This window comes from Bidens hawaiensis, unplaced genomic scaffold (assembly GCF_021521415.1).
Source record: "Bidens hawaiensis isolate Kalapana, Puna unplaced genomic scaffold, B.hawaiensis_p1.1 tig00004101_1, whole genome shotgun sequence".
Classification (NCBI taxonomy): Eukaryota; Viridiplantae; Streptophyta; class Magnoliopsida; order Asterales; family Asteraceae; genus Bidens; species Bidens hawaiensis.
Genome location: NW_027491241.1, coordinates 864,463 through 936,551, shown reverse-complemented (window position 1 = coordinate 936,551; position 72,089 = coordinate 864,463). Strand labels below are relative to the sequence as shown.

At 34.3% G+C, this 72,089-nt stretch overlaps 1 protein-coding gene and 3 pseudogenes across 1 annotated transcript; all 4 read left to right on the top strand.

The window, feature by feature from the left end:
* Positions 1 to 11,972: 11,972 nt before the first annotated feature.
* On the top strand, positions 11,973 to 12,728 carry LOC143625299 (uncharacterized). Its single transcript, XM_077095670.1, has one exon. It carries the CDS (start codon positions 11,973 to 11,975, stop codon positions 12,726 to 12,728), a length of 756 nt encoding a protein of 251 aa, XP_076951785.1.
* A 32,645-nt stretch (positions 12,729 to 45,373) lies between these two features.
* LOC143625298 (epi-neemfruitin B 7-O-acetyltransferse L7AT-like) lies at positions 45,374 to 46,710 on the top strand (annotated as a pseudogene).
* A 5,232-nt stretch (positions 46,711 to 51,942) lies between these two features.
* Positions 51,943 to 53,298, top strand: LOC143625297 (epi-neemfruitin B 7-O-acetyltransferse L7AT pseudogene; annotated as a pseudogene).
* A 14,203-nt stretch (positions 53,299 to 67,501) lies between these two features.
* On the top strand, positions 67,502 to 68,845 carry LOC143625296 (epi-neemfruitin B 7-O-acetyltransferse L7AT pseudogene; annotated as a pseudogene).
* The last annotated feature ends 3,244 nt before the right edge of the window (positions 68,846 to 72,089 follow it).

The window sequence follows — 72,089 nt, the reverse complement described above, 5'->3', positions numbered from 1 at the left end:
TTTATATTCTCATTTAAGATTTATCATTATCTCAATATGAGCGTCACAAACTTACACCCTCCTCGTAACGGTTAAACTTCTTCGGGAATATCACAACTAACAACTTTGCGTCATTATTTCTCTAATTTTGTTAGTTTCTTGTTGTTATTATATGTTTACACAATTTTTGTTAGCATTTCATGACCCCCAATGTTTCGTATATTCGACTTAACTATTGTGATGATTATTTTCGTTTACTATAAAGAGTTTTTATTTATTTATTTTTTTTGTTTTAATTCCCGACAACTTGTTACGTCTTTCAAACGTTCTACATTAACTCTAAGAATTTTGATATTTAAGCTTGTTCAATCGTTTTGGTGTTGCACTAGTTATCTTGAAATTTGACTTCAAGGGTTTTCCTTATTTTTCAATGGTAGTTAAATTATGTTTCGCCTTTATTCTGGATTTTAACTTGATTTCCAATAAAAAAAATACTTTTCTTAAACGTGTATGTATGATTTTTAACCCACCCAACGGAACGAAACATGCAGACCATACGACGAAATAAGTAATTATGAGTGCACGCATAATTACCAAAACCCTCGCATGGAAGTCATGGTGGCTACGTTGGTGTGCGAACAACCTAGAACCAAGGGACTATAGGACAACGATACAAATGATATGTAATATGACAATATCATGGTGGATACGCCGCTGTACATCCTATATATATGCGGACTTGTCATATTATCCATTTGTAGCGTTTTCCGGGACACTCGAGCATGTGTGTTGTTTCGTTTTATTATGAAAATGATTTAGTAATTTGGGTTTAATCTTATTTTATTTGTTTATTTTTTTCATGTATTCTAATTTCGGGACTAAATTTTCAAAAAGTTGTGAATACTGTAATATTCGTTAAATTTCAGATCGTTACCCGACCCGTTTAGCGATCGGGTAATTTCGTTAATAAAAAAAAGGATTTTCCGCACGACTTAGTATTTTATTATTAGTTATTTATTTTAATTATTTAAATTGATTTTAACAATCAAAGATATACAAAATGCACCCCTAAAACTAACTTTTAACCAAATGGGTATCCAACTCTATTGACCAGGAACTAATCCGCAAATATTATTCAAAAACTTTCCTTCTCTTCCTCCCTTTCAAAGCTCGGCCGACACTCCCTTCTCCTACCATGGTAACTCTGACTTTTCTCCCTAAATCACGGAATTGATTCAACGAAATGATTTCACCACTTAATTACGAACCCACCGACGTTTTAATCATGGAAAACGAACTAATATCGACAGCTATATTGACTAATTAAACCCGCGGCTATATGAACTTCAAAACACTATAAATACGTAACCATTTTGCAATTAAATCCTACTACACCTTCCTCTCGACATCACGAACCAAAACCCTAACCTAATTGCAGCAAAAAAAGCCGTCTGAAACCTGTTTCGCATTCAAGTTAGCCGAAAACCTTAATCAGTCGTGCATCCTCAATTCGTCTACTATTCCGGTAATTGCTATATGTTTTTATGGAGTTCCCAAGAAATAAACAAAAACCCCAATTCAATTTTAACAAACTTAGAACCATTAATCTGATTTAAGATTCTAGGGTTTTGGGTAGGGATGTTTAACTAAATGGATTCATATAAAGACTGATTTGGGTATCTTAAATGAGTTGGACACCTGCCTGGATGGCAGGTGCAAACCCTCTTAAAACTCAGAACCGGCCTGGAGGCGCGGGTTCGAGTCCCTCCAGGCCCAGTTTTTCTTTTTATTTTTCTTTAACCTTCAAAAATCATATTTTTGCTAATATTATGCTTGTACACCACTAAATAAACATTATTTTAGCAAAACCGAACCCTGAACTCACATTTTCTTGACTAGAACCTTCATTTATTGATTTATCTATAATATATACACATATATATTTTGTATATAAATTCACATATATTAAATTCATTACTATTATTTTGTATATAAATCCATTATATATCTTTAATAATAATAGATATGGTATCTATTTTCACACACCTACTAAACCAAACTAATTTAGAGGATCAATTACTCTTTCCCGTTAATATATATTCATGTGTTAATAATTATGGTTTTCATTAAATTAGTATATAAATAGGTGTTTTATATAATCAATAATCAATATTTAATAAATATGTATATATATTGATAGATATTATATAGCAGTTATAAATAATTAATATTTATTATTTATTAACAATGATTACTTATAAATGCATATATAGATAGATAAATATTGCACAATGTTTCTTCATCAAAATATTCATATGGATACATTTTATAGAATGTTTACTTATTCCATTTATTCAATAAAATATAATAATCATAATAATAATAAATAATAAATAATAAATAACAATTATAATAATGAATTTAAACACGAAAAGACTACAGATTATTTAAACCGATTAATAACTTTAACAATTGAACTAATAATTTCGTTAATCTTAATTTCGCTTAAAATCCCCCTAAACCTTAATACGTTATAAGACTTGTTAATATTTCGTTATGAATTGATTTATATTATATTTTAACAACTAGGAATCTTTGTTGGCAAATCCCACTCGAGGAGCTCGACCGTTTCCTCTTTAATTGTTATTGTTGTTTCATCTTCACTAATCTACTCGCTAAAGGTAAGTAATTCACATCCCCCTTTTAACCGTTTTATTTTTTGGGGGCGTTATGCGTTAACCATTTTCGTTACAATTCCACTATTTGCATATTATGATATTGCTCAATTAGTTATACATGCAAATGTGACTATGTGTTTAATTTATGTGTTGGTGGTTGGTATCTCATCCTCATCCTCATCCCCATTAGTATGATCATACGCTGTCGGAGTAGCTCGCTATCCATGGGATTCGAGTGAAAAGACAACTTTTATATTATTGTTATGTTATTGTTATGCTAGTTGTAGTATTTCATATTATCGCAAGGAATTGTCATTTTTATATTATATTTATTCAAAAACCATGATTACTTGCTCAACTTTATGTTGACAAACTATGTATTTTCCCGCATGGCGAAGTTAGCTTTTTGGGATGAAGAAACAAGCTAAGGAATAGTTGACCTTAGGTTGCATGATGAATTAAAGACTTATTTATTTATTTTTATTTAATTGTAATGTTTATTTCCATGAGACAATGTTTGTGCTTTTTCGTACTTGAGTAATATGAAATGAATAATTTAGATATTGACACGTGTATTTACTTTAGTGTCTTTTGAGCTATGATACAATTATGTCGCGCCCCGGCATATTCCGTCGTAGGTTGGGGTGTGACATAAACTTTGGTACTTCACATGCGTTTGTTATATTTCAGGTCATGGGTGATTAAAGTAGCCATTTTTGACTTGTACAAGCATGGAATGAAGACCCGAGATGACCAGCGCGCGTTACGAGGCACAAAACTTGATTTACTGGAGAAGGGACCCGTCGCGATACGCGATGGGTGTGGAAGACTGTTCATCGCGTATCGCGATGACTTTATTATTTTGTAGTTTGACTTTTTGGTCCATCGTGATACACGATGGACCCCTGAAGACCCCTCGCGTACCGCAATGAGTGGCGAAATCGTGAAAATTAGGGTTTTGATTTATATTACGTTTTGACAACCCTGTTATGCTTTATCACGTTCGAGAGCAGTTTTGAGGAGACAAGAGACCATTTACATTGTCCCAATACACCTAGAGATCATCTACATGGCATACACTAGCTTAATAGAAGATCTTTTGATGTCGATGCTTGGTTAACAGTCTCGAATCATACCCAAGGATGTAGAGTCTGTAACTTTTTAGATTTCTCATGTATTTAAGAACAACTCATTATAATTATCTTTGATTAATCTATAAGTACTGATGTCTAATATTTCCGTTCATTCAGTCGGTTTAGGTTTATTTCGATCAGAACGATTAGTTTGCCGGCTCTTATGATAATTGCTTATAGGTGTCACACCCAACCTAAGGCGTAAATGTCGTGGCGTGATCCGATTGCTCACAGCTCGAAGATACTATCATAAATATAAATGACAATATCTAATTAATTATTTTATTCAAATAATACACACAATAATCAAATACAACAAAACAATTCAAATAAATAACTACAATCATTTACATTCAAGTTTGTCTTCAATATAACCCTAAGGTCTTTCTAAGTGTCCATCATTCAACTCAGGCAACCTACATATGCGTAGAAAATGGAGTTTTGTCAACAAACATGTTGAGTGAGTTTACCACCAAGTTTTGACACCAAAATAATGATAAGCTGATAAATAAGCAAAACGTAATAAATGCGGTAATGAAATCAAACCATAAGCAAGTAAGTTGTCGATTAAACCATTGCCAATCGAATCCGGCGCCGGTAATCAAACATGAGCAAATAAGAATAAGACCGTTGCCAAGCGAATTGAGCGGTGGTCAATAGATTGAGAACCCAATACATGGGGATATGCGTGACCTCTCCGAGCACGAATGAGCACATAAACAAGTATATTTGATTAATCATACACAATTACACGTTTGCTATTTTTGATATGTATGTATATATAGATATGTATGTATAGTATGATATACGCATATGTCCCCAAAACATTTGTGAAAATCGAGTAAAATAGGGGAATGATAAAACTCACCTGATCGATTAAGCCAAACGGGAATGAATACGACAAGAACGATAATCACGCTCTTCAAGAATTACCTACAAGGATCCTAATTAAATGATATTATGAGTGAATTATAATGATATAATACGTATAACGAATTTAAGATTTCGATGTGATTTGAGTTACAATTATGGTTTGTATGTTACGGATTGAACGATTGATCTCTACAGATTATTTTTATCGTTTAATTATGAAATCATTATTTATCGTATATTCGAACTTACAAATAATTAGATTAATAAATATAAGTTGAGATCTATTATAATAATAATCGTTTAAATATGTAATTATAGTAAAATTTATATCTTGGACTTCTTAACGAAAGCCAGTGGTAAAAATATATTTAATACATTTTATCATGTTAAATACGTTTATTAGGATTTTGTTTAAAATAATAATACATACATACATATATATATATATATGTACATATATATATATACACACATATATATATAAAATATATATCCAATAATTATGAGCGAATTTATAAATACGTTTTTACAACGAGAACATCAATTTTAGTGTCGGTTTTTAATAAAATAATAATGATTTATTATTATTAATAAGATATATATATATATATATATATATATATATATATATATATATATATATATATATATACGAAAACTTGTAACGAGATTATTTGACACGAAACGTTTAACTTTAGGATATCGGTTTAAAGAAAATATTGTTTAATTTTTAATATTAATTATAATATAATATATATCATTAAAACAAGCTTTTAAAACCCTTAAATAAAAAAAAATATCAAAAACTTGGCTGCTGGGACTTGAACCCGCGTTGGACGGCCGGCTCAATGTTTAACACACACACACCAGCCAAGTGAGCTGGTGCGTCAGTTGGTAAATGAATGAAAACAAACCTATTTATACAATATTTACCAAAACCCATTTGAACTAAGAACCCTAATCCCGTAATTGATCAATCCGTTCACTATTCGTTTAATTAAGGTTAGGGTTATTGTTCAGCATATCACAACGATCACAAACATATAATTCATTACCTGATTTGTTGATTATTCACGAGTTAATTTGAATGAACAGGTCCGGCGAAGTATGATGACAAACAAGTACAACCGGACTTCGATAATCCAATTGATAATAAGGGTTTGATTGGCGCTGAGACTATGGATGTGCAAATGTGAACAATTGAATTATAATCAAGCCTAGGTTATATAGTCAATTTTAGGTTAAGGCGGTTCATAGAATAATTCAATTATGCATGACATTTGATCTTGTTTCCTAATTAATTATGTTAGTTAGGCCAAAAATAATAAGGGTAATCAAAAACTAGATTCAATTCCTATTTTATATCGAAGATTGTGGCTCAAGTAAGCTAACGGGTCACGGTTACGGGTCTCGGGTTATGGATCATGGATTATGGATACAGGTCTGGTAATGGGTTATGCAGTATTTGTATTTTAGTCCTTGGATAATTGTTGTGGATACAATAGAGGTTAAAACATAAGGTTAGGGTTAAATATGTATATATTTCATAGTTAAATATATCTTAAGTAAATATAATAAACAAATATAAATCGTATAAATATTTCTCGATAAACGTGATACTTTCATTGTTAAAATTTCCCAATCCTAAGACGGGTCGGGTTATAGATATAAGTTGTATGTGAATAAACCCGAGTTGTTACAGTCTCCCCTATTTTAGTGAATTTCATCCCTAAATTAAGGAAAACCAAAACATTATCGTTTTGAAAATAATTTACACTTTTAAGGAAAATATCATAATATAGAACTTCTAATAACCAAAGCAACACTTCAAATGACAATCCGATAAGGGCATTTATATATAGGATGTACCAGTGGCGTATCCACCATGTCCTTATCATCTCATCATTCGTACCGTTACCCAAGCTACCGTAGGTTCTAAGTCATGACACATAATTGTACGTATTATGATTTTCATGCAAGGACTTGGATAATTATGTATGCATCCACAATTACTCTTATCGTAGGATGGTCCGCATAATTCGTTCCATCATGTGGGTTATAAAACATTTAAAATCATCATTTTGTAAGAAACAAACGTTTTGAAATAAAATTTTTAAGAGAAAACAAATGTTTTGATAATTCTAAATATAATTTCAAATGATAATTAATAAATGTTCTAGTTGAATTAATAAAACCGTGAGATTTCGAAAACCCCCATTTTCTTTTAAAAGTAAAATTTCGAAAATTGAAAAAAATATATTTGATAAAATAAATGTTATTGTGATAATCGAAATTAAGGGGAAGTGAGATGGAGATACAAGATCCTAATATATTAACTTTGATAAAGGAATTTTTATTCAGGGGATGAATTACGTGAAGGTTTAATTTATAACAAATAGTTAATGGCATGCAGAATCCTTAAAGATCGTATTCTTTAGAAATGAAGTTCTTAAGATCGAGAATATAAGTTTAAACATAGTTAACGACAATTTTGTTGAGTTGAGTTTAGTTAGTTGAGAACTTATGTGATTTAAAGAGAAGTTAATTATAAAGTTACACCTTTTCAAGTTTGTGGATTTGAGATTTGATTAATTCGATTAAAATATTCTAAAATACTATAATAGTTAGTAATTAATAATTTTAATATTAATGATAATGCAAAAATATACGTATTTGATTTAAATTATTAATAGATGAAATTGAGAAACGGATATTCTAGAACCATCGAGATAGTCATATTCCAATTAAATCTTTAAAATTAGGTAAAATATAAAGTACGTAATTAAATTAGATTAAATTGAGAATTCGTGGATTTTTTTTTTCATAAAATTGTTATAAATATTAGGAAGTAAGTAATTTAAATTATCAATAATGGAAATTTGAGTAATTAATAAATTCTAAATTAAAGTGAAGCATATAATAAATTGAGATAAATGCGAGGCTAGAAATGCATGAACCACCATGACTATTCTAACAACTACGAATTTATCATTTAAAACGTTCAAAATTTTCAAAAAATCAAAGTAGGAAGTTGAAATATTTACGATAATGGTTCAATCAAAAAGTCAATTTAATAATAAAAGTTAAATTAATTAATGGAAAATTTTTAATTTAAAAATGGAAATTAAATTTAGAGAGTACACAATTTATTTTAATAATAATAAAATTTATAATAGTTAAATTTTAATAATAAAGATTTATAAAGTGGAAAATAAGTTGTGAAAACCATCATGATATTGAGGAAAACAAAAATATTTATAGTTTAAAGTTAAGGATGAGGATTTAAATGTACCTAGAAATTTATAGTTTGAGGATATGTATATAATTAAGAAAATATAATTTAAATAATATTTTAACGGATATAAGTTAGTATATGATTTCTTGTTCGGTGTATTTTAGTTTTGTCGAGATTGGCGGTCGTTTGGTTAATGGAATACAACAGCAAACTCTTTGTTTATTCTAGTAGTCAAACAGCAATCACGAGAAGCAGGTGAACGGCATTGATTACGATGATTTCCTAGGGAAGACGTTCTACGAGGACCAAGGTTGAAATTTAATGAAATGATGGGTAAGTTATAGGAATGAGTTGATATGAAATAATAAGGATGCGTATGTATATGTATATGTATATGTATGTATATGAATTAGTACTAGTGAAGACTCGAGGAATGCGTATGTATATCATTAAAACAAGCTTTTTTTAACCCTTAAATAAAAAAAAAATGTATCAAAAACTTGGCTGCTGGGACTCGAACCCACGTTGGATGGCCGGCTAAATGTTTAACACACACACACCAGCCAAGTGAGCTGGTGCGTCAGTTGGTAAAGGAATGAAAACAAACCTATTTATACAATATTAACCAAAACCCATTTGAACTAAGAACCCTAATCCAGTAATTGATCAATCCGTTCACCATTCGTTTAATTAAGATTAGAGTTATTGTTCAGCATATCACAACGATCACAAACATATAATTCATTACCTGATTTGTTGATTATTCACGGGTTAATTTGAACGAACAGGGCCGACGAAGTATAATGACGAACAGGTACAACCAGACTTCAATAATCCAATTGATAATAGGGGTTTGATTGGCGCTGAGACTATGGATGTGCAGACGTGAACAATTGAATTATAATCAAGCCTAGGTTATATAGTCAATTCTAGGTTAAGGCAGTTCATAAAATAATTCAATTACGCGTGACATTTGATCTTGTTTCCTAATTAATTATGTTAGTTAGGCCAAAAATAATAAGGGTAATCAAAAATTGGATTCAATTCCTATTTTAGATTTAAGATTGTGGCTCAAGTAAGCTAACGGGTCACGGTTACGGGTCTCGGGTTATGGATCATGGATTATGGATACGTGTCTGGTTATGGGTTATGCAGTATTTGTATTTTAGTCCTTGGAGAATTGTTGTGGATATAATAGAGGTTAAAACATAAGGTCAGGGCTAAAAATGTATATATTTCATAGTTAAATATATCTTAAGTAAATATAATAAACAAATATAAATCGTATAAATATTACTTGATAAACGCGATACTTTCATTGTTAAAATTCCCTAATCCTAAGACGGGTCGGGTTATAGATATAAGTTGTATGTGGAAAAACCCGATTTGTTACAATAGGGTTGTTTGTTCTAGTTTGAATACAATGAAGCATACAATTGCCTTTAGTTGAGTCACACTGGCAGGGACTGTTTGATAACTAGTGCCATGTGTTAGTGATTGTTGATGCCTAAGGTTTTCCTAGTTAATCAACCTGTAAGTAATATTTGATAATTAGTCTGTTATGTTATTATGAGATACTTTTAATTTGCTTACTTGAATTCTCGAGTGTGGTTTGTCTTTTTTAATTGTTGAACTTGCTTAAGTTATTTGTTTAGTTTTTCTAGTATTAAATCAATTCCTTTGCTAGTATGATCAGCACTTTGGACATTCACTTCATAATTCTAGAAATTAGTTAAACGTGCACTGACCGTATACTCCTCGTGATTCGACACCCTACCTACCCTAGCTTGATTAGGTGATTAGGAACACCGATTTAATTGTTTTTTCTAGATAGCGACTTCAGGTCCCAATTTAATTGCATGTTCAGGACCACTAGTCAAAGACAGAATCTTGGATTCTCATTACAGTGTTGACTACATGTTTGCTTCTCAAGATTCTGTGCAAGATGCAGAAGCTGAAGTTAACCAAGTTAATGATGTAAGCTCATCGATCCCTGCAACTGTTGTTGCTTCTATTGCTGATGATCCAGTCTCAACCATTTATGCTGCTGCAGTTGCTGAACCTATTATAAGAAGCCACTAATGATGCTCGAAGCCCAAAGCATATTAAGAGAAAGTGGCAATGCATCGAGAAATGCAACAGCATTCAATGCAGAAATGACAAGTTTCATGACGAATCACTCATCATTCCTGCAAGTGTCACGCTGACAGCGAGACTTGGGCCATTCAATGTCAAAATGGTGATCTAGCTATCTGATCATAGGCAGACGCACACATTGTCACACCTTGGCATGAAATACTTTTCAAGAGCAGCTGAAGATGGTATTGGTGAACTAGGGATTGGCGGTTGGTTCAAGTGGCATATAAAAAGACATGCTGATAATGACTTTCCCAAATACAAGCTCAACATGGGAAAAACATTCAAACACCCAATCGAGATTGATGCAGCAACAAAGAAAAGGCAGACGATATAGAGGTATGAGATGCCAGAAGATGGGCTTTATGTTTATCAGGGAGAACCATTCAAGCCCGTTACACTTTCAGACATTACTTCATGGCATTTTGATAGTTAGACATGTGAAGCAGTGATCTACGACAAAGGGTATCGATCTCTCCACTTCTTTGACGAGTATGAACTGATGCGATTTGGAGTAGGAGACATCATGAGGTTGTATAAGTCAACTCTGCATGCACTTGAAAATCCGGCTCGAGGGAACACCGAATCAAATAGTTGAGAGGTTCAACAAGTTTGTTCGCTATCTTGTTGACAATCAACTAATCGACACCTCTGAGGCTTTTGAGATTGAAACAGACTAGAGACAGAAGCAGCTAATAATACTAAAAACTAAAGGAGATTGTAGAGCCCATTTATGTTGATTAAGTCTTTTGTATTAATTAGCTTAGTTCAGGGTTGTAATTTATATGCTTTCGTTTAGTTCATGTATGTTTGGGCCCGAGGCCTTTTGTAAACAAGCCCATTGGGCCAATACTAATGGAAGAAGCATGCCATAGCTTGCACTATAAATAATGCAAGCATGGTCATGCATACAAATTTTTTGAAAAACATTTCACCGACTCTCACTTTCTCTCTCTCCATCTTATCTTTCTTTCTTTCTTTCTATATATAGTAAATAATCAAATATTCAAGATCTGAGACCCTTGTTTGTTGTAAGTGATTTCTGCTAGCTTACAACAAGGATTGATCCAAGAAAAAGTTGTGAGATCTGTTCATAAGGGTGGGCAAGACAACCGTACTTGCAAGCCGAGATGGACAAATTGGGGCAGTTTCTAATGTTATGCCAACACGCTAGACTAGTTCCAGGAGAAGATTGGTGCATATGGGGTTTGGATGAGGCACATGATTACTCGGTTAGGAAAATTTGGGAGTTATGTGATTGAATGGAGTAGATTTGTAGATTGGTATTTTTGCATGCAGGGCAGAAATAGAAAAAATTTCTTCCTTGATATAAATGGTAAGACGACAAGTAAATGTAGTGTAGGTTATGTATGTGTTTGTTTTGTGGAGAGCATGAGGATTCGATGCAACTTCTTAAGATGTCGTGGAGGTTCACACAATCGGTTTGGGGGGGGGGGGGGAGGATAGAAAGGTGGTGCAGAATACTGAATTTCTAAGCCTTTGTCGGTACGCGATATCTTGGAATTATATAAGTTTGTTCGAATACATGCAAAGGTTACAAAGGCATTCCGTGCAATTTTCCTTGTTACGTTGTGATGCACATGAAAGGAAAGAAACTTTATGGTATTTGAGAGGAAGCATGCAAGCTTGAGTAAAGTAGTGGGCGAAGTCAAAGTTTTCTTTGGGTCCGTAACTTGAAATGGGACTATGGTGGGATTTTCATTTTTTATTGTTATAAGGAAAGTTTCTTTGAATTTTAGGTGGTTACATATTGTATTTTATTTTATTTTGTTGTTTTTCTCTTCTATCAATACTGGTGGATTGCTAAAATCTTGGTGAGATCTTTCCATATTTTTTTTTCCTTCTTTAGTGTCCATAACTGTTTATTGCTTTCTTGTGTGTTGCTTTCTCTAAGTGTCTAATTGTTTTTTTTTTTAAATGACTGATTCTGGTAGTTCTAGTGTTGTTACTGATGTTAGTAAATTGGATGCTAGTAATCCCTTGTATCTTCACGCAAGTGATTCTAGCACTTTCTTTATTATTAATATAAAATTGAAAGGAATAGAGAACTACAATGTCTGGGCTAACTCTATGCTTTTAGCTTTACAAGTAAAAAATAAAATTGGTTTTATTGATGGAACTTTCTTAAAATCAACCAACAATGATGTTCTTAGTAGACAGTGGGACAAGTGTAATTTTGTGGTCCTTTCATGGATTCTTAATTCCATATATGAAGAGTTACATCTAGGGCAAGTATTTTCTAAATTGGCTATTGATGTTTGGAAAGATTTGAAAGAAACCTATGATAAAGTTGATGGTTCGGTAGTGTTTAGTTTATACCAAAAGATTAATTCTCTGAGTCAAAATGGTAGTTCTGTGTCTGAATACTATCATAAACTCAATACTATGTGGAAACAATTTGATGCAATGGTTCAGCTACCATCCTGTAGTTGCCAAGCATCAGAAAAGTTTAATGATTTTAACCATCTAATTAAGTTGATGCAGTTCTTAATGGGTCTTGATGATGCGTACCAATCTGTTAGAACTTCTTTGTTGACTATAGATCTTCTCCCTACTGTTAAACATGCCTTCTCTGTTGTTTCTAGGGAGGAATCTCATAGGAACTCTAGTAGTGGTGGTAGTTGTTCCAAGACACAACCTCAAAATATGAGTTTTGTGTCTAAGACTAATTAGTTTTTTGACTCAAAGAAAAAATTCAACAGAGGGCCCAACCCCAACCTCAAATGCACTCATTATAATAAGGTTGGACACACTGTTGAAAAATGCTTTGAGATTGATGGATATCCCCCAAGGTCCTAGACCAAGGGGAGACTCTAACTATAATCAAGGAACTAAACCTTCTGTTTCTAATAACGTGATAACTCAAATCTGATCAGTCTACTTTTAGTTCGGTTACTTCTTGGACCTCTGATCAGGTTGCAAAATTGCTTAGTTTGCTTAATGAGAAGTCTGGAGATGGTGCTCCTACTTCTAATATTGGAGGTAATAGTTTTAATGTTTTCTCTGGTAATTGTTTCAGTTCCAAGTTTTTTTTGTTTTACGAGTAGTTTCCATCACTTATTAGTGATGAATGGATTGTTGACTCCGGGGCTAACCAACATATGGTTAAAACTGATAAGAGTGTTTATGATCAAGTTGATGTGTCTGAATATAATGTTACTGTCAAACACCCAAATGGGTCTGATGCAAAAGTGACAAAAATAGGATGTGTAAGGTTAAGTGAAACTATAGTTTTAAGAGACGTATTAGTTGTTCCAGAGTATCATGTGAATTTGCTATCTGTTCATAAGCTAGCTAAAGATAATAATGTTAAAGTTATATTTGACGAAAATAATTGTTATCTTCAGGATTTGCTCACAAAGAAAATCCTGGTGACTGGTAGTCAATCCGATGGTCTTTATTTTTGTGGTGATGCATCTAATTTTGTTAAGGTGTGTCTAAATAGTTTTGATGTTTTGAATTTGTGGCATTCTAGGTTAGGGCATCCTGCTGATAATGTGCTAATTGTTTTACAAGATGATTTAAAGTTTCAATTTAAAAGTAACTTTCACCCTTGTGAAACTTGCCATAAGGCCAAGCAACATAGAGAACCATTTCCCTTGAGTGATCATCAATCTAGTAATATAGGGGACCTTATACATTTAGATGTATGGGGACCTTATAGGGTGAGAAGTAAAAAAGGATTTAGGTCTTTTCTTACTGTGGTCGATGATTACACAAGGGCTGTTTGGATTTTTCTATTAAAAGGTAAAAATGAAGTTTTCTTGAACATTGAAAGTTTTTTTTATTTGCTTAAAACTCAATTTGGTAAATCTGTAAAAGTTATTAGAAGTGATAACGGTTCTGAATTCTTGAATAGTCAAGTTCAGAATTTCTTTAGGAATCATGGAGTTCAACATCAAACTTCATGTACTAATACTCCATAACAAAATGGTATTGTGGAGAGAAAGCATAGACATCTTTAAAATGTTGCTAGATCTCTTTTATTTCAGGGGGGGGGGGGGTTCCCCTTTCCTTCTGGTTTGAGTGTGTCCTAACTGCTGCATACCTTATTAACAGGACTCCTTCCTCTGTTTTAAAAGGTAAAACCCCATATGAATGTCTGTTTGGTTTCAAACCCTCATTAAATCATCTAAAAAAACTTTGGATGCTTGTGTTTCAGTACTGTTTTAAATACTTCTCATAAGTTTGAATCTAGATCTGAAAAATGTGTTTTTGTAGGCTATTCTATTAATAAAAAAGGATATAAATTGTGGAGTTTGGATAATAAGAAAATTATTTTTTTAAGGGACGTAAAGTTTTATGAGAATATTTTTCCTTTTAAAGAAAGCTTTTTACTAAAAAATTTTGTTTCTTGTGATAATGGTTTAGTAAATCACTTGAATTTTTTTGATATGTTTGAATAAGAAGCATCAAATAGTTTTTTTAAATGTCTCTACTCCCAATGATGATATGGGGGTGAACATTAAGCAAACTAGGGTTGATCAGCCACCTAGTAGCAACTTTAGGACTGATGATGGTTCTGGTGGTTCTGAGTCAACTAATTCTAATGAGGGTTCTAGCGAGGTAGATCATTCTAGGGTTGAAAATGATAATGTCAACTCATTTTAGGGAACCAGTAGTCAACTGCCTCTTAGGAGGTCTGGTAGAAATACTTTGTTTCAATTAGATGTTAATAATGCTTTTTTATATGGAGAATTACATGAAGATGTGTAAATGACTTTGCCTGATGGGTATTATACAAAAGAGGATACTAGAGTTTGTAAATTGTTAAAATCCTTATAAGGCTTAAAGCAAGCCCCTCTTATGTGGAACCAAAAACTTGTTGATGCATTATTAAAGATGGGTTTTGTACAGTCTATGTGTGATTACTCTTTGTTTATTAAATCTAAAAATTCTGTTTTCATAGCCTTACTTGTTTATGTTGATGATATTGTTATAACTGGTAGTGATGTTAACGCTATTGAGGCTACTAAGAATTCCCTAAAGTCAATTTCCTAATTAAAGATTTGGGAATTCTTAAATATTTTTTGGGAATTGAAGTTGTTAAAAATGATAATGGTGTTTGTCTGTCTCAAAGAAAATACTGTTTGAAACTATTAGCCGAGTATGGCATGACTGGATGCAAACCTGTTAAGTCCTATTGAACAGAATCATATTATTATGAGTCAATGTCTTACTGACAGTTCAGCTTTAAGTAATATAACCGGCTATCAAAAATTAATTGGGAAGTTAATTTATCTTTCTCATACACGTTCGGATATTAGTTATGCAGTTCAGTTTCTAAGCCAGTATATGCATGCGCCTACTAATGTTCATTTGAAAGTTACCTTGAGACTTCTTAAATATTTGAAAAAGGCTCCTGGGCTAGGAGTGTTATTTAAGAAGGGTGATTCTTTTGAGCTAACTGCATATGCAGACTCAGACTGGGCTAAATGTTTGGATACTAGGCGCTCTGTTACTGGGTTCTATGTTTTTATAGGTAACTCACTTGTTACTTGAAAAAGTAAAAAAACAACTTACAGTGTCCAACTCCTCGGCTAAAGCTGAGTATAGGGCTATGTGCTCTTGTTCTGGTGAAATTATTTGGTTGATTAATCTGTTGAAGGAGTTAAAAGTGGTTGTTAAGCTACCTGTTTCGTTATTTTGTGACAATTCTACCGCATTGTCAATAGCAGCTAATCCTGTATTTCATGAAAGAACAAAACATTTTGAGGTCGATTTGTTTTACTTGCGTGAAAGAATTACAGCTGGTGTAATCAAAGCCCTTCCGATAAAATCTCAAAATCAACCCGCGGACATCTTTACAAAAGGACTATTGGTAAGTCAGCATAATGAAATGGTTAAAAAGCTTGGGTTATATAATGTGTTTGGATATTAAAATTGAGAGGGGGTGTTAAAAGATGTGGTTAATTATCAATTTTTAATATCCAATTTATATTCTTAAATTATATGGTGTTGGTCTAATATTTGGTTGTTTATTTTTGCATGTAATGGTGTTTAAATGAGTTGGGCTATTTGGACTTCATTTGGACTTCTGTTGACTATTGGACTAAGAAGAACAAGTGGGCTGATGGACTGGAGTCTAAAAGATTAGCTGGATATAATATAAGTTTTTTAGAGTTTGGAAAAAGGGAGTCAGTAGTCAATATTATTTCTCTCTAAAAAACTTGATTGGCGATTCTCTCTGTTAGGGTTTCATATCTTGAATAAATCTGATATTGTTCTGTTACATTGAGTTCTTGTGTTTCTTCTCAATCATATAAGTAATCTTTGTTCATCTCTGTTCTTCAAATCTTTATAATAAGGACAGTTAGGGTTTGTATTCTGATTATATTTGAAGAAATTGAAGATATAGTCTGTTTTCTTGACAATATCAGTACTCCAAATTCCTCAAAAGAAAGGTGAAGTCGTTTCATACGGCTTGTCTCGTCACGCTTTGGTGCTTATGGAAGGCTAGGAACAGATTATAATGGCTCGGCGGTGAATGTGGGGAGCGTGGTGGAGGACATAAAAACTCTTAGTTTCCTTTGGGTCAAAAATAGGTCGGACGGGTCTTCAATTTTGTGGGCGGATTGGAGATATGGTTGTAAAAGTCGTTAGGCGGTCGACTAGGGAGTCGCGAGTACTCGGGTGTAGTCGGGGATTTCTCGAAAAATACCTACGGAGTACTCGGCCGAGTCGGGGAGTACTCGATCTAGGCGGGGAGTAATCGGGGAGTACTCGACCGCCTACTCGAGAGTTTTACAACATTGATTGGAGACGATTTGTCTTGTAGTTTCTTTTTGGGGTTTTGACCTCTTATTTGTATTGGTGTCTATTGGTATTGGGCTGAGTCTAGCCTAGCTTGCTAGGCTGGCCTGCTTGGTTGTATCTTTGTGTTGGTTTGGTGTTTAATTTATATTGCTTTGTGTTAAAAAAAAATAAAATAAACCCTAGTTTTAAGGGGGGACAGGGTGTGTTTGGTAAATCGAGAAGAAATTCATGAAGTCTGGTCTAATATCTTGTTATGACAAATTGACAATTTTCACGTGCAATATATAAATGAAATTTTAAGTGGCCTTTTCCACGTGCAAATTCATGAAATATGGTACAATTTCTTGTTGACGTGCATTGGTGAAATTGATTCTTGAACTAAAGTATGGCGTTCTTTAATTTTAAATCATTGCAATTGATGTTTCTAACATGGTGTGAAAGTCAAGTATAGATTTGAAAGGGGGTCCAACTCAAGGGCAGAACTATCTTTATGGTATGACGGCGGGGCGTTTACTGTGAATTTTTTTAAATATTTTTATAATGTAAATATCCTGACTAACTCATGTGAGTCTATAGCGATAGTCATTAAAATTTATGACATTATTACTATCAATAAAATAAATATTTGCAAAAAAGAGAGCATTAAATTATTTTATAATAAAAAATTCATTTATTTATATTAACTTTGATTTTGATCCATGTGGTTTCTTAAAATCATTAATTTTGCTTCAATAGTTTATTTAAGATTTTTATGGTAAAATAGTTTCAATTATCTATTAGTTTTAGTCTAACTCATTAACGTAATACACCAACCGTTAGTTAATACAACTTTGAGGGGTTTTTTTTGTAATTCTCACGAACTTTTAATCATAAAAATTTGTGGGTTTTCTACTAAATATAAGTTTTATACTTTTGTTATTTTTTAGCATTATGGTTTCTTATATTTATTTATATATAAATATCTACACACTTTTTATTTTTTTTTAAATATATGTTATTTCAAAAATGACATTTTTATGCAAGTGTATATTTATTTATTTATATTTAAATACTTTTATTTTTTTAACCTTTTATAGTTGTAATAGTATGTCAATTTTAAAAACATTGTATTTAGTTTTATTTTGAAGTATGACTTTAAGTTAAATTATGTACCATTATTAAATACAAACCAAGAAGTCATTCCTATTTTGATGGGCTGATAAGGTGATTAAGGTATGAAATATACAGTACAAAATTTAGCTGTTCGAAAAGAAAAATATACAAATCAAGAATTAAATTTAATAAACAGATTTTTAACAATCGTCCGTCAATTGAAAAGTTAAAAAAACAATATATACTCTTTTTACCATCGAGTAATAAAAGCAAAAGAGTTAATTTTTCTAAATCATTTATAGTTAATAGAAGTGTGGAATTAAAATGAAACTTAATTTAAATATTATGTTTTTAAAGCCTAGATACTATTACGGCTATAAAAAGTAAAAATAAAATATTCAAATATAAATAAATGCAGTATCACAAAAGCTCCGGTTCCAAAAAAAATATATATCAAAAGTAAAAAAGTATATATTTATATATAAACAAATATAATAAACCATAATATTTAGAAAATAACAAAAAGTATAAAACTTATATTAAGTAGAAAAAATAAATATTCATATGAATTAAAAGTTTGTGAAAAATATAAAAAAAAGAGTCCCTCAAAGTTGTATTAACTAACGGTTGGTGAATGATATTAGTGGCTTAGACTAATACTGATAATTAATTGAAACTATTGTACCATAAAAGTCAAAAATAAAATATTTGACCCAAATTGATAATTTTAAGAAACCACTGGGACTAAAACCGAAGTTCTCTTTTTCTATTATTTTGAAAGAATAAGAAGAAAACAAACAAAACAGAGGATATGTTGAATTTAAAGTAGTAAGTTTCACCAATAAGATACGAAGACTTATTTCACATTTGGAATTAAACAAAAATGACTTTTTAAGATCTATGAAAAATTTTGGAAAAAAGTACGGTTGCTGGCTTATTTGCCAAAACAAAATAAAGTGCGTTATAAAGAATTAATAGGGCGGTTGGATATTCGAGAGAGAAAAACTCGTTAATTTGAAGAGTTAGTTTGAAATTTTCGCTTAAAGTTAGATTAACTTCTTTTTGCTTTTAGCAATTCATGGAATAATGAATTAGAAAAAACCTATGGTTGCACCATCTACAAGTAAAGACATCATAATAGTAAATATGGGACCTCACAGTGAATATTTCCAACCTAATTAACAAAATTGTGTGAATTCACTACAAGCATATTAGAGATTTTGGTGATGAAGCTAATATTGGGAGTTTGGGACTGTTTTATGTATGACAAACCCTCATATATAAAATGATAAAAGAACATGATGATTCGGAAAACCGATCTTATTACATTATTGAGCGACCAAACACATTGCATACACTTATTTGTTTTATTACAAGACTGGATCATATTACGACCATCATATCCAAGTTAATTTGTATCAATAATTCCCTTGTTGGAAATCAGACCCTACATAACATGAATCCAAAATTTCATTTTTATCAAGTTCGACTATTTTTGTTTATTATATTTCTTAATACATAAATTATAGAGACCCTGGTTATTTATCTACCTATATAATAAAAGAGTGAGTTTTTAAGAAACCTTCATTTTTATAATTAACAACGAGTCTTCAAATTTCCACTTGACAATTCCTATTATTTTTTAATTATTTTAAATTCAAAACTCAATATATTTCATTTTATTTTAACTTAACAAGGAGTTTTTAAAGTGACACGTGACAAGTGGGGTTTTCATCAAATTCTCCTTTTATTTTCACCAAATTTCTTCAAAGTGTCACATGGAATTTCTTAATTATTTTTAATTACTTTAATTCAATTTCAAAATCAAACTGCGATACATATCATATTCAGAATTTTTTTCATCCCAATTCATATGTTCTAACCATAGTAATCACTATCTACCTATTATTTTGAAATTCATCAGTATTCAAGGTAACTATCAAACCTTTATAATTTGATTCACATATTCAATTGTTTCACCTTCACAGATTCAAATGGGTTATCGGAGTCAATCGATTCACCTACACATATTCAATCGGATTCAATCGATTAACAGGTTCAATCGATCAATCTTCTTAATGTGATTGATTCACGTAGTTGATTTATATGTAATCCGTTATCTTTCAAATGAAACCCTAATTCTATGATCATTATATAACACCAATTTTTTATTTAGAGACATATTACAAACAAAATAAAGTATGTCATAAGTTATCAATAAGTATTATTTAAATAAGGACGTATTATCTTTAAAAACACACATTAAAATATCCAAAAAGCATGTTGATATAGTACAATATTCAATGTTTAATATATTAACGAGTAAATGCATTCGAATATGCAATGTTTGAATTACTTTTTTTTTAGTTGATTGTTTTCGAAAAACTACGGACTTTTTACTGTTTTTAAGGAGATCATGTGTTCTACATTTAGCAATACAACATTGTGAATATCTCTATTAATTAATATTACTGATGGTATATTTTTCTAAACTCTTATTCTTATTATTGATAACATAATAGTTATATATTTATTCAGTAAACTTATCATCTTTAATTTTTTCTTTATTTATATAAGTATCACTAATGAGAATTTAGTCTTTACATAACAAAGATTGACCACAAATTGTAAGTTTTATTTTTTTTAACTGGTCATGTTTCTATCACTATTATATTATATTATATTATATTTTTAAAGTTTAGCTATCTTAAAGGAAAACCGAATGATAACAAAAATGATTTTTGATAACAAAAAGGAGAACACCTCTCAAATATCTTATTAGTCTGAATATCATAATGCAACTTTATATCACCCTTATCATACAGTTAATTGTAAGTAATTTTAAATGATCGGCTTGTGTTCATATTTAGTTTAAAATAATTGTAAGTAGTTTTATTGAAATTTAATTGATATACATTAAAATTTTCCGATACATATGTTGCGATAACTGTAAACCAAAGTCAAGGAAATATTTAGGGAATTGTAATTTATATGTTTACTTAAAGTAGTATAATTGTTTATATAATATGAACCAATTATCTATCTTATTATGTATATATATGTTTTTTTATTTTGTTTTATTATATTTTTGATTAACCCGTGTCTCACACGAATTCTAACCTAGTTTATGCTAAAACCATGACTTGAAACACAAAACAACCTATTCAAGAATTTAAGAAAACTAATTAACCCAAAATATCCCATGTTTAAAAACTCTACTCGTGTTAATCGTCCATGCTCAATTCGGTTTTTGGTTTTCCTTGAGTTGCAACTGAAAACTAGAGATATGTGGTGTTAGAATACTATTTCTTGTGAGAATAATAGAATGCTCTTTGTATTAACAAAAACTAAATGGTTTGTTTAATTTAGTGGGAACTTAGTGGTAATAATATCTTTAATGATGCACAAAATCAAATGAGATCGAATTATATTATCGGTTGCAGCTTTCAATTATTATTATTATTATTAAACATTGAGCTGGTAGCGGATATCTTAGCGAAGCTTTCGTTTATTTTGTTCATATTACAAAATCAGTGCATACGATAATTAACCGCTAATCATGCATGATTATGATTAATTAATTAAAAGTCAATTGTCAAAGAACAATATTGAACTTAATTTTCTAATTGCACGTTTTATAATGAAGAACCTAATTTACTAACCTTTTTGGTTGTATTTTGCAATTACCTTTTGGTTAATTATACGTTTTTGTTGGTCTTGGCGGAGACCGATTAAGGGAGTTTTGAGAAAGGAGCAATTTGGTCTTTATTGGCGGAGATTTATTAGATCGAGTTCATAAATCATCTGGATTCTTTGTTTGTGATTTTGATGTAGATAATAAGTTTTCAATCAAAACAATTAGGAAGCATATTGATACTATGGCATTACCTGATTGGGGCTCTGTAACGTGGCGGAATAGATTGGATGTGTAAGGCCCCGTTACCGGTAGCCCTACTTTCGTGTTGGATTTACTCATAAACACAGTTCTAAATATCAGAGTTAATTAAAACATTTACGCGGAATATAAAACTTTCATAAAACATTACATAATTCATAACTTGTCTCAAAACATCCATTGTCTTTCAACATTAAAGCATTAAAATTAAAACATCATAAGTCTTCAAATGCCAGGCTCTCATTCTTCTGCCATGTGTCCCCGCTCAAGCCAGCTGTCTCATCCTACTCACCTGCGTGCATACTAAAAGTCAGCTACGCTGAGTGAGTTCTAGTTAATCACATAATCATACAATACATTCTTTACATTTCATACTTAACCTCCTAACTTTCTTTCATACACACTTAAGTGCTTTTACTTTCATTTTTACCTTCATACTTTCTTTACATACGTAATCATACGTTTTAAAGAGCCTTTCGCCCTATAACCTCACAGATATTATAAGGGTCTGGTCCATAGTTTTCGAATATTAGAAGGGTTCGATTCCCTAACATCACAGATATTATAAGGGTCTGGTCCCTACCATCACAGATATTATAAGGGTCTGGTCCCTAGTTTCGAATATTAGAAGGGTTCGATTCCCTAACATCACAGATATTATAAGGGTCTGGTCCCTAACATCACATATATTATAAGGGTCTGGTCCCTAGTTTTCGAATATTAGCAGGGTTCGATTCCCTCTTCGTTACCATACATTATACCCCGAGTATTTTTAGGGCTCGGTACCCTTTTCGTAACCATACAACCATACATCATACCTCGAGTATTATTAGGGCTCGGTACCCTTTTCGTAACCATACAACCATACATCATTATTTCCTTCTTTTATTATCTCTCTCACGTTCATACGCATAAGCATTCATATTATACTTACCTTATTTATAACGTTACAACCTGACAGTACGTGCAATATCCGAAGATCGTTCACGTACCATCAAACAATCATTCATACATATCACATATATCACATAGGGCATACACTTATCACTTAGGATAAATGTATTAACAACACATCAAGTATGCACACAGCCCCGAAAACATAACAAGGAATGGGGCTAGAAACTCACCTGAACACGGTTACGTTCACCGTTAATCGTAATTCCTTTCTTCAGTTGTGCACGGCTGACTGTATAACAAGTATACGTATCAATTAACTATCACTTCTCATAATGTATTTCTATCTTTATATGACCCACAACGAACGGGGGTCCGGGGGCAGAGCCCCTGGCAGCGGGGTCTAGGGGCGGCAGCCCCTAGCAGGGTCCAAAGGGCAGAGCCCCTGGCTGGGGTCGAGCTGCCAGGTCAGCTTGGAAAAAATTTTATTTCCATTAACTGTCTTAACACATTTTTCATTAGGTTTTTAGTTTACTTCCTAATCGAACTTGGCTTTAGGCGAAGTTAAACCTTAGGCGAACTTAGCTTTAGGCGAAGTTAAACCTTAGGCGAACTTAGCTTTATGCGAAGTTAAACCTTAGGCGAACTTAGCTTTAGGCGAAGTTGTCATCAGGCGAACTTGGCTTTAGGCGAAGTTGTCATCAGGCGAACTTAGCTTGCAGGCGAAGTTCATCAGGCGAACTTAGCCTGCAGGCGAAGTTCATCGCTTTGAAGGCGAAGTTGCCCAGATGCAGGCGAAGTTGCCCAGACAGCCGCTGTTCGGTTTCTTTCCAGCATTTTGAGCGATTTTAACACCCTTGCTATGGTTCAATATCACCCACTACGCTTCCCGACCATTTTCGGTCGCTTATACACTAAAAAGCTTGGATCTTTAAACTTCAAGGATCAAGAATCATACCTTTTTGGGCTTGTTTGGATCTCGTTTACTTGCTAGTACACTAATCGCTCTCTCTCGGACCTGCCCGACTCTTCCCTTGGCTCGGCCGGCCGGCGGCGGTATGCGTGTGGTGTGTGTGTGTGTGTGTGTTTTGGGGTGTTAGGGAGTTTGGTGAAAATGAAGATATTTTGGGATTTTGTGGGTATTTATATCCCTGAAATCCCATTCTCATTTAACCCATCTCAATTAATCCACGTCCAAGACCCGCTCCCTACCCGATATTAATTAATTACGCGAAATCACTAAACATAACTTCCTTTATTCATCATTAAAATTTTTAGGATGTTACAGGATGACATAAAAGTAAACATTTTGGGTTGACGCATTTATCATAATAGGATGCCTTTACAAACCAATTTAGTGAATAAGGGTATAGATGTTCCGTCGGTTCTTTGTCCTTTTTGCCTTAACTCAGAGGAGACTTCATATCATGTGTTTGGTGCATGTGGGGTAGCGATTAGAGTATGGAAAACTATATGTAAGTGGCTTGATTTGCCTTTGATACAAGACTTTTCTGTTTTGGGGATCTTGATATAGCTTGATACGCAGGGGCGGTTCTTTTCTTGGGCCAAGCTGGGACGCGGCCCCATCATCTTTTTCCTTTAATAGTATATTTTTACCGGAAAAATTCTAAAAAAATTATATTTATTAAGTCTGGCCCAATCATGTTATTTGAGTTCGACCCATCCATGTTATTTGAGTCTGGCCCATCCATATTATTTGAGTCCGGGCCAGCCACGAAATGTTAAAAAATAAAGCCCGGTACAAAAAATAAGCCCAGATTTTGTCGGATGTAACCATCTTAATAGGCATGTCACGTGTAGATGACCAGGTCAGACCTATTGGGCCCGTGAGATTCATTAATATGTAATGGGTTTATGAGGTTACAATTAAAGTTTTATTATATTTGGTAATGCCTTGGCTAGCAAGTTAGGTTAATATATATAAGCTGAGTTATGGTTAGACATTAGAAACACACACGAGATGCAACCGAGTTAGGATTTATCTAAAGAAACACGAGTTACGTGAAATAGGGGTTTTAGAATTTATTTCCTCTATATAATATTGAGAGTTATTCAATATTAGTTATTGTGTGTTTACGTTTTGGTGAGTTATATCAATTCGTCATTTAGATTTGAGTCCAACTATTCATATTATTTGTGTAAGAACGGTGGTAATTTGAATGATTGAATTTAAATTTAAATTATTGAATTGGTATTTGCGTTGATTGATTGAATATAGTACGTTTTTATTGTTTGACCCGACCCGAACCGGATTGTGACACCCGGTAAATTCCCAATCCCTTAAACCAAGTAATCAACCTAAATATTAGGTAATTATGTTATATGCGCCCTGCGCGAGCGCGCCATATTAGAGTCAGCGCGTGCATTTGTTATGTGCGCCCTGCGCGAGCGCGCCATATTAGAGTCAGCGCGTGCATTTGTTATGTGCGCCCTGCGCGAGCGCACCATGTTAAGAACCTGCGTGGGCATATGTTATATGCGCCATGCGCGAGTGTTTTGGCTTTATGTTTTCATGTACCTTAACGATATGTTGTCTAATGGGTTGACCGTCACGCATGATGCTAAGGCGGGTGCACCCTAAATCGTTTATGCGCGTGCGGAAGGGGACTAACCTCCCCGCATGGCGGGAACATTGAGAGCTAGTTTGTCTGAAGCTCCAAGATGGAATTGACTTCAACATAACTGATCACTATGTTGAAATACCAAGACCACCTGGAGAATCTACAAATGAAACTCAATGTCCCTAACTACGAGAAGGTTACGCACCTACCCGCAGCAAAGAAATGTCCTTCACGCAGAAAGCTATGCGCACAAAGTGATACGCACAGAACACTTAGTCTATTCTCCAGACGTAAGGAGATTACTCCCGCCCAAAAGGAAACAGTAGCGTGTTTCAGAGATTTTCCACTTTTTACTGTACACTAACAAAAGTACCTGAAAAAGCACACTGTAACATGAAAAGTCAACTGTCAGCCACCCTATTCTCACCAACCCCAGACCTGCATGTCCTGACCAAATCAAATCAAAATCTTTTATCCACTACTTCACTTTTAAATAAATAATAATAATTTCCATACTTTATCATCATTACACCTAGATATGAAAAGATTACAATCCCCTAAAGCAAGGGATTGTGTTCCCTTGAGTTTGCCTATAAATATGTAACCTAAGTTATCACCCAAACACACTTCAAGAACTGCAAACTTGCACTAATCATCTCCCAAGCATCCGTTGTTTTCATTTCCGATCCTGTTACTAGGTAAGCCGAGAATATAACCTTGAGATCTACTTTCCAACCCTTATATTCTCCTATTTCTTGATCTTAATATATATACTTCTTGTTATTTAATCGAATTCTAGACCTTCGATTCCGAGGCCAACACCAAGAAAACCCGAATCTCGATTAATCCCTTAACAAGAACCACAGGTGAGTCTCACAGCCCCTATTTTCACTGTTTTCACTATTTTTAAACTGTTTTCGGGGCGAGGGACACGTACTTAAATAATGTTTTATCATGGTATACTTACAAGCTATGCAAGCGATTATGTGTTTAAGTTATGTTTCATGATGAGCAATGCAAACGGTTATCTAAGGTTTTCGATGTATGTGCGCTAGAACTCGAGTAAGTGATCACTTTACCATTGGAACTCTAAGGGTAGGGACTGCTGGTTTGATCCACCCGCTCGTAGGGGTCGCACCTCTTTGCATGGACGAGTGCCTAGTATGGTCATGGGGCAGTACTATGGGTTTGAGCCCGCTCGTAGGGGTCGCGCCTCTTTGCATGGACGAGCGCCTTGTTTTCCGGCACAACGTCTGCGCGTAACCCGCGGGACGGAATTATTGATTAGCTCGTAGGGGCAGCGCCTCTTTGCATAGACGAGTACGGTTTTTCAGAAATGTCCACGCGTAACCCGCGGGACGGCATTACATTATTTAGCTCGTAGTGGCAGCGCCACTTTGCATGGACGAGCACGTTTTCCAGAAACGTTCGCGCGTAACTCGCGGGACGGTATTACTTGTTTCGCTTGTAGTGGCAGCGCCACTTACGCAGACGAGCACAGTTCCCAGAAATGTTCGCGCGTAAACCGCGGAACGATTTTTTTTATCAGATTATGTTTTTAGAACTGTTTTACTAAGCATGTGTTTCAATGATGCTATTATGTTTATGACGCGATATGATTTATCAAGTTACTAAAACTTGTGAACTCACTCAGTTTATACTGATTCAAATGTTTTTACGTGTCTTTCAGGAGATAATTAGGTAGCGCATGGAGTCACACTTAGAGCACCTCACGCTGAACATCTAAAACTAGCTTTTTGGAAGATTTTAGTTCTATCCATTCGATGCGCGTGGTTGTTCCCGCCTTACAAAGGGATATGGCGTGGAAATCTTCAACAGTTTTTATACTTGGATGTTTTTATGTGATTTTTAAACAATGTAATGTATTTGTATTAAACTTTTCATGCGTAATGAAAATCTTACTTTGAATGTTTGCAATGGCCCGTGCTTAATTATCAATCCCCACTCGCGCGCGCCCGGCTGTTTCCGCCGCTCAGGGCCGGGTGTGACAGATTGGTATCAGAGCACTGGTTATAGCGAACTAGGAAAAGAAGTTTTAACCTAGACTATAACCGTTGGGGAATCGCATGAAATATTTTTCAAAGAAAATATTTTCAAAAGAAACTATACACACACTTAGGAACACGGGTCACACAGTGTAGTAAATAAAGAAAAACATTATGTGCTCAGAGTAAATGCGCTAAGATTAATATATTTTCATTCTCTTTTAAAGCGAGAATGCCTCCAACTAAAGCCAAAGGAATTACCATGACACCCGAGGAACTCGCGGAAATAATCGCGCAAGCAATCGCAACACATGAGGCCAGCAAGGCCGAATCAAGTCAGGGTCGTCAGAATGAGACCCCAGAACCCGAATCAGGAGCCTTGGACAAAGGATGCTCCTACAAGACATTCATGGCCTGTAAGCCTTGGCTATTCAAGGGTACCGAAGGGGCCATTGGGCTCTACAACTGGATTGACAAGATGGAGACAGTTCTCTCCATTAGTGGATGTAGTGAGAACCAGAAGGTCCTTTACGCGACCTGCATGTTCCAAGAAGCAGCTTCGTCTTGGTGGAAGCTTCAAGTGAAAACCTTGGGGCGAGAAGTTGCTCTTCACAAGACCTGGGAGGAACTAAAGGAAATGATGATGAGAAAGTTCTGCTCTCGCGCAGAAATCCAGAGTCTGCAGCAGGAATTCTGGAACCACACCATGGTGGGAACGGATATCGACGCCTACAACAACCGGTTCAACGAGCTTTGCCAGTTGGTGCCAGACATGGCAAACACGGAGGAAAAGAAGATCGAGAGGTATATTTTTGGGTTACCTCCTGTTGTTAGGGTTCCGCTCAACGCCGCAGCGCCTCCAACCTTTGATGAGGCGGGTAGCGCGGGCCATCACCCTTACAAGGGATACGGTCCGTGCGGGTATGTTAACTACGCGCGGAATCGAGCAGCGAACCTCTGATCCCAAGAGGAAATGAAACTCTCACCACCGAGGGTCTGACTCCAAGCAACCACCGTTCAAGAAGCAGGAGAGCGCAAGGACTTACGCGATTCAGGCCGCGGAGCCACCACGAAAAGGATACAGCGGGCCTCGCCCATGGTGCAGCAAATGCAAGTATCACCACGAGGGTGAATGCGCAAGAATCGAATGTGCCAAATGTGGCAGACCAGGGCACAAGACGATGAATTGCCGTGTCAGAGAAGCTGGAGCGAGCGACAACTGCTACGCATGCGGAAAGCCAGGGCATTTTAGTCGGGATTGCCCGCAAAAGGGAAACCAAGCTCGCGGGAGAGCTTTTGTGATCGGCGCAGGCGAAGCTAAAGAAGAGCCGAATGTGGTAACCGGTACGTTTTTGCTTAACGGACATTTTGCATCTGTCTTATTTGATACTGGCGCTGACCTAAGTTTTATATCCGCTGAGTTTAAAGACTCCCTAGGCCTAGCAACCAGTAGGCTAGACACGCCTTATACTATAGAACTAGCCAATGGTAGGCAGTTATGCGCGAACGAAAGAACTGAACAATGTGTAATAGTCATGGGAGGTCACGGGTTCAATATTAACTTGTTACCAATAGACTTGGGAAGTTTTGACATTGTGGTAGGTATGGATTGGTTAGTCGAGAACCGCGCGGAAGTTATTTGCCACGAGAAGCAGGTTCGGATCCCACTGTTGAACGGAGAAGCCTTGGTAATTCAAGGGGAAAGAAGGGGAGTTGCGACGAAACTGATTTCGTGCCTAAAGGCGCGTAAGTGCCTAAGGAAAGGGTGCTACGCCTTCCTGGCGCATGTAGTAGAGAAGAAAGGAGATGAGCGAAGAATTGAAGACTTACCAGTAGTGCGCGAATTTCCAGAAGTTTTTCCTGAAGATTTGCCCGGATTACCGCCGCCGCGACAAGTCGAGTTTCGTATTGATTTGGTCCCAGGAGCTGCGCCAGTAGCTCGAGCGCCTTATCGACTAGCTCCATCTGAGATGCAAGAGCTATCCAATCAGTTACAGGAACTATTGGATAAGGGTTTCATACGCCCAAGCTTTTCACCTTGGGGAGCTCCAGTACTGTTTGTTAAGAAGAAGGATGGTTCGTTCAGAATGTGTATTGACTACAGGGAACTGAACAAGCTGACAGTCAAAAATCGGTACCCCTTACCGAGGATTGACGACTTATTTGACCAGTTGCAGGGATCCAGTTATTATTCGAAGATAGATCTACGGTCAGGATATCACCAACTTAGGGTCCATGAGGAAGATGTGCCGAAAACAGCCTTCCGAACTAGATACGGCCATTATGAGTTCTTAGTGATGCCTTTCGGGCTAACTAATGCGCCGGCTGTATTCATGGATCTGATGAACCGCGTGTGCAAACCATACTTGGACAAGTTTGTGATTGTGTTTATAGATGATATTCTGATTTACTCTCGGACCAAGGCCGAGCATGAGCAACACCTGAGATTGATTTTGGAATTGTTGAGGAAAGAAAAGTTGTATGCAAAGTTTTCCAAGTGCGAGTTCTGGCTTAGAGAAGTTCATTTTCTCGGTCACGTTGTAAACGAGAAAGGAATACACGTTGATCCTTCCAAAGTCGAGGCCATCAAAAACTGGGAAGCGCCAAAAACCCCAACTGAGGTGAGGCAATTCCTAGGACTAGCTGGCTACTATCGACGCTTCATTGAGAACTTCTCCAAGATAGCTCTACCTCTGACCGCGCTAACTCAGAAAGACAAGAAGTTTGTTTGGGGCGAAAGTCAGGAAACAGCATTTCAAACGTTAAAACAGAAGTTATGTAGTGCGCCAATTTTGTCTTTGCCCGAGGGGACGGATGACATCGTTGTTTACTGCGACGCTTCACATCAGGGACTTGGATGTGTCCTTATGCAGCGAGACAAAGTCATAGCGTATGCCTCACGCCAACTCAAGACCAATGAAAAGAACTACACAACTCATGATCTGGAACTTGGAGCGGTTGTCTTCGCGCTAAAGATTTGGCGCCATTACCTCTATGGTACAAAGTGTATAATCTTTACGGATCACAAGAGCCTTCAACATATATTTGATCAAAAGGATTTAAACATGAGGCAACGAAGATGGGTGGAGTTGTTGAATGATTATGATTGTGAAATCAAGTACCACCCTGGAAAGGCGAATGTGGTAGCAGACGCGCTAAGTAGGAAGGAGCGAATAAAAACGCTACGAGTCAAGGCTCTAAGATTGACCATTCACGCAGATCTCTCTACCCGCATCCGAGACGCTCAGCAAGAAGCCTTGAAACCAGAGTTTGTTAAAAACGAATCCCTTGGGGGTATGATTAAGAGTTTGGAACTTAAAGAGAACGGCAATCTATATTTCGCTAACCGCATATGGGTCCCTCTCAAGGGAGGATTGCGCGAGCAAGTACTAAACGAAGCTCATAAGACGCGGTATTCCGTACATCCTGGCGCAGACAAGATGTACCAAGATGTTAAAACGCTGTATTGGTGGCCCAATCTTAAAGGCGCCATCGCGACGTATGTCAGTAAATGCCTGACGTGTTCGAAGGTGAAGGCTGAATACCAGAAACCATCAGGGTTGCTTCAACAGCCAGAAATTCCCATGTGGAAGTGGGAACAAATCTCTATGGACTTCATCACCAAACTGCCAAGGACACCTGGGGGTTACGACACGATCTGGGTTATTGTGGATCGGCTAACTAAGTCAGCGCACTTCCTGCCGATCAAGGAAACCGATAAGATGGAAAAGTTAGCCCGATTGTATATTCGAGAAGTAGTTTCAAAACATGGAGTTCCAGTGTCCATCATTTCTGATAGAGATAGTCGGTTCACATCAAGGTTTTGGAAATCGTTACAAGGAGCTCTAGGTACTCGTCTTGACATGAGTACGGCATATCATCCTCAAACGGATGGGCAAAGCGAGCGAACAATCCAGACGTTGGAAGATATGCTGCGCGCGTGCGCAATCGATTTCGGAGGTAGCTGGGATACTCATCTCCCATTGGTTGAATTTTCTTACAACAACAGTTATCACACAAGCCTCAAGGCTGCGCCGTTTGAAGCTTTGTATGGGCGCAAGTGTAGATCCCCACTGTGCTGGGCTGAAGTGGGTGACAAGCAAATGACTGGTCCAGAATTGATCCAAGAAACAACAGACAAGATTTTTCAGATACGGGATCGCCTTAAGACAGCGCGCGACAGACAGAAGAGCTACGCAGATGTGCGAAGGAAACCATTGGAATTTCAAGTAGGGGATAAAGTACTTTTGAAAGTCTCTCCATGGAAAGGAGTCCCCCGTTTCGGCAAGCGAGGAAAGTTGAATCCGCGCTTCTTCGGACCATTTGAGATCCTGGAAAGGATCGGTCCGGTTGCTTATAAACTCCGTTTACCCGCCGAACTCAGTGGAGTTCATGATACGTTTCATGTGTCCAACCTCAGAAAGTGCTTATCTGACGAAACGTTGATTTTGCCGTTGGAAGAGATTCACATCGACAAACAGCTGCACTTCGTAGAAGAACCTATAGCCGTAACCGATAGGAAAGAACAAAAGTTACGCAGAAGCAGAATCAAGTTAGTAAAGGTTCAATGGAACTCGAGGCGTGGGCCTGAATTCACTTGGGAAAGAGAAGACCAGATGCGCATGAAATACCCACACCTCTTTCAGAGCATGGCTTCTGCCAGCAACGTCTCCTAAATTTCGGGACGAAATTCGCTTAACAGGGGGAGAATGTGACACCCGGTAAATTCCCAATCCCTTAAACCAAGTAATCAACCTAAATATTAGGTAATTATGTTATATGCGCCCTGCGCGAGCGCGCCATATTAGAGTCAGCGCGTGCATTTGTTATGTGCGCCCTGCGCGAGCGCGCCATATTAGAGTCAGCGCGTGCATTTGTTATGTGCGCCCTGCGCGAGCGCGCCATATTAGAGTCAGCGCGTGCATTTGTTATGTGCGCCCTGCGCGAGCGCGCCATATTAGAGTCAGCGCGTGCATTTGTTATGTGCGCCCTGCGCGAGCGCACCATGTTAAGAACCTGCGTGGGCATATGTTATATGCGCCATGCGCGAGTGTTTTGGCTTTATGTTTTCATGTACCTTAACGATATGTTGTCTAATGGGTTGACCGTCACGCATGATGCTAAGGCGGGTGCACCCTAAATCGTTTATGCGCGTGCGGAAGGGGACTAACCTCCCCGCATGGCGGGAACATTGAGAGCTAGTTTGTCTGAAGCTCCAAGATGGAATTGACTTCAACATAACTGATCACTATGTTGAAATACCAAGACCACCTGGAGAATCTACAAATGAAACTCAATGTCCCTAACTACGAGAAGGTTACGCACCTACCCGCAGCAAAGAAATGTCCTTCACGCAGAAAGCTATGCGCACAAAGTGATACACACAGAACACTTAGTCTATTCTCCAGACGTAAGGAGATTACTCCCGCCCAAAAGGAAACAGTAGCGTGTTTCAGAGATTTTCCACTTTTTACTGTACACTAACAAAAGTACCTGAAAAAGCACACTGTAACATGAAAAGTCAACTGTCAGCCACCCTATTCTCACCAACCCCAGACCTGCATGTCCTGACCAAATCAAATCAAAATCTTTTATCCACTACTCCACTTTTAAATAAATAATAATAATTTCCATACTTTATCATCATTACACCTAGATATGAAAAGATTACAATCCCCTAAAGCAAGGGATTGTGTTCCCTTGAGTTTGCCTATAAATATGTAACCTAAGTTATCACCCAAACACACTTCAAGAACTGCAAACTTGCACTAATCATCTCCCAAGCATCCGTTGTTTTCATTTCCGATCCTGTTACTAGGTAAGCCGAGAATATAACCTTGAGATCTACTTTCCAACCCTTATATTCTCCTATTTCTTGATCTTAATATATATACTTCTTGTTATTTAATCGTATTCTAGACCTTCGATTCCGAGGCCAACACCAAGAAAACCCGAATCTCGATTAATCCCTTAACAAGAACCACAGGTGAGTCTCACAGCCCCTATTTTCACTGTTTTCACTATTTTTAAACTGTTTTCGGGGCGAGGGACACGTACTTAAATAATGTTTTATCATGGTATACTTACAAGCTATGCAAGCGATTATCTAAGGTTTTCGATGTATGTGCGCTAGAACTCGAGTAAGTGATCACTTTACCATTGGAACTCTAAGGGTAGGGACTGCTGGTTTGATCCACCCGCTCGTAGGGGTCGCACCTCTTTGCATGGACGAGTGCCTAGTATGGTCATGGGGCAGTACTATGGGTTTGAGCCCGCTCGTAGGGGTCGCGCCTCTTTGCATGGACGAGCGCCTTGTTTTCCGGCACAACGTCTGCGCGTAACCCGCGGGACGGAATTATTGATTAGCTCGTAGGGGCAGCGCCTCTTTGCATAGACGAGTACGGTTTTTCAGAAATGTCCACGCGTAAACCGCGGGACGGCACTACATTATTTAGCTCGTAGTGGCAGCGCCACTTTGCATGGACGAGCACGTTTTCCAGAAACGTTCGCGCGTAACTCGCGGGACGGTATTACTTGTTTCGCTCGTAGTGGCAGCGCCACTTACGCAGACGAGCACAGTTCCCAGAAATGTTCGCGCGTAAACCGCGGAACGATTTTTTTTATCAGATTATGTTTTTAGAACTGTTTTACTAAGCATGTGTTTCAATGATGCTATTATGTTTATGACGCGATATGATTTATCAAGTTACTAAAACTTGTGAACTCACTCAGTTTATACTGATTCAAATGTTTTTACGTGTCTTTCAGGAGATAATTAGGTAGCGCATGGAGTCACACTTAGAGCACCTCACGCTGAACATCTAAAACTAGCTTTTTGGAAGATTTTAGTTCTATCCCTTCGATGCGCGTGGTTGTTCCCGCCTTACAAAGGGATATGGCGTGGAAATCTTCAACAGTTTTTATACTTGGATGTTTTTATGTGATTTTTAAACAATGTAATGTATTTGTATTAAACTTTTCATGCGTAATGAAAATCTTACTTTGAATGTTTGCAATGGCCCGTGCTTAATTATCAATCCCCACTCGCGCGCGCCCGGCTGTTTCCGCCGCTCAGGGCCGGGTGTGACACGGATTGCCGACCTAAAACATAGGAGTAGGGGAAAACAAAATTTTTTTGGCTCTCGTGAATTTCGGCCTATCCATACTAGACGTTCAAGATCCGCCACTGTTGATACGCTTTTAGTTACTAGTAAGAAGCAGAAACTAATTCATGGTATTATTCTCTCCTCGTGGTGAATCATCTAGCGGGCTCGAAATGAAGTTGTTTTTCAAACGAAAATTAGCAGAAAAGACCTCATTTACGACTCTCTTCTTATTTATTGGTTTTCATGGATTACAAATAGAGATAGTAAAAGTACTTTTAGTTGGACTGAGTGGCTTAAAAATCCTCTTCTTATAATGTAACTTTTTTATTTTTGTTGCTAGCTTTCGCTAGTTTTGGTTTAATAAAAGTTGTTCTTACAAAAAGTTATACGCTTTTGTTGTAGTTGGCATTATGGTCCAATGACATGGTGGTGTTGGTTAAGGTTTGAAATTTTAAGGTCTCAAGTTCGAAACCTGACTCAAAGTGGTTTTCCCACAGTAATTGGTTTCCTCCTTGATGGCGTTCTTGGTTGAGCGAGGTCTGGAGGTTCAAAATTAGTATGGACGGTTTATATCCTGTCTCAAGAGGTATTGGGGTTGTTTCATACGTTGTCCAAGAAAAAAAAATATGTTTTGTGTTTTCTTTTCGCGTAATTGTGAATTTTGTACGCTACAAACACCAATTTAACTCGTTTTAAAACTAATAATCGTCAAAATATATAAATAATAATTATCAACTTAAATTAAAAGATAAAAACGTATTATTTATATTACTATTATTGTAATTATTATTAATTTAGTATAGCATTCAAATTAGCAAATTCGTCATTTGAGGTTGGTATGTTTAAAGGTGTTGCTAAACGTATCCCTCTCTATATCATTTTTACTAAATATACACCCCTGAACTTATTAAATCAATTACTATTAGCTCTTAACATTATTAACATACATGTTAGCCCCTACAACAATTTTCTATTAAATTGTTAATTTATAAGCTCTCTGCGAAAACTTGTTCATTGCTTAATCGCATGATCAAATTTAATAAAGTTCTCATTCATCATATGTATTATTATTATTATTATTTTTATTATTATTATTACGGAGTCATAAATTATTTATTTCAAGTTATTAACATTATTTTCATGTGTGCAAATACTTGAATCTATATTCATTTCATTGATTACATGTGTAATCGTTTATTTGCTATGTTGAACCGGGTATGTCTAGATAAATATTTTAGCGTGTAACATAAATAATTATGGTCATCTTAAATTAATTTTTATCCTAAGTATTTTACTTGACATATTTTATTAATTTAAAAGTATTTTTCTAGCATATTCCAAACACAACTTTCTCTCAAAGACTTACATACGTAACCCCATTCTAATCACAACTATAAATAACCTTCATTTTCATCTTATTTCCTTTGTTCATTCATCTCTTCTTCTCTCCCTAAAACATTCCTCCAAGTAAGATTCTAATTTACGTTTTTCATTTTCATCATATTTTCTTTGTTTTCTATTATTTTTCTTTTTATTTATAATGGTTCTAAAACCATCATATAATCATGTTAAGGATCCCACATAACCCTACATCATGGTGTGTGTTGTGGAGGAGACAAAGAACTAATGGTTGAAAGATGATCTTTAATGGTCACATCTTCACAAGTTCTTACATTCTTAAAGTTTTTGTTTCGTTTAATTTATTTTAATTCATGAATCATAAGTATTTTGATGATACATGACCAAATATATTGTATTTATCATACCACAAGTGGTTCATAATTTTTCTTTATCAAAGTCCATTTCAAAGCATAAAAAACGTTGTTATTTATAATGTTCCAAATTTGACAGCAGAATTATTCGACAAAGGTTGAGCAATAACTTGGTCATAAGAAACTGGAACGATGGAAGGCAAATGCCTATCATTAACTTTATTGAGTTTCCGTTCTAAAGATTATTTATTTGTATTTTTGTTCTTTTGTATGGCTTCCCAATCGTTATTTTAAAATCAATGCGCAAATGTGTACCATTTTAGAAGAATGGATGTTTTAGCCAATCTCGAGTCCTGATTTGACCAAACTTTCTAAATAAAAGTTGTTCCTAACACACTGATTTAGTTTACTAGAGTTGTTTATAACTTTTGGGATTTGTTTCTTATTTTTATATAATTTATCAATTCTGGGACAACAAACTGTTTCCAATTCTATTATTTTTTTCTTTTCCTTTTTTAGATACAAATTATCATATCATCATAACATTAGAATCCTTAGTTAATCATTCGTCAAGCACAAACTAAAACATGCCTTATTATGATCATACATTTACCCAAGTACATTGATTTTGTATCAATATGAACGGGCCCACATCTATTTAATTGTTTACATTTTCATAATAATTGTAATGCTCATCATTGATATATGAATTGTGATTTTTATCTACATATATCTAAACTTAAACTTATGTATTCTCACTAGCATTCGTGTTGACAAAACTCTACTTTTTATATATGCTATAGGTTCAAGTATTTGATGTGATCAAGATCAAAGATATTTAGTTTGGCCTTAGGGTATTTATTCAAAATATAAACGTATGATGTAATTGATTCAGTTATTGTAATTGTGTACTTGTTTTAATATTAATTGTAACATCTTGGATTTTTCGTATTTGTTTAAACCGATTCGAGAATGTAATTCGGATCTTTTGAACTAATTAAAACTTGTATATAACTTGGTTTAACTTATTTTATAATTTCATAACTTTCAATCATGCCAAATAATCCTTAGAAACTCTTAAAATCACTTAAAATGGCTAAAAATCGCATTTTCAGCAACTACAGGGACTAATTTTGCTAATTATTTCCTATTTTCGATTAAATTAATGAAACTTAAACTCCAAGAAATGTTATAGCTGGTCCAATTTTGTTTTCTTGGTGTCCAAGCCAAATTTTGTTAGTTATTGTACCAGATTTTCTCATTAAATAGCTTATTTTGTTTCCTAATTTATTTTTGGCATATAAATCACTTATTTTTGGCATAAATCGAGTGAATTAAGGTCCAAGAAAATGATTGTAACTAAAATACAAGTCCATATCCATAAATTACTGATCATTCACGAAATCTACAACATATTTCATTGATTTAGTCATTAAATACATATTCAGTTTCCTAAACGAGTGAATTTACTAAATATGGTTCGTTTTAGTGTTTTCTATATAAACAATCCTCATAATCTCTGTTATAAACTTTCCCCATACCCTAACATACTAGTTCCAGCTGTCACGTGCCTCTACTCATCATAAATCTTTCGGTTTTTGCATTATTGTTGAAGATACACTCATAAAACGGTTGACTTTGCATACATGTGGACCTTTGAATCTTCGTTTCTCTTGATTCTTTCACTTCCTGGGTGAGTTGTAAACATAGAAATTGTTCATATACATTCCCTATTCAATAACCTTCAATCATTTTCGGTGGTTGAAGGGTGTTGACTAGTCAATTCGTTTAAAACTCGTTAAAGGGCAAAACAGTCAACAAGTTTGACTTTACGTTTTCTCATACTTCTGGTTGGATTCAACGTTCGGTCCAGAAGACTTTTATTCTCGTAACGAAATTTTAAGGCTACTGACCGAAACCTGACTGCTGATTCGCTGTTCAGATTTTGGTCGGTACCAGCTCGCTTAAATCTTAAAACAAACATAACTTGAGTTCTTAACGTCCGTTTGGGTTTATTCCAGCAGCAACGAGTTCGTTTTTATTTATATTATCATAATATAAAATCTTAGATTATGAATCGTATATATCGTTTGACTTGTAGTGGACGACTCGCTTATTCGTTAAGCTCGTTTAATCGTATTTACATTCGTTTGTCGTTAATCTAAGTTGAGTTTATCATTCCCCTATTTTACAACTTTTCTAAACGTTTTGGGGACATATGCCTACGTATCCGTATTTCATACTATATATATATATATATATATATTCAAACAAATGTATACGTGTTATTGTGAGTGATTTAATCAAACATACGTGCTACTTGTTTACTTGTGTTACCATTAAATAAATCACATATTGGGATTACTATTCAATCAATCGCATAGCGGGTGTTCCTGCTAGTGACCAATGCCCGATTCGCTTGGCAACGGCCTACATACTTGTTTATGGTTTGATTTTATTTTCCGCACTTATCACGTCATGCTTATTTATATTGTTGTGTCAAAACTGGTGATATTCTCACTCAACTTTATGTTGATAAAACTCCATTTTATACGCATATGCAGGTTGCTTGTATTGAAGATTGAAGTTTGGACATGTAGACGAGACATTTGGACATAATCAAATTAACTTTTACTTGAGCTTATGTTTGTATATTTAAATTGGTTATTGTATTTGGATATTGTGTGTATAATTGGAATAAAATAATTAATTAGATATTGTCACATTTATATTATGATAGTTTCTTCGAACTGTGAGCAATCGGATCATGCCCCGACATTTCCGTCTTAGGTTGGGGTATGACATTAATGAATTAAATAATTATTATCGCTTTAATTAGTGTCTTTTGAGCTACTATTAGATCAATACGTTACGCCCCAACATGTTCCTCCGCCTTTGGTCGGGCTGTGGCATCTACACACACACACACACACACACATATATATGTATATGTATTGTTTTATAAATATAATAATGCATAGACACTAATAATAATAAATATTATTATTATGATCAAGGACAATAAACACAAAGAGAGAGAAAAATAAAAAAAAATAAAAAATAACTTTATATTAATATTTTAAAGTGAGACCATAAAATGGAAAAAAAAATATCACAGAGAAGTAATATGACAAATGAAATTCTTAAAGGAAATGAAAGTTAATGGGAAATTAAAAAAAAAAAAAAACTTTATAGTTTTTAGGAAAATTGGATTCTAATAATCCAAAATATTAACCATTGACCAATAATAATACCAACTTTCAGTTTCGTTATCAATAACAACCTTAATCTAACTGAACATTAACTCCGTTAATTATTTTGATGACATGGAATGTTATTTAATAATTAAATTATATTATTAATAAAATATCAATCTCATCTACAAACTCATCAAACTCTAACCCATGTCAGCCACCTCCCAGCTGCTAGAAACAACCATCACCACCATTGAAAATGACCATCACCATCGCCGGAAACACATAAGAAATGAGAATGACCACACTATTATAATTCAGCCTATTAAAGCCTACTCCGGCCATTCATCTCGCACTGTGAACTAAACACCAAAATGAAATCCGACATGAAGGTTCTGAATTGAATAAGCCAGGCACGCAAAGTTTTCACGACCCTCCACTGCCGGTTACCACGCCCACACTTTTATACTTATTACTTTATTAGCGGCAGCCACCACTATAAATTCCAACCATCATCTTCAACGGCTCCGACGGAAACACACCAAACCATACAAAAACTGCTCCCCAACACCAGCCGCCCCAAACCACCGGTTTCAGAGGCAACTTCTGATTTTGCTATGAAAACCTGGAAACATTGCTCCAATGGTGGTGCAAAACAACGGCGGTTTGTGTTTTGAAAACCCTAGATGGTTGCAGGTGTGTGTAGGGAAGGTAGCGGCCGGAGATGGTGGATGACCAAAGGAGTGTCGGGCGGAGATGGTACGATGGTGGCACCGGTTTCTGGGTTAACAGAGAGGGAGAGATCTTAACTTGGTAGTTTCCAACAATGGTGAATGGAGGTTTCCGACGGTAGCGATGGCGGTTTCTGGTGGTGAGGTTGTAAGTTGAAGAAGATGAAGTGGATAATTTATTAATAATATAATTTAATTATTAAATAGTCAAATAATTTACTCATAGCACGCCATGTCATTAAAAATTAACGAAGTTAATGTTTTATTAGGTTAAAGTTGTTATTGATAACGAAACTGAAAGTTGGGATTGTTACTACTCATATTGTTAGTTGGGATTATTATTGGACAATGCTCAATAGTTCGGATTATTATAATCCAATTTTCCTAGTTTTTAATTTAATTTTTTAAAAGAAAACCATAAAATGATAGATAAGAGTAACATGTGAAATAAAATTATTAACATGAAATAAAAGTTCAAGTATATGGCAGGTAGATGAGGTGGATACATTTAGCCAATTCCATGTTTAAATGCGTTGAAATCAAATCATATGTTGCTGAACGGAATCTATATATAAAATATTGATTAATAATCACAGTATATTATCCGGGCATATTCAGGGCTGTCTCTGACAATCTCTTAAAATTTTGGAACTCGGAACGAGTAAAAACAGGCCTCTAAAATCTCGTTCTCATTCTCAATTATGTAATAGATAATTTGACAATTTTACCATATGATTGTCTTTCAAATGCCCAACACAAACAAACAATAATAAACATATTATTAAAATGATTCATATAAAACACAAATGAAAGTTTTTTTCAATAAAAAAAAAAACAGAACACTAATTGTGGGAATTAAACTCATGACCTTTGTTTTCATAGTTTAGAACACTTTCAATTCAATCAAAGAATCATTTTTTCACTTTTGTGTTAAAACAAAATTCTATATAACATATAAGTTTTATTTTATTTTAACAATTATGGGCCTCTTGGAAGAGTGGGTCTGAGTCTGTCGCCCTCCTCGCCCTCCCCTTAGGTCGGGCCTGGGCATATCTTACACATTGCAATTACCATCTACTCTAAAAACTAAATTCATGACTAAACAACCAATTTATGTTATGGAAATTGAAATCATTTACAAAGAGAGCATTAAGCCATCTTCCCCAACACCAACCCACTTAAAAACATTCGATCTTTCTATCCTTGAACAACTCATTATTGCTCCTTAAGTGCCAATCAGCTTTTGTTACCCTAGTCACAAAGGCGACAGTATATTCCAAGCCCTACAAAGGTAATTAATTGGTCCTAAAGAAATCATTATCTAAAAATTTGACTCAGTTTTACCCACTTGCCTGAACGATTAAGAACAATCCTTCAAATCCTATCTAAGTAGTATGTAATCAAGGAAAGATATCTAACTAGACATTGTGTGACATCTAATGATTTGGACTATTTGGAAAGGCCTTTATCAAACATTCAAACTCTTTTGTGTTTCTAAAATGGAATTTATGCTAATTAGATTATTTACTTGTCAGTAATTAGTAATGCTAATTAGATCTTTGTTACCCTCTATTACTGTAGCCAACTAGCCATCATTTAAAAATATTTTTAATATCGATACCCATAAACGAGAATTTTAAATTAGGGGCATTTACATATCTTCCCTACCTAAACTTTGAAATTACATATTTCCCCAAACCATGCTTAAAGAGCATTGTACATTGTGTATTAAAAACTTGTATTTTAGAAAAATATGTAATTTAAAAGGTTTAAGAGGGGGAAATATGTAAAAATCCATTTAAATTAGTTACACTCCACAAACAATATACCCTAATTTTGACGGGGTCAAAACTATCATTTTCCACGTTCAGATATGGGCTTGTGTGAATCGAGACATTTGAAGATAAGAAATATTTAAATGAGGGTTTCAAAAGTGACATTTTCCACGTGCAAATTTAAAAATACCGTGCATTTGGTAAATAGAGAAGAATGAAATCTGGTACGATTTCTTGTTTTAAGACGAGCATTGGTGAAATTTAATCTTGAACTAAAGCTCGACATTCTTTAATATAAAATCATTGCAATGACGTTTTTAATGTGAGTTTTTTCAGTTGAACTTCTGATCTAATGACATAGGATTGACAGTTAAGGCGCATTATTATGGTCACAGTTAGAAACCCGATTCAAGCCCTACAAACGGTTACATCCCGTCTAAGGAAGGTCCACTTTCAACGCGCGCTATTAAAAAAAACATGATGTGAATTTGAGTGCCAATTGCATGTCGTGCAGCCTCGTTTTTATTAGAGAACCGGATTGTATTATGAGGATCATATCCGGTTTTCCTAATAGTTACTCGTCATTTAAAAAAGAATTTGAATAGTGTCTCAAAAACATAAACTCATGTCTACTCCGAAGTTTTCATGTTCAATTCGATTTTCGGTTTTTCTTGAGCTGCAACCAGAAACTAGAGATCCATGGTGTTAGAAGAGTACTATTTCTTATGTGTTTCTCTAAACAACACCGATCCTTAATATAATAAACAAAAATATGATTATGCCATTTGACATCTAATTAAGCCATCTTTATGCTATTTGGCACCTTAAGATTCAAAAGAAAACTATATCTCATCCTACATTGTTCTAAAGAGAAATCAAGGAGGAATCCAACACTTAGAAAAGACAAGGCAATGCATCAAACTTATTATTAGGCGGTGCTTGAATTATTGTGTACAACTACTTAGCTTTAAAAATATTTAATTTTATCCCGACTGGTTTTTTCCGATTCTTTTTGGCATTTCAAAGCAAGGTTTTTCCATATGCAAATAATTAGGCCTGTAAACGAACCGAACGTTCGGTGAACTATTCGTGAACCGTTCGGCGGGAAGTTCGTTTATTTAATAAATGAACGAACATGAACAAAATATTTGTGTTCGTTTAATTAAACGAACGAACATGAACACATGTTCCGTTCGTTCATTTATGTTCATGAACATCCGTTTATGTTCGTTTATTTATGTTCGATTATGTATTAATATAAAATAATTAAATATTATCTAGATAGGTTATTTGCTTAAAGGTTTTATATTTGTTAATTTATGTTCATTTAAGTGTTTACATTTAAGTTCGTTTATGTTTGTTTGTGTTTATTTACATTTATTCATGTATGTTCGTTTATCTTTGTTCAATTATGTTCGTTTAGATTTTAAACAAACGAACACAAATGTCCATTTTTAAATAAACGAACATGAACATAAATATTTGTTCAATTAAGTGTCCGTGCTCTTTTAAAATTAAATGAACACGAACATGCCCTTGTTCATGTTCATTCGATTCGTTTACAAGCTTTCATTATTCACATTGATGAATACATCGGTCTCGATATCTAGGCTCTGCCGATTTTATATGTGTTCGTGAATCGTTCGTGAACAAACTAATTTCCTTAATGAACGAACACGAACATAAAATCTCGTTCGGTAAGTATTCGTGAACCGTTCGTGAACACATTATTTTCTTAACGAACGAACACGAACAAGACCTTGTTCGTGTTCGTTCGGTTCGTTTACAGCCCTACAAATAATCAGTCAACTTCCTATGTTTTGGTTTATTTGCCGCTTTTGTCTCAAATGGGTCAAATAAGTTTAATTTTGTTTGTATAAAAAATTAAATTTGATGCTTTGTTTATTTATAAATTAAATAACTAGAAACAAGTGATTGCCGGCTAATCCGACCTGCCCATTTTGAAACTTATTAAAAATGATGTACTTTAATCCGATATAGCGTACTAACGATAATTATATAAAACCAATCTTAAATAATCTTTTCTTATTGATTAAACCACTCTGGAGATTTTGATTTTTTAAAATATACTTAGGGGTTGGATTGTTTCCAAAATTCAATTTTTAATCTGTTTTCCATAAAGAATTTATTAAAGTTTTATCTCAAATAGCACAAGTATCTAATAAAATTTATATTTCTAATAACTTGAATAAACCTAACACGAATAATTCGTTCAAAAGCAACAAGTTAAAATTGCCATAATATAGAATGGATTATTTTGAAGTGTCCACGAACTATTTTGACTATATGTTTTATATAGTTTTATTTTTTAGTGACTATATGTTTTTGAATTACCAAGTGACTATGTTAACTATATGTTTTGTGTCATATATAAAAGGATTGTTGTGTCACTTGACACCTAATTGGATCATCCTTGTGCTAACTAGCATCTCAAGGTTAAAAAGAAAACTACATCACATTCCACATAGCCCCAACAAAGAATAAAAAAGGAAACCAAATGAGTATTTATATGTATTTTGTACAATTTGATATTTTACGTTCATTGTTATATACAAAGATAAAAACGAAGACATGAAATATATATATATATATATATATATATATATATATATATATATTAAGATAGATACAATAAAGTGACAGTTGAAGCTATAAATGCTTCATTCAAAGAAATATTAAGAGATATATGGATTTTCAACATGTGTGTGTATATATATATTGTTTTCATATTGCTTAATATGTAATTTAATATACTGTATAATACAAATTTATATAAACAGTTCATATTTTTTGTATTTCATATGTAGTTATTTGAATAAATTTATTTATTACAACCCATATGGCACACGGATACCTAACCTAATATAACAAATATATAAAAAAAAATAGCAAGCAATTAGGCAAACAGATTACTTACAAAAGACACATATTATATTAATTAGAGCATTCTCATCCAATCCCTCATTATGTGAAGGGTGTTTTTATAATTTAGAGAGTGATTTAGGGTGTTGTGAGTAAAGAGTTTTATATTTTAGAAAACTAGTGATTTTTCTGTATATTTGAAAAGTTACTGTTCATCACCTATAATTTTTTAATATATTTTGAAAGTGGTTGTAAGTGAAGGAAAGAGAAAAATGTAATGATAAAAGGTATAAAAAGTATTATTTAATTGAAATAGAGAGAGAACATAAAATGAGTTTTAGTATAATTTTTGATTTGGAGATAGGGGATGAGATGAAAATGCTCTTATATAGCGTGCTTTTTGAATTACAAAAAAAAAAAAAAACACCCGAAATGGTTTGTTTAAGTGGGAACTTAGTGCCAATTAATAATATCTTTCGTGATACAGTCAAATGCGCACAGCTTGCATTGATTAGGTTCATATTACAAAATCATGTGCAATCAATAAACGCTCAACACGCGTGATAATTAGCTAATTACACGTTTTAAAAATCACACTATATATATAATGGCCTTTGTAGGGCATATCTTACACATTGCAATTACCATCTACTCTAAACTGATTTCAAATGACTAACCAACCATTTTATTCTATGGAAATTGAAATCATTTCCAAAGAGAGCATTAAACCATCTTCCCCAACACCAACCCACTTAAAAACATTCAATCTTTCTATCCTTGATCAACTTATTATTGTTCCTTACGTACCAATAATCTTTTATTACCCTAATCACAAACGCGACAATATATTCCAAGCCCTACAAAGGTCATTGATTCTAAAGAAATCATTATCTGAAACCTTGACTCAGTTTTACCCACTTGCCGGAATGATTAAGAACAATCTTTCAATTGATTGTAATGATGTTGGTGCTAACTATGTCTTAGCTTTGGCTCATGGTCGTCTTGATGACTTCTTGTGCCAACCAGACCTTGGATTGATCAAGATGTTCTTGCCATTTGAACCTAGTTTTGATGAATCTAGTGCGGGTTCTCGTGTAACAAACGTTCAAGTGAACATTTTCAAATGTGGTGGAATCGCCATCGGTTTGTGTGTCTCACACAAGATCCTTGATGGGGTTGCACTCTACACTTTTTAAAAGGATGGGCTAACATGGCTTGTGGAACTAAAGAAGTCATTTATCCAAACTTAACTACTTCATCAATTTTTCCCGCAAAAAGCTTGTGGCTTAGAGATGCATCTATGACTTATTATCAAACATTGATAAAGGAAGGAAAGTGTAGCACGAAAAGATTCATATTTAGTTCGAATGCCATAGCCATGTTAAAAGCAGAGGCAAGTAAACGTGGAGTGAAACAACCAACACGAGTTGAGGTGGTGTCTGCTATGATATGGAAGTGTGCAATTGAAGCATCTAAAGAAGCATGCGGTTTCCAGAAAAGTTCCACGTTAACTCACTATGTGAATCTTCGTAGAAAAGTTGGAGTAAAGTTGTCAAAAGACTTGCTTGGTAACATGATTTGGATCTCAAATGCAGTGTGCAAAGATAGCCACGAGACCACATTGCATGGTTTGGTGAATAAGGTGCATGATAGCTTTGCGAAAATTGATGATGAGTTTGCACAAAAAGCGCAAGGTGATGAAGGGTATGTTGCAATGCAGAAGTCACTTCAAGAAATAGGAGAAATTGACTCTGCAGGGCCAATAGATAACTATATTTTCACAAGCTGGTGTAACATGGGTTTCTATGATATTGATTTTGGTTGGGGAAAACCTAGTTGGGTGACCGGTATTGTAGCTGATGGCGTTCGTGTGTTCACTAATTTTGTGACTCTGATGGATACAAACTGTGGTGATGGAATTGAAGCATTTGTGAATTTGGATGAAGAAGAAATAAAGATTCTACAATGCAACCCAGATCTACTAGCATATGCTTCTCTTGATCCCAGTCCACTTCCAAATTATCTATGAAGTTTTCTACTTTACACATTCCACAAAATATGTAATAATTTGACTTTTAATTTATGTGAATAAGGCTCATGTCATTTGTACGTAATCAATTTATTATTTAGATTGAAATGAAGTTTCATGTTTATTAGAAGTTGCTACACTACACGCTCCATTGGTGCGGTTTAACTCTTTTTAATTTATCAGCTTAATTATCTAATGTAATCTTTTGAGGATAAGAAATATTTAATGAGGATTTTAAAGGAAAAATACGCTATAAACGTACTATGTACACAATTGTACATAGTTTTAAGGGTAAAAAGTGACATTTTCGACGTGCAAAAGATAGTGTGTTTGGTAGACCAAGAAGAAATTCACAAAATCATATACAATATCTTGTTTTAAGACGCGTGCATCGGTGAAACTGATTCTTGAAACCACTGCCACTGCAATGACGTTTCTAACATGATGTGAATGCCAAATTTGGTTTTTAGTGAAGTTCTGACGTGGTTCAATTCGAGATAAACTAATCTCCTAAGATAGAGACCCTTAGAGCGGTTAGACTCTAAGTAGATTAGATGAAGAAGAGACTTTAGATAGGAAAATAAAATAGTGATCGTGGGAATATAACTGCATGACACTTAGGTGGTGAACATGGAGATGATGCTAGAATTTTGCATGAAAAGTAAGCGTGCAATATTTGAACGCATGTAGAAAATAAACTCTAATGCAAATGCTCGGGTCAGGTGGGTGGATCCGTATCAATGCTCAAGTAATTGTATGCTATAGATTTTGGTGATGAAACTAATATTAAGACCCCGTTTTATCATTTTATGTAACAAATTCTTTTTTGGTGCTACTTATAAATTTATCTTCAATAATTCCAAATAAAATTAAAGTAGTCCAAGTTTTTTTTATTACATCGAAACAAAAGGCAAGCGGGCAACAATATGTGCCGCTACCCAATCTTTTAAAAACTACATTTGCTAATCTTGGAAAACCGACCTTATTATATTCTTGAACGCCCAAACATTAACATTGCCTCAATTTTAATCTTATTCTTTTATTAGAAAACCGGATCGTATAATGAGGATCATATCCACGTTTTTTCATTCCATTAATATGAACTTACCAAATTGAATCATGTCCAAAACCGTCTCGAAAATCAAAAATCCTATGAATAATAGAATGCTCGTTGCATTAACAAAAGCTAAATGGTTTGTTTTAGTGAGAACTTAGTGCTAATAACATCTTTTGTGATACTCAAAATCAGATGTAATCGAATTAAATTATCGAGCCCAGCTTTCATTTAAATAATGGACATTTTATTGGAGCTCTCATTGATTATGCTCATATTACAAATCATGTGAAGTATGTATGCATTAATAATCAAGGGTTAAGCTTCCGCTTGTATTTTCATCCAAAAATTTTTATATGTATTGAGTTCTCCAGAAATAACGTCTGTGGTCATCCTTATAAGCTTTGCCAGTGTAAAATGTCATGTGTCAAAGAATAATATTGAAATTAATTTGCTAATTACACGTTTAATAATTATGAACCTAATTTACTAAAACTTTTTTTGGTCATATCTTGTAATCAACTCTTACGCTGTCGGCTTGTGGCAATCTTTTTGCCTGGTTATGAATTTTGTACGCTAATATAGCTCGTTTTCAAACTTATAATAGTCAAAATATATAAATTAAAAAGAATTATCAAGTTCAGTTAAAGATAAAATGTATTTTTTATATTATTAATTTTTTTTATTATTACTATTATTGTTATTATTATTAATTTGTTATAGAATTCAAATTAGAAAACTCATTGGAGTTAGGTGTTAGGGTCAGTTTGTATGATGTAATGGAATGAATAATATTGTAATGGAATGAGCGGAGTAATGAAATGAACAAAGAAATGAAATAGATCATTACAATTTCATTGTTTTGTTTGATTACCATATAAAAATGAAATTAACCATTACTTTGTATTATTATTTTTAAATAGTAAACTATACACGCATACTATTTTCATCAATTATAGAGGAAATAACATAACAACGATATAATATTATAAATAAAATTATAATTATGATTATAATTAAAATTATAATTATAACAATAATAGTTATATATGATAACAGAAAAGGAACATCCATAACAAAATAATAATAATAATAATTATATTGTAAAGAAAAAATAATATTGATAATAAATGCTAATTATTATTATTATTATAGATGACTATTTTTCATTCCATTATTTAAAGGAATGAAAAAAAAAGCATCATATCTCAAGGAATGAAAAAAATCTATGAATGAAAGGAATTATATTTCATTGAAATGATCCATTTCATTGATACTTGACAACTAAACATGTTTAATTCCATTCTTTTGAAATGGTTCATTTCATTTCAACTTCCATTCCTTTATACAAAACACTACCTTAGTGTGATGTTGCTTCCATTGAGGTCAAGGGTTCAAGCTTTATGAAAATTGAAATCATTTCCAAAAAGAGCATAAACCATCGTCCCCCTACACCGTACATCCCACTTAAAAACATTCAATCTTTCTATCCTTGATCAACTTATTAACGCTCCTTTCGTACTAATCATCTTTTATTACCCTAGTCACAAAGACAGCAATATATTCCAAACCTTGCAAACTTACAAAGGTCATTGGTTCTAAAGAAATCACCTTTGACTCAGTTTTACCCGCTTTTAAAAACAATCCTTCAAAGGCAAAAAAGTTGTGTAATACATGCGGCTAAAAGCTGGTGATACAATATATTAAATACAATCAATTTCCTAACTGAGTAGTATATAATCAAGGAAAGATATCTAAATACATATTGTGTGACGTCTAATGCTTTGGACTATTTGGAAAGGCCTTTATCAAACATTCAAACTCTTTTGGGTGGAAGGGCACCATCGTTCTTCCATAATTTTGATACTCAAAACTATTTTTTAATATTGATACTCAAAACGATAATTTTAAATGGATTACATTCCACAAACAATATACCATAATTTTGAGGGGGTCAAAATTGCCATTTTCCACGTGCAGATATGGGTTTGTGTGAATCGTGACATTTGATGATAGGAAATATTGAAATGAGGGTTTTAAAGGAAAAATACGCTAGAAACTATGCGCACTAGTTTTAAGAGGCCAAAAGGGACATTTTCCACATGTAAATTAAAAAATATCGTTTGGTAAATCAAGAAGAAATTCATGACATCTGGTACAATTTTTTGTTTTAAGACGAGCATCGGTGGTTGACTCTTGAACTAAAGTTCGGCATTCTTTAATATAAAATCATTGCAATGATGTTTCAGATTGGATTGATAGTTAAGGCTAGTGGCGGAACCAGAACTTTTTATCCGGAGGGTCATAATATAATTGTTTTACATTCTTAATTAGTTACCATACATCAGCTACTTTTATAATAACAATTGGTCACTGTAACCTTCGCTGACTCACCTTTTGTTACCTGTAATTAATTGGTTTGTGCAAAGCAAGGCAAGGCAAGGCCAACAATAATTTAATCTTTCAATTATATAACTATTCTTGACTTATTGTATTATTATTTTCATTGGCATTTAACGGCTTTATGAAGTTTGATGTTCGGATTTGGGGTTTTTTAACAAACAAAATTTCAAATGAGCATTTCTACGTATACCAGTAACAATATAAAACTATGACAAACTATTAGATAATATGTTAACTAGGTAAATATCAAACAAGGAAACATTCTTATAATTATTAAAATAAATAATTTAAAATTAAAACAAAAGTAAAACATTACTTTGATTTAAGATACCTCATGACAAAAATTAAGAGTAGCTAATCGAGGGAAACAGATCCAGCAAACTAGGCATGTAAGTGAAGCAGACATTAACAGTGAAGGATGAGAGGGCAATAAGTAGGGTTTTTTTTATTAATCAACGGGTAACCAAGTAGGTTAAGTGAAAAAAAATAATAATAAAACAATAAGTTTTTGTAATGGGCCTAGTATATAAAATGAAAGGGGGTTAAAAATCCCGTTATTGTGTAGATAATTAAATATTAAACCAACAGTCACTTTTATGATTTATTATCAGTGTTTCCATCTTTCTCCGTTCAGACCTCCCGACGTCATAAACACATCGCCGGACTGCCGCGGCTCCGCCAGATGCAAGAATATCTTTGAGTATAGTAACTATTCTTTTCATTTTCGACTTTTAGATGCTCACCCCAACATAATCGAGAGGGTCAAACTATATTTTCTCCCGTTGATCGACTACTCAGTATGCTGTAGATTTTGCCGGCCGGAGGGTCAGGTGACCCTCTTGACCCCCCTGTAAATCCGCCGATGATAAGGCTCATGATCTTGTGGTCACAGTTCGAAACGTGACTTAAAGGGAATTTCCTATATTGGTGATCAGTTTCATTTTTTTAAGGTGATTATGGCTGAATAAGGTCTTGCGTGTCAAAATCAATATGAATGGTTGGCATTCTGTCTTTGGAAGGCTCACATTCAAACACGCGCAGTTTAATAAAAAAATACGATGTGAATTTGAGTGCCACACATGTTACGTAGCCTCGTTTTTATTAGAAAACTGGATTGTATTACGTGGATCATATCCAGGTTTTTGTATTAGTTACTCGTCATTTAAAATTGAATTTTAGAATTTGAATCGGCTCCAAAACCGTCTCAAAATTCATAAACTCATGTCTACTCCGAAGTTTTCATGTTCAATTCGATTTGCAGGTTTTCTTGAGCTGCAACCTGAAACTAGAGATTCATGGTGTTAGAAGAGTATTTCTTATGTGTTTTCTAACAACAACATAATAAAATATACAAAAGACTAGCAAGCAGCTAGGCAAACAGAACAATCACAAAATAGACATATTATATATGAATAATAGCATGCTCTTTGAACTAATAAAAACTAAATGGTTTGTTTAAGTGGGAACTTAGTGCTAATAATATCTTTCATGATACTCAAAATCAAAGGCAATCGAATTATATTATTGAGTGCACAGCTTGCATTGACTATGTTCATATTATAAAATCATGTGCAATCAATAAACGCTAGACATGCGTGATAATTATATTAAACTTAATTTGCTAATTACTCGTTTTATAATTAAGAACCTAATTTATTAATTTATCATATGTTGCTAAACGCAAAATGCATATAAAATATTGATTAGAAATCATACTATAAAATGGCCTTGTAGGGCATATATCTTATATTGCAATTACCATCTACTCATTCCATATGACTAACCAACCAATTTATTCTACGGAAATTGTTTCTAAAGAGAGCATTAAACCATCTTCCCCAACACCAACCCACTTAAAAACATTCAATCTTTCTATCCTTGATCAACTTATTATTGTTCCTTACGTACCAATTGTCTTTTATTACCCTAATCACAAAGATGACAATATATTCCAAGCCCTACAAAGGTCATTGATTCTAAAGAAATCATTATCCGAAACCTTAATTCAGTTTTACCCACTTGCTGGAACGATAAAGAACAATCTTTCAATTGATTGTAATGATGTTGGTGCTAACTATGTGTTAGCTTTGGTTCATGGTCATCTTGATGACTTCTTGCGCCAACCAGTCCATGGATTGACCAAGAGGTTCTTGCCACTTAAACCTAGTTTTGATGAATTTAGTGCGGGCTCTCATGTAACAAACGTTCAAGTGAACATTTTCAAATGTGGTGGAATCGTTGTCGGGTTGTGTGTCTCACACAAGATCCTTGATGGGGCGGCACTCTACACTTTTCTAAAACGATGGGCTAACATGGCTTGTGGAATTAAAGAAGTCATTTATCCAAACTTAACTACTTCATCAATTTTTCACGCAAAAAGTTTGTGGCTTAGAGATGCATCTATGGATTATTATCAAACATTGCTAAAGGAAGGCAAGTGTAGCACGAAAAGATTCATATTCAGTTCGAATGCCATAGCCATGTTAAAAACATAGGCAAGTAAACGTGGAGTGAAACAACCAACACGAGTTGAGGTGGTGTCTGCTTTGATATGGAGGTGTGCAATTGAAGCATCTAAAGACGCATGTGGTTTCCAGAAAACTTCCACGTTAACCCACTACGTGAATCTTCGTAGAAAAGTTGGAGTAAAGTTGTCAAAGGACTTGTTTGGTAACATGATTTGGATCTCAAATACAGTGTGCAAAGATAGCCATGAGACCACATTGCCTGGTTTGGTGTATAAGGTGCATGATAGCATTACGAAAATTGATGATGAGTTTGTACAAAAAGCGCAAGGTGATGAAGGGTATGTTGCAATGCAGAAATCACTTTAAGAAATTGTAGAAACTAGCTCCACCGGGCCAATAGATAACTACATTTTCACAAGCTGGTGTAACATGGGTTTCAATGATATTGATTTTGGTTGGGGAAAACCTAGTTAGGTGACTGGTATTATGGCTGATGGCGCTCGCATGTTCACTAATTTTGTGACTCTAATGGATACAAACTGTGGTGGTGGAATTGAAGCATTTGTGAATTTAGATGAAGAAGAAATGAAGATTCTACAATGCAATCCACATCTACTAGCATATGCTTCTCTTAATCCCAGTCCACTTCCAAATTATCTATGAGCTTTTCTACTTTACACATTCCACAAAATATGTAATAATTTGACTTTTAATTTATGTGAATAAGGCTCATGTCATTTGTATGTTGCCGATTTGTTTAATGAATTTATTATTTTGATTGAAATATAGTTTCAATTTATTAGAAGTTGCTACACTACACGGTCCACTAGTGTAGAGCCCATTCAAAATGTTTAAGTCTTTTCTATTTATTAGAGTTCGACTGGATAAAGATGAAAGACGGTGAAAGCATTGATGACTTCACCGGAAAGTAAGTGGTATGATTTCCAAATTTAGTAGCCTTGGTGAGAAGTTGGAGGAGAATGTACTCATAAGGAAATTACTTGATTCAACCCCCGAAAAGTATCTCCAACTTGTTGCTTTTATAGAACAATGTTCAGATGTCGATTCGATGTTGTTCGAGGAGGCGATTGGGTGGTTGAATGCTTATGAAGATAGGTTGAATCAGCGGAAAATTAACGTGTCTGGTGACAACGGGTTGTTGTTCACCCGAAATGAATCTCAGCAGACCCAAAAGGGAACCGGAAGAAGGCTCTCAACCAGCGGATGTGGCTGGGTTCGTACCAAGATAAGGGCGGTTGTAGTGGGTTGTGGGGTGCAGGTTCGTACCGTGGTAGAGGAGGGCACTGGAGTGGTGGGTTGAACCGTGACTCGGGAGAAACAAGTCGTAAGACCGTGATAAGAAACACGTCACGTGCTTCAATTGCAATGAACAAGGGCATTTCGCATCGGAATGTAAGAAAGAAAAAAAAGGTTGAAGCGAATATGGTGGAAAAAGATGATGAATGCTGGTAGTTAATGAAGAAAAGGTGAATCACATGGATATGTTGAATGAAAGAACCAATAGTTCCTCACAAGCATGAAGAAAAAAAAAGGAAATGTCTAGTGATACTTGGTACCTTGATCCAGGGGAAAGTAACCATATGTTAAGGGTTAAAGAGCCTTTTGCAGAGTTAGATGGCAAAGTGATAGGCCAAGTAAGCTTTGGAGATGGTTTGCTAATTCATATTAAGGGAAAGGGGACGATATTGTTTGAGTGCAAAGATTGTAATCAATTTATGATTCCTAAGGTATACTATATAACATCGCTTTGTAGTAAAATCATTAGTTTGGGCCAAATGACTGAAGATGAGTATGAGGTCAAGACGAAACACGGGTATCTTTGGGTTTTTGACCATAACGGAAAAATAGTGACGAAAGTACAGCAGGCCAAGAATCGACTGTACAAAGTGGGTTTGAAGATAGTCAAACCAGTCTGTTTGGCACTAAATACAGATGATGAGGTGTGGGTCTGGCTTGAAAGGGTTGGACATGTAAGCTTTGGAGTTGTCGACTCTATGGTGAAAATAGGGCTGGTCAAAGGCATGCCCAACATAACCTACCCAACACAAATATGTGATGGATGTTTGGTAGCGAAGCAATAAAGGGAACCATTCCCGGGTGAGACACAGTGGAGAACGAGCAAGCCGTTAGAACTCATTCACACAGATTTGTGTGGCATGATATCGCCTGAAACAAAGGGAGGTAAACGGTATTTCATGTTAATTGTTGATGATTATTGTCGATTTATGTGAATCTATGTTATCAAGAAAAAAGATGTAGTACTTGAACTATTTAAAAAGTTCAAGAACCCCTGTTTGTTGCAAGACATGTTCAAGTATCGACACGATCTGGTTAGGAATGTGCTCTTTAACATATTCAGGTGGGCCAAAATTTCTGTTAAGAAAGAAACACCTATGAATTTATGTCTGATCCGTTGGAGGGAAGATCATCTCTTCGACCCGCTAACATTTTGGTGTTTGGATGGATAAGAGGAAAACATGCGTGTGTGGATTTAACAGGGGTTTCCCAACTGGCGGGCTTATGGAGTAGTGGTTTTGCAGTCTATCAAGCTACTTTAAAAATTGCTTCAAGCAAGGTGACTAAATATGAGAAGGCATGTCTTGACAACCGACATGTATTTATACCTTTTGCTTTTGACACTTTTGTTTTCTTCGCGCCTGAAGCTATGGAGATTAGTTAAACGGGTCATGTATAGTAATGTTATGGCTCCAAGATCAGCAAATGTAGTTTTTAAAAGATTGGGTTTTGTAATTCAAAAAGTGGTAGCGGCGTAGTTTGTTGTCCGCTTGCCTTCTGTTTCGATGTAACTACTACTACTACTACTACTACTACCGCTAGAGGCGTACAAAAAAACCGATTTGGGACCGGTTTTAGGCAAACCGAACCGAACCGAACCGATTTGGGTTTAAAACCGGTTTCACCCAAACCGCCAGTTTCATAACCGGTTCCCCTTAATATCTACCAAACCAGTTTTAAAACCGAACCGGTTTGAGAAAAACCGGTTAAAACCGGCCAAAACCGGTTTAAAACTTGTTAAACTGGTTTATAAACCGAACCGAACCGACGTGACCAGGTCGGCTTATCTTGTGTCTAAGCCGGTTTATAAACCGACGAACCGATTTGAGTCAAACCGGTTTTGACAAGCCGTTGACCAAACCGGTTTGATTTATAAACCGGTTTGGTTTGGGTTTAAAACCGGATTTGTACACCTCTAACTACCACTACCACTACGACTACCATTACCGCTACCACTACCACTACAACGACTACGACGAAGACGACGACCACGAAGACGATGACAACAACGACGAGGACGACTACGACTGCTACCACGACCACCACCCACCATGACCACGACCACGGCCGCTACCACCACTACCACGACCCCCACCACCACCACCACCACCACCAACGTTTAATTCTTTTTCTTTACTCCTTTTTCATTTTACTGCTTATCATTTAAGCTAGAACTAGACGCATTAACTTCACCTTGTGGCTTGCTTTTTTTTCTATTATTGTTTAAATTTAAGAATATATAGCCTGCATTAACGCAATACTAGATAATAGATTCATTATAGCCTCTTTCAACCTTTATGTTTAATTAGAAAACTCTACTTGTGTAAATAAAAACTTTTTCTAATATGTGTAAGGATTTTCAAAACCATTAGAGTAAAAGTAAAGTGTCATTTTCGTCTTTATGGTTTAGCAAATAATGCGAATTTAGTTTAAAAAGTTTATTTTTTGCATATGGACCCTCCACGTTTCCCAATTCTTGCCAATAACATCCAAATCACTAACTCCGATAAATTGAATCGTTAACTCAGGGGTAGACAAGTCTTTTCACTCTTTCTTTATTACATAAGTACAGTTAGGGGTGTTCAAGAAATCCGAAATCCGAAAAAACCGAAATCCGAACCGAAACCGAAACCCGAATAATCCGATCCGAATTCTTATTCGGATATTCGGATCGGATTGATCTGAATATCTGAATAACTAATTCGGATTCGGATATGGATTTCAAAAAATTCCGGATAGTTCGGGTTATTCGAATATCCGAATAATCCGAATATATAACATGTTATTAGTATATATAGTCAAGTCCATTAACATTTACAATAACTTTATAACCATAACTTCATTATTCGTTCAATCAACCTAACACACCATAGACAAAAATGTCATAAGACTCCGTCGTTATACTCTCTAACACTACTTAACTCCCTTATTTTTGTAGTGTTTTATTTTTATTTTCCAGTTTTGTATGTTTATTTAATAAAACTTAAGTTTGTATATTTGTTAAACGGATTATTCGGATAATTTCGGATTATCCGAATCCGATCCGAATCCATCCGAATTCAATTTGGATCGGATTCGGATCGGATAGGAATGTACCTAATTTGGATCGGATCGGATTTCGGATAGGGTTCCAAAATTTTCAAATCCGAACAATCCGAACCGAATAACCCGTTATCCGATCCGATGAACACCCCTAAGTATAGTGTTAAAATCGTCCCTGATGTTTCCCAACTGTTGTCAATTTCGTCCAATTTGTTTACATTGTTATTATTTTTACACTGAGCTAAACCCTTTATATAACTAAAAATAAAGAAGAATAAACAAACAGATACTATATTGGATTCAAACATAGGAATCGTTAGATGTTATATATGTCATCGAACAAACACATAATAATAATAATAATGTAAACAAACATGTAAAAGGACGGTAACACCCCTAAGTTAACGGTGAATTTAGACCGAGTTAACAATTTGGACGAAATTGGCGATGGTTGGGAAAAATCGAGGGTTTACGTGCGAAAAAAATATTTTTGGACGAAATTCGCAAATATGACCAGACCTCAAGGACGATTTTGGCACTTTACTCATAGAATAAAGAAAGAGTGAAAAGACATGTCTAACCCTGACTTAACGATTAAATTTAACGAGGTTAGTGATTTGGGTGTAATTGGTAAGAATTGGAAAACGTGGAGGATCATATGCAAAAAATAATTTTTTTGGACTAAATTTGCATTATTTGCCAAACCATAAGGACGAAAATAGCACTTTACTTCAAATATATTTAATTTATAACGCACCATTAACAAAAGGTTGCTATCATGTGTCATGCTAACAAAACCAGCGCTTTTAGCCATTATTTGATCGATTTTTTTATTTTTAGATAGCGGTCATAGCATCGATTTTCAAGGTTGGTATATTTAGGCTAAATTAAGAAAAGACCATAATTGCTCAAACTTAAAATTTGATCATTTATATGTTTATAACCGGATTTTTTATCCAAACCCTAGAAAAGTCGTGTTCTCACTCTTTCGTCTACCAATGAGTCCTTGTTTGATGTAGAATCAGAAGAAGATTTCATTACTTATAATTGGATCATAATTCAGTTATTGATACCTTTGTGTTTTATTCTATTGATATTACTATTAATATATTTACACACACACATATATATATACATGATATTAAAATTACCGCTTTCTCACCGCTATCCCGCCGCAATAACCTATATCTCAAATAGCAGCCCATGACCGCTATCCGATATTTTTAACACATTAACTGCATAGCAAGTAATTACAAGGAGGCTACAATGATTAAGTTGCAAATTTCAAATGAAGATGGGGGTGGAGGGTGATAGTTGATCCGTGGGTTACTGGATTGGGTATCGTATTTTAACCAGATTGTGTCTGAATAGACAATAAACAAACAAAAGTATTATAACAAAATGAACTAATTTAAATACTTGATGAATCATGAGTCTCTCCTAACATTTTTAATTTTAAATGAAAAGATTCTTTTCTCTTATAAGTATAAAAAATAAAATAACATGATAAAAAGTATTAACAAAACGTAGGATCTTGGAATGAGCGTATTAAATGAAAAGGCAGGGGCCATATATATTAAATAAAGTAACATGCCATTATAATATTTATTTGGTTTAATGGATTTTAATAATCCTTATTTACTGGTATTGGCCGATAGTAATCCCAATTTATTTTATCATCACTTCGGTCCTAAATTTAAAAAAGTTGGCGCTCCAATGGTCCCCTGTTAAAAATAACTTAACGACGTTATACTTTTTTTCTGAATTTCAAACTAATGTTTTAGGGCTTTTGATCGGAAGGAGGATACGAGTCGATTGATGTAAAACTTCGTTCGAAATGGTGCTCCAAAATGACGAAATAATGCTTCAATTCGGGTTTTTGAACTTACAATTAACAAAAATCAAGTCGTCTGGATCACCGTTTTAAGCTAATTTTTACATCAATCGACTCGTATCCTCATTCCGATCATAAGCCCTAAAACATTAGTTTGAATTTCGGAAAAAAGTATAACGTCGTTAAGTTATATTTAACTAGGGACCATTGAGGATTAACTTTTTTACATTTGGGACCGCTAGTGGTGATAAAATGAATAGGGACTATTATCGGGCAATACCAGTAAATAGGGATTATTAAAATCCAATGAAACTATTTATTTTAGTATAAAGTTAAGATTACCAAAAATAAATATAATCATTACATTTTAATGATTCATAACCTCTTAATAGTTAAGAAAAGGCAGGGAGCATACATTAAATAAAGTAACATGCCATTATAATATTTATTTTAGTATAAAATTAAGACAACTAAAAATTAGTATGCTCATTAAGAACCTACCTCTTAATAAGATGTAGCAGGGCCGGCTCTAGGGTGGTGCGAGCCGGACACCCGGCCGGGGCATGTTTTGTACGGGGGCAAGGCGAAATCACAGGAGGGTCGATATGTTATAGTAGTTTGACCTTCAATCTATATAGTTGATAAAGTAACAGAACTAAAAAAAATGAAGGAAAAAAACATGCCGGAAAATTTTCCTATTAATGCATTCCGGTGACCGAAGCCGAAATGGTAAAGAGAAGTTTGGGAAATGAATCAATGATTCTCTTACCTAAGACCTGTATGCTATAACCTACTATTTCCTATTAATACAATATTTTAATGAGAACAAAAGAGTAGGATGATTGTAAGTTTGCAACTTACTTCAAAATAAAAATTTTATATTTCTTCTTTATAAAAGTTAAATAAAAAATTTACATGATAAAATAAGTTATGGAAGTAGTTCGGCTTATTACCTGTCACTTTTTGCATTTGTGTTTGTTTAAATTAGATTAATATTACTATACTAATATACTTTTAAAATTAAAATTTTTTTATAATTATTGAAAGTGTCTCTACACTTTTAAGAACATAATAAAAAATTAAAGAATTGTTTTTACTATTTACATTATTATTTTGACATTTATTTGATTTTTGTTAACAATTTTCTATAATTCTAATAAAAGATATAATTGAATCATTAGTTTTTTTAACTACTAATTTCAAATACCATTAGACCAACTAGCAAGACGTTAAAAACCAAAAACAACAACCAACTTACAAAATGAAGTTACACGAATTTTTCCAAATGATACTAATAAACAAAGATCTAGTTTTAATCCATAAAAGCCCAACGAATTTATAGCCTTCATTGTTTTTGAAATGTCTGAAAACAAGTTTCATCATAAGATTTCTCAGTTTTATCAAGGCGTATACATATTGTTATCATTTGTCAATAGAATTAATAGAATTGGAGTTCGGGTCACATGGCAAACAATAGGGCCAACCATAGGGTAGTGCCAGACGTTCAGCAAAGGTCCATAATTTTCGGGGGTCAAATTTATTATATATTAATTTTTTTTAATAAAAGGTATGGATCTTAATAAACTTATTAAATGTTTGGCCCAAAACTTTTTTGTATCCATAACGTCGTTTAGATAAATTAGCTTACATATTTCACTACTCGTTAGGGCATATGGGCTTTTTTATTTCAGCTTGGCCGAGGTATTTAAATCCTCGAGGCCGGCCCTGAGATGTAGCATCTTAATGATTGTCAAGACTGAATTCAAATTTAGTTGTAATGTAGGCTAGAAACTTGTCTTTTAACCGATGAGACAAGTTTCGTTCATGCAAATATTCTTAAAAATATATATCAACCATGTTGAAAAATCTTTTACCTCACCCACAACCAACCCCCCTCCCCCAGCAATACTACTCCTCACTACAAAAAAAAAATGACCATTAGAAACTAAATTATTAGGGCTGCTAGGTACTGATTAGGGAGTTTTAGAGACTAATTTTTCAGTCCCAAAAACCAATCTTTTTTGTAGTGCCTCGGTTAGTCGGTTTAGTGGGCCGGAAGACGCTAGTTACCTTGGGTGCGTGGACATGTCTCTAAGCCTCACCTACCTATTACTCGCTTTAACAACCCCCATGCCATTCTCTGTCGCCGCATTAATTGGCAACCCTAACCCCTCCTACCCTTTTCTGAACGCCGGCAGCCGCCATCCATAGCTGCGAGAATGATAGGTGCTCCTCAAACCACTCTTACATCGTTTAGAAGGCCCATTACATACCTAGCGACATCGAGCAACCTTTCAACATGATGCCCCCACGATCTTTTGGCTCATTACTTGCCTTAACACTAGAGCCACCTCTCACATAACATTTTTTCAAGGTTACTTATTGTCTTATTCTAATAATGTATTTTTTTAAAAGAAATATTATTATTGGAAACGGTTTCCACATATTGATTCATGGCTAAGGCATCAAACCCTTTTGTTTCCCTATCCACATTCACACCTTAAATATTCTCTTTGCACCTCCTAATAATTAAGAACCTCACTTTTATTGTCGTCTAACAAAAGATAACCAAATTTTCGTTGAACCGGACCCCTTCGGATTTTGTGAAGGACTTCTGGGCATGGATATTTATTCTCAGAAGCAGTAGCATTAGAGATATATGGATGCTCATCTTTAACGTGCTTACTCAAGTCATCAATCCATCCGCTTCACCACTTTATTTCAAGAACTTTCGCATTCTCATTTAAGCCACCCATGATGTTCTTTGTTACATGTTTTAAAAAACAATAATTTTATTGGTCGAAGCAAAAATCAACACTCACTCATTTGATGGGTATTAAAGAATTAACACTCTTAAATTAATAATGGACGTACAAAGAGGATAAAAGACTCTTGATAAATAATTTTATTAATTGGAATTCGTACATAACAGAGAAGCAATCGACTTCTTAAATAGATAAACCCTAACGTCTATAACTGAAGTATAAGAATTAGATAAACAAACTGATTTTTTCAAAATAACAAAGTGATAAATATGAAAGACTCCAACGGGCAGTAAACCTCTTCTTCTTTTATTATTATGCATGAGCAATTTGAGATTGGATCACTTTTTAATACTACCCCTTAATTCAAACTCCTGCACTCTAAGCTTGTAGCGGAAATAAATAAATTTTTCTTTAGCAAGAGCTTTAGTTAGGACATCAGCAAGTTAATCACTTACGTGACAATATTCAAAGTTTACCTGTTCCTCTCCAACCATCTCTCTAATGAAGTGATATTTGAGCTCAATATGCTTTGACCTACTATGAATAATTGGATTCCATGACAAATTGATTGCCGACTTGCTATCACAAAAGATAGTTTTAGCTTTATTCTGAGTTATACCATGATCTTCCATCATCCTTCTTAACCAAATGACCTAGCAAGTAGCACCAGTGGTTGATTCATACTCAGCCTCTGTGCTAGATAACGCCACGGTCTTTTGTTTCTTTGCGCATCATGTTATTGCACCATTTCCTACAGAGAAAACATTTGCTGAAATGCTTTTACGATCATCTGCACTTGCAGCCCAGCCACTATATGTGAATCCCACAAGTTCAACTATTTTTTGTCTTTTTGTACCATATTCCAAATTTCACAATACCTGCACTATACCTCAACACTCTTCTTGCTGCTCACATGAATTCTAGATGATGACTACATGAATCTTTACAGAACTCCCACTGAGTAAGCTAAGTCTGGTCTGGTATGAGTCTAGTAGATCAAACCTCCAACCAATGGCGGATCTTAATATGGGCCGAACCGGCCCACGGCCCCATCACGTTTTTCGCTCGGTAGTGTCTTTTTTTCGAAAAAAATCAAGAAAATATATATATGTATTGAGTCCGGCCCAGCCAAGTTATTTGAGTCCGGCCCATCCATATTATTTGAGTCCGGGCCAGGCTTGAATTTTTATAAATGTAAAGTCTGTTTAAAGCTAAAGATCAGAAATCGTTAACGAAATAAACGTAAAGATAAAGAAAGGAAGGCTAAGAAATAAAACTCCATAAGACCAACTGCAAACCCAAATAAACTTTACAAAAAAATTGAACATTAAGCCCAAAATCCAACCGTAACATATGATTGATGCTTGAACACAACAACAAATGAAGGTTCCATTGTGCGATGGCCGTTGTGTGAATTACTGACTTATGAGGTTCGGCACAAAAGTCCAAACAAAAGCTGAGAAGCAAGCAAGTGAATTGATGAAATCGTTTGGATGTGAAAATGATTGATTGATTTGGCGTTGTCGTTGTCTACTGAGGCCTGAGGTTCAGAACTGGCTCGTGTGGGAGTAAAATTGATTAATCGAAATAGTCAACAGAAGCAAGCAGAGACCAGGTTCGGTAATTCGTATTTCACAATTTTGTATTTCTTTCAATTTGGTATGTTAGGGTTTGGAATTATTGTTTGACCCGACCCGAACCGAATTGCCGACCTGATACTTAGAAGTAGGAAAAAAAATATTTTATTATCGTGACTTTCGGCCCATCCATACTAAATGCTCAAGATCCGCCACTGCCTCCAACTAGGCTTCTATATGTTGTTTCGTCAGTTTTAGGCTCACCATCTTCACTTTCTAGTATATACATGCGTGTGTATGCCTACATACATACTTGGGTGTTTCAATTAGGGTGGTTCAAACTTTCATTATTTGGAAATGAGCTTATCAATTTAAATAAGATCCAAAGCCTGTTAGAGTAAAACATGTCAACCCAGCTGCCAAACCTAAAACTTATCCTTCAAAAACACCCAAAAACCACCCGAATAAGAAGCACATAAACATTGTTACATTATCATCATTTTTTCACTTTTAAACACTAATCCTTCTCTCTCTTAATTTTATATATAAGAACTACTAGTTTTAGAGCCCGTGTCACACACAGGATAATTCAAATTATAAAATTATAAGTAAAAAAAATAATTACATAGCGTATATGAAAAAAAATGTATTACATCTATGCTTGTATCTATACAATGTGTATATAAATTGATTTTATTTATATCACAAAATTATTTTTTTAAATGAACTTACTAAAAAAATGTTCGTGCAAAAACGTACCCGAGAATATTTATTTCTATTGAAAAATTCATTCTCGGTGCCATATATATATATAATTGAAAGACTTTTGGTTATGAACCAATTTCGGAAATAAAGCTTCTCATACGATATTAGTTCTAACCATTCAGTCTAAATATAAAAGAAGCGCTACCTTTATTGATATATTTATCAATTTATCACTAATTAAAGGAAAGTAGAACATTAAATTGTAACAATGGATGTTCTTCAAGAGCTATGTTTTTCTAAGCTACACCATGAAAAAGATTTTGATAAGTTTCAGAGGGCTTCTCGACTTTGTCATAGTGACAACATAAAAAATAACATGTTAACCCATCCAATTTTGTGAATATTTTGTTTCATTTGAGCATAGTTTTCCATGACATACTTCTCATACAACGTTCTGATCACCATTGAAGGAAAAATTAATGTTAACATAAATATTTCAAAATTGATAAAAGTTAGAAGCATTAATAGGCATGGGGTGGTATGTCGAAAGTGTTCGCATTTTTTTCTTACATTTTAATAGTTGAGGGAAAAATAGTCAGTTTGTCAAATCCTGAACTTTTTGATTATTTTAAAAAATGCCCTTAAAAATAAATTTTAAACCCGAATCATGTTTAAAATTCTAATTTTCATACTTTTGACATTTCAAAGTTAACACTTTGAACCCATAACAAATTTGATAATAAATCTATTTTGCATTCTCAAACTTTTAAAAAACTCAAAATTTTCATTTTTGATCCGTAACAAATTTTGACCTAAATATATTTAATTTGTACCAAATAATCTATTTACCAACTTTTGACCCATAATATCAAATTTAAGTTCCATAAAAAACTCGAAACAATTTTTTTTTGAGAAACATGATTTGTTGATTTTTGAAATTCACCTAAGTATTTTGAAATATGTAGTAAAATAATATGTTAATATTTATATTTATAAAAATATATAGATATTATATAAATATAGTGTAAAAGAAAAGTGAATAATTATTGATTTATTACATATATTAGGGTAAATTAGTTTTGGAGGGAAAAAAATGATGAGAATTAACCAAAACATGACAAGTGGCCACATTTATTTTACTTTCTTAGAATAGGTAGATAATGGCTTCACCTCAATCCTATTTTTGTATTTCTTGGCCAAAAACAACACTCCGAAGCTCAGTGCCAAAAAACGAGCTCAACACCGATCAAAAATGGCTTTGGTGGAATAATGAGAAAATGGATTGCTTAAAACACCTTATTGGCTGCTCTTACAAAACCAAGAAACTGATTCCTTTTTCCTTTTAACAGTAAAATACCACAACCTCACATTTGTAAGAAGCTACATCATGTCACTAGACCAATATGTCATATGGGTACCGAGAAAATGGTTCGATTAAAGTTTTACATGATCATCTTGAAACACAGGGATGTGTTAAAAAGATATTAGATTTCTTAATAAATAAAATCAAACGTGATCATATATTATAAAGTGTAAGCTTTGGACTTACGCGAGTTTAGTTCCCTTAGATATATTATTATATCATTTTTTAATCATAATTATATAGCATGCCTTAATTTTAACGAATAACATGGTCAATTTTTTAAATAAAAGTTTCAAAGAATAAAAATAATATATTGTTTATTTGTTTTGTTTCATTTAGTCACAACTTTTTATAAATTTTAATTACCAGTCTTGAAAGGAACCATGCAGCTTATCATATCCATTGAAATCGATCAAATGCCATGTTATTAAATACTTATACGAAAACACATGTAGTTATGGCACCCAATAAAATATACAAAATGCGATAATATCATATTTGTAGGGCAAACATTTATGTAACATTTTTAATCTTTTATAAATTAAGTAATTAATTTTACTTGATATTACTATCTATTATATAGCCAACAATTACGTAATAATATTCTTAGCAATGTTGTAAAAATCGTTTGACTTGACTCTAGAATTGGCGAGTAGTCGAAAGTCAGAAGGAATTTGGAGTACTTTTATACAAATCGATCAGCCATACTCAGATTTGGTCAATCTGGTTAACTTGGTCAACTTTGCCTTGGAATCGATCTACTTGCATGAGGCGAAATAGGACAACTCAAAATCGGTCAATTTGGTTTGAATTGTTCAGCATCGGCCTTGGAATTAGTCAACCTGGAACCACCGGCATGAATCACTTTGGTTTGCATTGGTATTCATGTATTTTGTTAAAAAAGATATTCGTAAGTTATGATATTAGACATATACATATAATCTCTTAGAAATTAATTTATTTATAATTACCATATCTGAGTACTTCTATCTAAATTGATTACTCACAAGTGACTTCTGCAACTTGCATGTGAAAAAAGAAAAGTAATAATTACAAAAATAAATAAATTAATAAAGGCTGTTGAAAATAAACCAATAAGTCAATGAGATAAGGAAAAGAGGAACAAAATAGCACAAATTAAAGTCTGTTAAATAAAATGCAACAAAGGAAAAAAAAAAATAACCTAAGAATATATGTATATTTTTTTTGAAAAATGGGGCCCTAAAACCTTTTGGGCTCAAGGCGATCCCTTATTTTACAACAATGATCGGCCGGCCCTGTACATATATAAATAAATGTACATATATAAATAAAGGAAAATTCTCAAAATATCTCATTAATAGTAAGATTTTATTTTTGTATTTAAATAAAAGTTTTTAGAATGCCCTTACAAACACATCTTTGACGATGTGATCTAAACACGTTTTTCACGACCTGCTAGCCTTCAATGTTTGTCTTTCACGACTTGTTAGCCTCTAACGTGTCTTTCATGGCATGTTAGCCCTATTAATTGTTTTTTTTAATATTACATTATTATAATTAACTTTACTAATATTTGGTTTTTTAATATCTGGTAATGCATAAAGTTTTATAAAGTTCCAAATATACCGTTGAGACTTACTTATTTTTATCTACGTGTTGGTATTAATTTTACTTAAAACGAGACTGGTCAAATTTTATTAAATATTTATTGAACAATTCGATATCAATTTGACACTCAGTTTTGAGTAAAATTTATGACAACACGTAGAAAAACTAAACGCATGTCTCAACGACATATTTAAAATTATATATAAATTTATATATTATAAATTATAAAAGAAACGGAAAATATGCATTAAATTAATTAAAATAATGTAATATTAAAAAAATAATAGGCCAAATATGTCGTGAAAGACGCTTTGAAACCAAGAGGTCGTGAAAGACGTGTTAAAGGCTAACAGGTCGTGAAAGACACACGCCGGTGGCTAACAGGTCGTTAAAGACGCATTTGGTGGCCAAACAGGTCATGAAAGACGCGTTGAGGCTTACCACATCGTCAAATGCGTGTTTGTAGAGAACATTTCTGAAAACTTTTATTTAAGTACACAAAAATGAAATTTGTCTCCATTTCGTCAAAGACGTGTTTTTAGAAACATTTTAGGAATTTTCCCTAAAAAAAGAATAAAAATGTATAATATACCCTAATTGAACTATATAAAGACCTTAGAGTGCTTATTTATTGCAATTACTATCTTTTCTAGATAAATCCCACAAGACTATTATGCTAATGGAAGTTGAAATCATTTATAGAGAGAGCATTAAACCATCTTCCCCAACACCAGACCACTCAAAAACATTTAATCTTTCTATCCTAGATCAACTCATTAATCTTCCTTACGTGCCAATCATCTTTTACTACCCTAATCAAAACGATGATAATGTGTTCCAAGCACTACAAAGGTCAACAGTACTAAAAAAATCATTATCTGAAACGCTGACTCAATTTTATCCGCTTGCAGGAACGATTAACGACAAGTTTTCAATTGATTGTAACGATGTTGGTGCAAACTATGTCTTAGCTTTGGTTCATGGTCGTCTTGATGAATTTCTGTGCCAGCCTGACCATCAATTGATCAATAGGTTCTTGCCATTTGAACCTAGTTTTGATGATATTTGTGCGGGTCCTCGTGTCACACATGTTCAAGTGAACATTTTCAAATGTGGTGGAATCGCTGTCGGGTTGTGTGTTTTACACAAGATTCTCGACGGGGCTGCACTCTTCACTTTTCTAAGAGGATGGGCTAACATGGCTTGTGGAAATGAAGAAGTTATTTATCCAAACTTAACTCCTCCATTAATTTTCCCCGCAGAAAGCTTGTGGCTTAGGGACATATTCGTCGGTCACTATCAAACACTGCTAAAAGAAGGCAACTGTATCACAAAAAGATTCATATTTGGTTCAGATTCAATAAGCACTTTAAAAACTGAGGCAACAAGAAATGGAGTGCAACAGCCAACACGAGTTGAGGTGGTATCTGCTTTGTTATGGAAGTGTGCACTTGCTGCATCTCAAGAAGCATGTGGTTTTCAGAAAACTTCTCAGCTAACGCACTTTGTGAATCTTCGTAGAAAACTAGAAGCAAAGATGTCAAAAGACTTGATTGGTAACATGATTTGGATCTCAAATGCAATGTGCAAGGCCAACGACGAAATCACATTTCATGGCTTGGTGAATAAGGTGCATCATAGCATTGCGAACGTCAACAATGAGTTTGTAAACAAAGCACAAGGTGATGAATGGTATGTTGCAATACAGAAGTCACTTCAACAAATGGGAGAAATTGGGTCAATACAACCAATAGAATACTATACTTTTACAAGCTGGTGTAAGATGGGTTTCTATGATATTGACTTTGGTTGGGGAAAGCCCGGTTGGGTGTCCGGTCTCGTAGGTCATGGGGTCTCGGTGTTTATGAATTTTGTGACTCTAATGGATACAAAATGTGGTGGTGGAATTGAAGCATGGGTGATTTTGGATGAAGAAGAAATGAAGATTCTACAGCGCAACCAGGAGCTACTAGAGTATGCTTCAGTGGACGCAATTCCACTACCAAATGATCGATGAAATTGCAACACCGCACATTTCATGAGCCATGTAGATACTATATATGTATATAATTAACAAATAAAATTTAAATTATGTGTATGGAAGTTTGTTTAAATGATATTATAGTTTCAAATTGGAATGAGCATTTTCCTTGTAATGTTAGTTTTTAATTTATATGTAATGAACTAATGAAAATATTGTGCATTATTTTCTTAATTTCTAAAACTATGTAGTTTTTTCTCATAATGTTGTCTTTTAAGCAAATGATATCTATGTTGGAATGTTGTAGTCCGTGTATTCTTTTGTTTTCGTTGGTATGCTTTTGTAATTCAACAAAGAACAACCATGAAGAGTATTCTTACTTGCCAAAGAGTATTCTTTACTGTAGTTTTAGTTGGAGATTTTTATGAATATTATATAATAAGTAAAAACGTAACATTATTTGTCTTAGATGCGCGTTTACAGTAGAATCTCCATCTTTTTAATAATTGGAGGTTTTCTTTATTTTGCATCTTTTTCATAATCTCCCATCTCCAAAATTTAGAGTTTTATGCATAGCGATTCTTCAAATATAAAGATCCATATTATATTCATCATCTCTAATAAATGTTTGTCAATATTTAAGAATAAAAAGTTATAAGATGAGTGTTTTATAAGCAAGACAGATATATAGACTGAAATTGAAATGTGACTAGTTAAATATAATTCAAAATAAGTTTAGAGAAAAATGATATATAGTTTGTTAGGCCGTATTTTGTATATTAAGTCTTTTGTATTGTTGTGTTTATATAAAAATAATATTATGTGCATGAGGCTTGCACTATAAATTGTGCAACCTCTCATGCACCCTCAACTTTTTCCATATTAGAAATCTTATATACTTAACCACTCTCCACTTTCTTTCTTAAACTTCCATTTCCGAAATAACAAACTCTAAACAAGATCCGAGATCTCGGTTCTTCTAGTGAGATTTCCGCTAGTACTAGTTGAGATTGATCAAAGAATATTTGTTGTTTGATCTGGTTTTGGGACATATAATTGGCAATTCAGAAAGGGGTGGCGGCGCAGCTTGTTGCCCGCCTACCTGCTATATTGATGTAATATCTATGTTTCTACATATTGGAACCCAATTTTTGACACATCTAAATAAAGAAAATTGATACGTTTATTTAAGAATTATAATTGGTATTAGAGTTTTCGGCTCTACTAGTTGAGTTTCTTGGTCACAACCTTAGATTTTGGTTTTGTTTGTGAGCTTTATGGTGTATTCTTAACAAATCAAAGAGTGTTTAGGGATGTTTTTGTGATTTGTGTGTGCTAGGGTTGCTTAATAAGTGTTTAAAGTGTTAGAATCGCATTTGGTGGTGTTGAAAAGTGTACTTGCAACTAAAACTGAAAAAGTGGAAGAAAAGGTCGTATAAAACAAGTTTCAAGGACAAATGGCTTTCCTAAAATATTGATTTGCATCGCATCAAAATCATTTGCATCGTACAAATAAATTGCATCGCATTTTGGTTCAAATCGCATTGCATTTGAATTTTTGAATCGCATTACTTTTGGATTTTGAATCGCATCGCATTCAAAATCCAACACACTGCATATTTAAAAATTCCAATCGCATTTGAACAAATCGCATCGCATTTATAAATCAATCGCATCTATAAATCAATCGCATCGCATACTGTACGATTCGTTCCTGACAGAAACCAATCGCATCGCATCATACGCGATTCATTTCTGACTGAAACCATTTACATCGCATTCTGTGCAATTTGTTTGTAAATCACTCCAATGGCATTTCTTGTGCGATCCGCTTTGTTTGGACTTTGTATTTTTTTTTTACTTTTTGGAGATTGTTTGAGACCACAATCTGATTTAAACCATGACAAGTGATTCTGAGTTGTAGAAGAGTTGTCTTTTGCTTGAAAATGAAACGGGAACGAATACTAAACCTCCCAAGTTTATGACATTCGAAAGTAACTTTAATGACTTCAAATGGAGATTCAAAAACTTCATCATGTAGACCGATATTACCCTTTTGAGATCACTTGAAGATGGTCCACATTTACTATCTGTAATGACTATGAATGGACCCAAACTGAAATCAGTTGACTCATACAATGGTGAGGATAGGATGCTGATTCTTGAAGATCAAAGGGCTTTAGGTACTTTAAATATATGTTTGTCAAATGAAATGATTCAAACTTTAAGGGAATATAAGACTTATAAACAAGCATGTTTCTCCCCGAAAAGGTTTGAAAATAGTAAAAGTGAGGTTATGAACTCACCTGATAGCATTGGTAGTTATTCCACACAAAATAGCAAACAAGTGAAGAAGTTCGTCCTACACGAATGCTACAACACATGCATCACATATAAAGACTAGTTTCAATTAACCGATATGCATGATGTTAAGTTGTGATATATTAATATTGTTTAAGTACCAAATTATTAGGTTATTAAAGACATTATAGGGTTTTAGCATTATGTTTTTTTAGTTAAGGACTAATATGCTGAAAATATAAACTAAATATTAGGGGTCTTTTAGTCATTTTAGAAAGCATATATTATGTCTAGTATGTATATTTGTAAAGTCTAGGGTCTAGTATGTAAATAGTATTGTTATAAAAACCCAAGTAGGGCCTGTAATATTAGTATTGCATGCACAATCAGAGTATCATCGTGGTAAGGATAGTTGAGCACGCGGGCACAGGCACGACTTGACACAATATGCGTCTGATGTGCGTCGGATAACCCTCACAACTAAGCTTTAAATATAAAACGAAAATCCTAAAACCACACACAACCGGCAAGTGTACCGATCGCAAGTAGTATAGACCTAGGAAGTCCGAGTATGGAACACGAAGACACGTAAGGACGCTAAAGATCACTAACCCTAGACAAGACCTACCTAAGAATAATATTTTAATTGATTTTTAATTTTTGTTTTAACTTAACTGGACTGACTGACAAATGTTACCAAAAATAGAAAACTTAACAGGGAACTAATTGTGTTGACTTTGGATGGAGAAAAACGTCTACCTTGGTTTGAATCAAATTGTAGGCCTAACAAGTAAACGGATTGGATGATATCAAGACACCGGTCCCTAAAGATGACACGACTAAGGATCGCTCAGGCTCACTGGATTACCTCTCGGTCTCACTCAACAAACCCTAACTACTCTTAATCGGCTAAAACGACCAAACCGGAAAACAATCGTTAACGTGTTCTAATGTTGACCCACCTCTCGGTCTCACCAAA

Bases quoted from the DNA above. Each gene is read 5' to 3' on its own strand.
- LOC143625299 (XM_077095670.1), top strand. From the start codon at position 11,973: ATGACTGATTCTGGTAGTTCTAGTGTTGTTACTGATGTTAGTAAATTG.